Source organism: Aedes aegypti, chromosome 3, assembly GCF_002204515.2.
Source record: "Aedes aegypti strain LVP_AGWG chromosome 3, AaegL5.0 Primary Assembly, whole genome shotgun sequence".
NCBI lineage: Eukaryota > Metazoa > Arthropoda > Insecta > Diptera > Culicidae > Aedes > Aedes aegypti.
This window is the reverse complement of record NC_035109.1, coordinates 319,644,291-319,716,379: the sequence shown is the minus strand read 5'-3', so window position 1 is coordinate 319,716,379 and position 72,089 is coordinate 319,644,291. Positions and strand designations below refer to the sequence as shown.

The window sequence follows — 72,089 nt, the reverse complement described above, 5'->3', positions numbered from 1 at the left end:
AAAGTAGGCCATTATGTAGTTTTTTTTAATAAAAAGTAGGAAGGCATGCTGAGGAATTGCAACATAAAACACTACGAATCTGATTTCAGTTGTGCAATGACTCATTACGAAACGATTTTTTTTCTCAAAAGATTTACTTCATCAATCATTACAAAAAAAAATCATAAATTGCAAAATCAGCCTCTCTATATAGATCGTGATACTTTCAAGTGGCTTTTAACGAAAAAAAGAACTGTACGCAACACGTTGCAGAACTCGATTTTTACAGCACTCTTCGTATTCATCCAATTCGACAAGCCTCGTTGGATGAATGCACGACACTGTAAAAATAATAATTTTGCAACGAGATAATGGAATTTGTTACATCCTAATCATTTTCAGTTGATATATTTAACAAATGTTTTCAGTTGGAATATTTTTCTGACAAATGAAAATACCCAAAATTTTGAACCGGACAAAAAATCGGCAGAAGCTTCTAGCTATCGTCCAATCAGTTTGCTTTCGTCTATCAGTAAACTTTTCCAAAAAGGTCATTTTGAATAGAATGATGTTGCGCATCAACGAACGTTCAATTTTCGGTCCTCATAAGGGGTCCGTGGACCACCGGTTGCAAAACCCTGCACTAGTAGCTACAGCAGACCGATCGTCGGCGAAAGATCAAAGAGTTTCAAAAACATTACCAATCGGCAAAGCAAGGTTCTCCTCCCGACAACGGTGAATGGCGTAGAGGACGCGTGCTCCTCATCTAGGGCATCGCACGGTTTACGAGACAGAGGCGCATTCCGTCACATAGCGCAAGGTCTATGGAACATCAGCTACGGAACCGTTCCATCAGTCAGCGTACATATCGTCGTCGTCGTCATCGTTGTCAGGAAGTGAAGATGGTATCGTGATGAAATGTGTTTATTTTCACGCATTTGTCGTGAAATTTGTTCTCATGACTCCATGGTGAAATTAAAGTTGCGAAGCTTCAGAACAAAAATAAGTTCGAGTCCTGGTCTAAGGCCGTAGCGATTTTTTACGTGATTAGTCGATTAACTTCTTTCCATCTGATTTATTTCAATGATTCCATGGCCATCCTGGAATTTGAGGTTTCCCCAATACTGATTATACTTACTCGAGGAATCTGTGAAGGAAATCCTCAAAAATCCTGGATCCTCACGAAAAACATAACCCTAGTGACCAGTTCCATGAAAAAAGAGACGTCTGAAAAATTTCTTTAAAATAGTGACCTTGACCGAATGGGACAAATTCCAAGTCTCTTAAAAAAGAATCCCTGTTGATGTCAAAAATTTAAATCAACTCCCAGCATAGCAATTCAATTTCCTCATTCTAAACGGCGAAGGGTGACCGTACTTTCCGGTGAGCTCAGTCACCAGCCCAGTAATAATAAGTTTCCGGTTCGTTGACACCCAAAGCATGGGCAAGGGTAGGTACCTTCCCCGTGCAATAATAATTGTTACCCCCTTCACGGATGGATGCAGTTCTTGAAATGCATATGAGAAGCGCGTGTCTTCCTTTGCTCATTTCAATTATCTCGCTTGAATGAGAAATGAGAAATGGATCATCACCTCCGTGGCCGTGGGGACGCATTTACCTACTAGACTAGGAGGACGGGCACAGTTGGCCATGGCGCTGAAACATACCTTCCTCCCTCAGGAAGACTCAAGTGGCTCGCAGTAGGCACATAAGCTGTCATGAATAGGGACGCACAGTGGTTCGAAGGCGACGAAAACTTGAAAAATCAAAGTTTTCACCGAATGATAATATTTTCCCGGCTTTCGTTGAACTTTTGTGGTTTGAATCAATATTTTGAAGTAGGTTCATTGGATTTTCAAGTTTATACAAAGTTAAATAACGCATTTTTTAACAAGTTATCTATTAAAAAAGTACCCTAAGACTACCTTAAATTACAATACATACAACAATAGTTTGTGGTTGAGGTTTTGGTCGACAATTGTACTAGATCGAATCACTGTGGGACGGGTCGACGAAGTTGTGCATCATCGCTTCGCTCCTACTCTATGCGCAGGAAGGTGCAATCAACCTTGACGATATGCCTACTTCAAGTACAACGACGTGCCTAATGGTGCACGAGGATTGTAGACTGCATTATTGCAGGATCGGTTTCGCTTAGAGGCGAGAAAGGAAACTGAAACAACAAGATACATCTCATTCTTAACAGCCATTACGGACAGGAGCAGGTGATGAGGGAGCGCAGGCTGGGTCATAATGACATGTTCCATGCTCAACTCATGATATGATTAATCCTGTTGGCGCTTCGGGGGTAGATTGAAGGAAACAAGCTAACTGCTGATGCATTCGTTCGTTAGAAAGTCATTCACCCTTATAACTGTGCAATTGAAATAAGAACGAGAATTGACGGAATTTCGTCGAAAAATAACCAATGAAGAAGTCTGTAAGTCGCAGACGAATTAGACCTTTCTGTCACAAAATAAGCAAAATACTTTAGCTGAGGGCTTGTTGATGCCTCTACGCCATTTCATCACATCTGGTTTTATTCGCTCTGGCTGCCATTTGTCTCTGCTCCGTCATTTACATTTTGTGGCCGGCCACACGCCTGGGCCATGTGAGACTTTTTATGATGTATGCTCTTGTGCTTTTTAGGAGTAGTGTTTGGTCCGTTGAATCTGTTGCTTGCTCCTTTGTGGGCGAGCGACGAAATCCGGATCAATATATGCGTTATCGCTCCGATCACCGCTGCTACGTACTTAAGTGTTGACACATTTTCTGCCACAATGTTGTTGGGGTTTGACACTCTTGTGCTGCTTCCGAGCATTTCGTTCCGCACTTCTGCGTATCTTGGGCAGTCAAAAACTACATGTTCCGGTGTCTCCTCGATGTTTGGGCAGTCTGGGCAGTGTGACGGCTCTGCGTGCCCAAATCTATGGAGATACTTTCTGAAACATCCATGATCTGATAGGAACTGTGTCAGGTAGAAGTTCACCTCTCCATGCTTCCTATTCATCCACGTCGACAGGTTTGGGATGAGCCAGTGGGTCCATCTTCATTTCTCCGAATAGTCCCACTCGTGCTGCCACCTGGCCATAGATACGCACTCGCGACTCGCACTGCCATCAGCCGAAACGCTCTGTTGAGCTTTTCGAGGTTCCGCTTTGTTCCTAGTGCCTTGCCCCAAGCAGGAACTCCATACCTCAGTATCGATGAAGAGACGTTGCTTGAACCGCCAAAGCTTGGCATGATTCTCCCTATTGCGTTCATTGCTTTCTCGGACTTTCGCATGCGTAATCAACGTGGCTGTTGCAATTCAGCTGATTGTCGATCATTACTCTCAAATGCTTCACATACCTAGATCTGCTGAACCGCCTTGCAGTTGCTGACTAGCAGTACCTCTGTTTTGTGGTTTAAATTCGCTCATTCAGCACTCGATTGTGTCAATTGTTTCCATCATTGACATCTCCACTTCTTCCAGTGTCTCGCCCATCAACGTTAATGGCACATCATCTGCAAAACCAATAATCTTCACCTTCCTGGGTAGCTGTTGTGTCAAGACTCCATCGTACATTCCGTTCCAAAGAGTTGGACTGAGAATGGAACCTTGAGGGACATCCGCTGTCACTTGCATTGACTTCTGCCCTTCATTTGATTTGTACACCAGGATTATGCTCTGAAAGTAGCTCTTCAGGATCACGCACAGATAGTTGGGAACCTGCATTCTGTGCAGTGCTACGGCGCTGTTGAATTCGTTTTTTACATCTATCGTGACTACGGCGCAGTATCGATCTCCTCTTCGTTTCTGATTCGACGCCTTTTCAGCACACTCGAGTATTGCTACCGTCGATAAGCCTTTGCGGAATCCAAACTGCATTTGCGATAACCCACGCTCAGTCTCCGTATACTTCGTCAGCCTGTTAAGGATGATGCTTTCCAGGAGCTTTCCGAGTGTATCCAGCAGGCAAATGGTCCTAAACGAGGCCGGATCTCCCAGTAGTTTCCCTGGTTTTGGCAGCAGTACCAGTTTCTGGATCTTCCATATTCCTAGAAAGTTACCTTCGTCAAGGCACTTCTGTAACACCTTCCTGAACATGTCCGAATATGGCAGCTTTCAGCGCCCCGTTCGGTATTCCATCTGGACCAGGGGCTTTCTTCGCTTTTAGTCGTTTTGTGGCTTCTACAAGCTCGTCGTAGGACACTTGCCATTCCTCAGCGATTGCTTCTGCGTCTTCACCGTACGACGTTGGTGGCCAGGACGTTGAAGACCCTCCACGATCAACATCAGCTTGTCTGGGCACATCTCAGCTGGTGTCAAAGGGCCCTTGATCTTTGCGATAACGACTCGATACGCATTACCCCACGGATTGGTTTCTGAATCTCGGCACAGCTCCTTGTAGCAATTAGATTTACTAAGCTTGATCTCCCGTTTGAGTGCAGTCCTAGCTTCTCGAAAAGCACAGTCCTTCGTTCTCTTCTCTCCATTTCCATCCCTGCTCTCTGAGCCCGCCTTCTGGCTCAAGAGAGCAGAGCCTTTCTGGTTCTAGAAACAAGTAACGCGCATGCTGAGCGTGTCCTCCACCAGTAAGCTGGTCGCCAAGAGACTGACCGATTGTGATGCTTTCGTAGCCAGCATCAAAACTGTGTAACACTGTATTGAGATTAGCTGTCAGCTTAAGCCTTGTAATGCTGGCTACGGAAACATTGTATTGGTTGATATAGTGCTGCAAGTCCCTTGCTGGACGCTGTTTGTTCCTCGGCTCCAGTTTTCGCGGCATAGTTTCGTCATAAACCGTTACCATCCTTTGTGTTAGCTCGGTGGCGTCGATATCCTCGTTACCTTTTTACTCTTTATGTGAGATATTTAGTATGGGACCTTAAAAATATTGAGTGGATAGTCACACCTGACTGAACACCCCTCCTCCATATATGACGTCATTTAGAGACGCTTCCTAAGGTTCGAGTGTAAACTCACCTACAGTGAATGAACACTATTAAAGCTAACTATAATCTGTAACATGTTCTTCTAATTTATCGAGGAAATATAAAAAAAAACACATGGACAAAATAAGAATTACTTGTGCTTCTAAAGAAATAACTTTCGAATTTTCAAAAAAAATGTAAAGCATAAGTAGCAGGAGAAATACTTCGATAACTTCTTGTGAATTCATGTAGGATTTCCATTGGAATCCTCCGTAAATCTTATTGAGGAACCTTGGAGAAATTTGTGTCCTTAAGATAGATTGATTCGAATGTTACGCAAAATTTCAGTAAACATTAAGTGCCATCTAATAACATTTATAAAAAAATGAAAACTTTCTTCTATTATTCCAACACTACTCAAGTAGAATGAAAAAAGAGTGAATTGGATACACATTCAACGAATACCTGAAGATCGCGATGAGCTCGGAAGTTGGTGTTTTCAGCAAAGCTGTTCAGCAGATAGAACCACATCACACTGTAGCCGTCGCTGAAAAAACGTGATCGAAATTGTTTTGACCTTGAAAACATGATTTTAGTACTATAGTGTCTTCGGGAAAGTTTTTCCATAAAATAATCGCTATTTTATGAAAGTGTCAATTTGGTGATTAATCCACCTAAAAGTGAGAACGAAATCTTATTTTTCGTATTTATGAATTTAAAAATAAACTTTATTCGGGAAAGTTGTAGGTAATATTAGAAGAAACAACTTCGCTGAAGACACCGTATGCATATTTTTTGATTTTCATGTACATTTGTGGAGTTTTTTGTGGAACACCCCTAAAAATCACTTTTTTCATCATAACTTGGTTGGATGATTTTGTACAATTTGCAATTGTTCTAGTGTTATTTGTTACTTGCAAAAACGCATAACTTTCACCAAAAGAGCATATTTTTATCTCTCATACTTTTCGAGTTATTGAAGGTTTTATATAGAATTTCGCACCTTTTTGACACTAAAAATCATTAGGTTGCGCACATTTCCGCAGTCTGAAACATGTTCATCCAATGGTTTGAAACTAATACTATGAAATTCAAAGAAAGCCACTTTTAGCCTGCTTTAGCCTGATGGTCAAAAGAATGTCTGAAAAAATGTTTACTTACATGCAGATATAATTTACACTTATTCACTACCCCCTATATTGGCTTAACTTGAATATCTGGCATCACTGTATCGAATTTTATGCAATTAAATCAACAATGACATCAATCAACAACAGATCGGAATAATCTGTTCAGACAGGTTTACCACAGACAAACAGACTAAATATCATACACTCTTTTCATCGTTCACTTTTCTAACGTTAGTTCCATATATGAAGTAGGTGGTCAATTAGGGATTCCGGCTCCGACTACTTTTGCTGAATACCGATTCAACGGTACTACATCGATCAGTGTCGGTAGGGTTTATGGACAAAAGGTCGAAAGACAAAACGTCGAAAGGACAAAAGGTCGAAAGACAAAAAGTCGAAAGGACAAAAGGTCGAAAATGATTTGCTTGGTGGGAAATTTTTCCTTCTTTGAAAAAAGATTTTTGACCTTTTGTCCCTTCTTTTTTGTTCTTCGACCTTTTATCCTTTCGACCTTTTGTCTTTTGACCTTCTGTTCTTTCGGCCTTTTGTCTTTCGACCTTTTGTCATAGATTCATCGCTAGTACTAGTAAAATACCGATAATGAAATTTTTTCCCACTAAACCAATAAAAAATGTTATAGTTTTCGTTTGTTCATAAGAAATCCCTATATATTAGTTTTATTCACAATTATAACATTTATGCATTCAACAATAAATAGTTGATAATTTGTGGAGAATGAAAAAAAAAATACATTTGTTGAAATATTTTAGAATATTAGTAATAGTTATCGGAAATATTTACCCTCGTGTCATGTGATTTGCCATCACCAGAACCGCTTGATTGATGATACGATTGGCGAAGGTTATTTATCAGCATCATACAAAATAAAACAGCGGAATTACTGAAATCTTAAGATGATCATGTAACAAAATTTGTTCATAAATTTTTCTATGATAACATTTTGTTGATTTTTTTCATTTGTGGTGATCGAACCCATGTATAAAAGGGACCATTAATAAATTACAACCTGCTTACACTGCTCATCTACACTTACTTGTCCCATTTTCTATGTAAACCTTATGAGCTGCTAGCCAAATATGCGTAGAACGGCAGTACACGAAGGCGATTGTGGATTGATTCTTCATAATTGTGTAAATATGTTTTAATGCAAGAAAATCGGTAAGTATGCATTTCAAACTGTTTAATTGCTTTTTGGTTTATATGAGTGGCTCCCAATATCAGCACCCGTACTAGCTTTGGCTGAGTTTAAATTGATATTTCGAATATTTAAGTTGTCATTACGATTAATCGATATTTTGAATCGATGTTTGGAGCATCTAGAATCGAATGAATTGATTTTCTTAATTCGAGTTTTTGATTCGATTCATTTTGTAGAAATCGATAAATATTTCTTAATGAATTGATAAGAGAGAAACCAAATTTTTAATTAGTGAATTTGTTGTATCGAATATGAAAACTGATTTTATTGAAAGATGTTTGTGTCGACTGCTAATTCATTTGATCCCATCCCAAACTTCATAAATTTCAATTCAAATATATAGATGCAAAGGATTCGATTAAATCAAAAAAATAGATTCGACAGTTCAAATGTGAATCGATTCAGTAACATCGATGCTATGGAGAAATTTGCTCAACGCTTTGTACACTGAATCCTTATACGAGCAAGTGAGGTAATTTCTTTTTTGGTCTCTATTGGACAGTTTACCGAAGAGGCTCAAGAGGATGTAACAAGGATCTTAAGAATTGCAGGGAGGATCTCTAGAATTGATACTAACTAAGAATTATTACACTGTTTGTTGGCGACATCAAATCCTGTGATTACATCTATTAGAGCATTCCCGAGAAAAAAGTGTTTCCTTAGCAGGATGGGAAAATCTTTTGGTTAAAAAAGATAACGAACAAACCAGTGATAGCGAAGCTAAAAATAATGATGATAATCTTAAACATTAATATTTACTGATTTATGGATTGCATATGAATTTTAAAGGAATAAATTAATGTTTCATAGTTATATTATACATTTTAGTTTTTATTGCGAGCTCCGAAAAATTCTCAAGAAAGGACTGAGACTTCCTGCAGAAAAAATAGCAATAAGTGTTTTTCTGCCAAAAAGTAAACAGCTAACGTTGGAAAGGTGAACGACGAAAAGTGTGTTGGATATGTTGTCTGTTTGTCTGTGATAAACTTGTCTGAACAGATTATTCCGACCTTTTGTTGATTGATTATATTGTTGACTTTATTGCATAAAATTCGATACAGTGATGCCAGATATTCAAGTTAAGCCAATATAGGGTGTAGTGAATAAGTGTAAATTATATCTGCATGTAAGTAAACATTTTTTCAGACTTTCTTTTGACCGTCAGGCTAAAGCAGGCTTAAAACGGCTTTCTCTGTATTTCATAGTATTAATTTCAAACCATTGGATGAACATGTTTCAGACTGCGGAAAAGTGCGCGACCTAATGATTTTTAGTGTCAAAAAGGTGCAAAATTTTATATAAAACCTTCAATAACTCGAAAAGTATGAGAGATAAAAATATGCCCTTTTGGAGAAAGTTATGCGTTTTTGCAAGTAACAAATAACACTAGAACAATTGAAAATTGTACAAAATCATCCAACCAAGTTATGACGAAAAAAGTGATTTTTAGGGGTGTTCCACAAAAAACTCCACAAATGTACATGAAAATCAAAAAATATGCATACGGTGTCTTCAGCGAAGTTGTTTCTTCTAATATTACCTACAACTTTCCCGAATAAAGTATATTTTTAAATTCATAAATACGAAAAATAAGATTTCGTTCTCACTTTTAGGTGGATTAATCACCAAATTGACACTTTCATAAAATAGCGATCATGTTTTCAAGGTCAAAACAATTTCGATCACGTTTTTTCAGCGACGGCTACAGTGTGCACATGGCGAAGAAGAGTACATATGATTAGGACTTCATCCGCTAGGTGACGCTAGTAATAAACTTTCTTTATTCTTCTCAACAACCTTTTCAGCTAGAAGGTTGATGTCTTTGGCAAAGATGTTCAGCAGCTCAAGGGCAATTTGGTGGTATAACAAATAATTAAGAATCTATTCGCTATGTGACGCAAGTTACTCTTTTTTACCCCTAAAATCTCGGAGCGAATCTTAAAATTTCAAATGGGCACATTATGAAGACCTGTAGATTAATAATTTGAAATAAATTATAAAGTAATTGCGGCTAGTTGGTCTCGTCATCCTCGGTTGATATCTCCTAATCCCTTCCTCTTTTCTGAGAAACGGAAAAGCATGGGCACGAGGGGTCCAAAATTATCTTTATCATCCATTCAACAAATATATCAAAATCCCGATGAGCTAGAAGGTTGATGTATTTTGTGAAGTTGTTCAGCAGATCAAGGGCTAGTAACAAATTTTCTTCGATCTTCTATATCTCGAGATCCTCATCTGCTGGAAGTTTGGTGTCTTCGGCAAAGCTATCCAATAGATGAAGGGCTGTCTGACAGTAAAACATCCAACTGGAAATTAATTCACTAGCTGGTGCTAGTAACAAATTTTCTTCAATATTTTGTTTTCTAAGATTCTGATCAGCTAGAAGGTTGGTGTCTTCGGCTGTTCAGCAGATGAAGTCCTACCTGACGATGAAGAGTCTGATTAGGAATTCTTCTGCTAGGTAACGATAGTAACGAATTTATATCAATCTCCAGTATTTCAAGATACTGAAAAGCTAAAAGGTTCTTGTCAGTCATCTGGCGGCGGATGGATGTATGAGGTACCGTCAAACGGGGTAACTTGCAACACTTTTCAACTTCAAAGCTATATGGATGAAAAATTTAAGGATTCAGATAAGACAACAATTATCTAGTATCCTAATCGTCACGTAAAGAATACCACGCGGTATTCATTTTATTAATATTTGGTTTTCTGGGATCAGTACAGACGAAAAACATACATTTTTCATGCTACCCCTGATGTGGGGTAACATGCAACATACAGTAATACTAAAAGCTCACTATTCAAAACATAACCTGTATCGTGCTATTATGTACATTTTGTAATTTTCTGTAGTAAAAGCATGACGATAATCAAAAACAGAATGATCTACTCTTAGAAAACTAATTATTATTGATGGAATTATGAGTATTAAGCCAATATTCTGTACCAAACGAGATGATTGAGGTACAAAAATTTTAATATTATTGAACCAATATATGTTCAATTTTGCTTTTCATGTGTTGTTGACGACGAGCTGCAAGAAATATCGAACAATTGCAATTAAAATTTCTGTTGCAAGTTACCCCACAAGGGTAGTCAAAATCGTTTTTGAATCGAAACTTTTATATTGTCTATTTGTACACTACTAAGTACTGTAACTGATGGCAATAGCCTCGAATGACACATTTCTACCGTTTATGTGGTACGAGGAACGATTTTCAGCATTATTTTCATATAATGCAACGTGTAACATGATTTTCACCTCCAGTGAACCAACCAAATAAGAAACAAAACCCAAACACTCACCAAAATCTTCTGTTATGTATCTATGATCAATAAACGGTGAAATAAAACATAATAATTTAACTCAATTCTAAACGAAATGTTAATTCGTTTGCATGTCGAAGTGGTGCAAGTTTCATCCCTGTTGCAAGGTACCCCGTTTGACGGTATAATGTTTCGATTCCCGCTTCAGACTTTGAAACATTTCGTTATGAATGTTTTTCAGCTGTGCCATTGGAGCATAATTGTTCGTTGAGTTATGTCAAGCTACAGTCTGTGAAGCTAAATTGCTGAAGACGATGTCCGTTTCTTTTTTGTTGGAATATCACAGAATTAGATACAATAATCGTCGTTAAGCGATGCATGCCACGGTGTCTTTTCCATGTAACTTTATAACAAAAAAATCGGAATGTCTCAAATTTGGACCAATCAAAGACAAGACCTTCCTCTTTCATTTGCTGCTAAAATGAAAATAATCCATCGGGGGATCTAGTGCATTTTTTTTTAATTTTGTTGTTTGTAATATCATTTTAAATGCATCGTAAATTAATAAATTTTGGCGAGGTGAACTGTTGAAACGGATTTAGATGAAAATGTTGCAAAAATCTAGTGTCAATATCTTATTGATTATATTATAGACAGCTCTAGACCTAAAAATTTACAAGCCGAGGCCGAAATTTAAATTTTTGAGTTGCCTCTCTTTTGCTTTCGTCCATTGTTCAAATTTGCATTCCTTATAAAACAAAGAATATCAAACAACCTGTTATCCATTTTTGTTTGTAACTCAAGGACAATATTCATCTTTCTGATTTGGTTTAGGAAAAAGCGATCGAAAGACATAAGGTCGAAAGGACAATAAGTCGAAAGACAAAAGGAAGACAAGACAAATGGTCGAAAATGCAAAAGGTCAAAAGGACCAAAGGTTGAAAGTGATTTGCATTATGGGAAATTAAATAATGTTTGAAAGAAGATTTTTGACCTTTTATTCCCTCTTTATTACTGTTCGATCTTTTGCCCTTTCGACCTTATATCATAGATTCTAGAAAATTGACAAGTTCACATTTGTACAATGACAGACGCAATATAATATTTCATAAATCCAATATTCCAACCCAATTGCAATAGCAATGCAATGTTGACACTATTATCCATGTATTTGTTGTGAGAATTGACAGAACTTTGCTTTTGTTTGCGATGGTAAAACAAACAGAATTGCTGACAAATATTCTCAGATTAGCAGCCAGTCAATCTGATAAAAATAGAGAAGAGTATTAATAATAATGCTGACGAATAACTTGATGGTAGAAAAAGTGCAAATGAATTCATACAAACATCGAAAGGTTTCATTCATAACAAATCTTCCTATGAAAGATTGATCGTTTGATCGTAATATTTTGCTTAGAGATCTCAATAAGTGCAGTAATGTTCATTTTTAGCCTAGTTTTATTTGAGTTGTACGGAATTTTATAGTAATTCATAAAACAAATACATTCAATCAGCTTTGAAAATGTTACTCAGTAATTTTACGATTTTGCTAGCTTAATAACGAAATCATACGAAGCTTTAACAAAAACATCAGGTGAATCATATAAGTCTCCGATTACACCAAAAAAGGAGCCAAAAACGGTGATCTTTAGTGCATACAGACTTGTTTGCTATTTATATCCAGCAGATCTCAAGCACTATGTTTCGTATAGCTTTGTTGTGTTCAAAACTTCTAAAAGCGCCAGCTCGAACCTCTTCTGATGCTAATCTTCCATCAAAAGACGTTCGAGTTGGCGCTATTATTGAATTAGAAGAGTCACAGGGATTCGAAATCATGAAGTTCGAGCCGTCGCATGCCTAGTTTTGATGCTAAAACTAAGTGCTCCCATATTATGGGTTTTCCGGTGGTCATTTCGGTACCCTAAAGGACCAGAATAACCATCAATTCATTCTTTTGGCAAAATACATTCAAACATAATAAATCGTAATGAGTTGTACACAAGTCTTTGGGTTTTGTGGCGTCAATCCGAGTAATTTCATCAAATTGTCCAGATTGGGTACCTTCCAGGTCTCCAGGAACCGGTTCTGCATGGACCATACTGGACCGAGTTTTTCAAGGGAGGTGCACCGGTAATTGGTTCCTTATAACAGAGTAATTTTATGACAAAATATCCATCACGCGAATAGTACCGATGTGAATTACATACACAAAACTGCGATGGAAACTTACTTTTCGGATGTTCCGGGATTCCGGAACCGGGTATGAATAACTAAATGATTTTAGAATCTCTATTTACAGTCCACGTAAATACCTATTCAATAATATGAGGACGGTACAGATTACTTGTTTAGTTACGAAACTACAGGTTATCAAAGTAAGAGTATCTAAAGGGACTTTTTTCAGATGTAGCAGGTTCCCGGTGGCCACAGTGACGCAATTCTGGGTCCCCAGGAGGGCTTCTGAAACTAGACGTGTGTGCCCTTCATTTAAGCCCAACAAAACTAAATTTGTTCAACTCACTGATTTTTTCGAGCTGTTTGAATTTTTGGGTAGAAAACGACCCTAAGTCACAATTCGTAACTTTTATTTTATGGAAGTTCCCTAAGGAGCCATTCAAAAATTTTGTTTTCGCAAAAATAAATGTTTCCACAAAAAATACCTAATTGTCAGAAAACGTCAAATTGCTAGGTTATTTTAATCAAAAGTTTCAATAATTTGAATTTTGAAGTGGGTCGAAAACGACCCAAAGTCCTTACTAAGGTTAAGTTATATCCCAAACTCCTTAAAAAAAATTGAAAAAAAAAATTGTTCTAGACCCCCCGACCGATTATTTTCGTTTTGGTCGCAAATGGAAGAGGAAAATCATGGCTTTCTTGTGCCAAAATTTCAGATATGCCGAATTTTTTGTTTTGAAATCGCTCTACGAAACACACCGTGTATGCATCTTCGGTAGAATGTGTCTCGACATTTTTGAGTACACGGGAAAAAAATCTGTAGTAAAAACTACTATTTTAGCTGACTACGCCCATTCTTAAAACTACCATGGAATTTCATGACATTTTACCATGTTTACGGTACAGCCCACCACATTACTGGTACATTCGACAGAAATAATTTCCTCCAATCTGATTTCGACTACAGACATGGTAAAATCAAGCGCATTTCTGGTCTGCTGAAAATTGCCGGTGCGAGCGCTTAAGTTAACCCCCTAAAATGGTAGTTTTTACCGCACAATTTTTTTGCGTGTAGAAATAAATCCATAAGTGATTACAAATATTGTTACTGAAAGCAAAACTTATTAAAATGTTTAAATTAAGGTTTAGAACAAATCTCACTCGCCTTCAAAAAAAATCGAAATGCAATAGGGTATATACATCGCCTGGTGGTGCTTTTATGCATATTCAACTCTTTATTACTCTATATTTAAGGGGAATAAGAGAACTTTCAAGATACAGAACTCATATTTTTCATTTTTTTTTTTGAGTAGATGAACAACTTTAAAATTTCTACACCAATCTTCTAGCTCATCAAGACCTTAACATGTAGAAGTGTGGGGCCTTCCTTAGCCAAGTGGTTAGAGTCCGCGGCTACAAAGCAAAGCCATGCTGAAGGTGTCTGGATTCGATTCCCGGTCGGTCCAGGATCTGTTCGTAATGGAAATTTCCTTGACTTCCCTGGGCATAAAGTATCATCGTACCTGCCACACGATATACGAATAGCTATACTAAGCTGAGAAGCCGGCTCTGTCCCAGTGGAGACGTTCATGCCAAAAATAAGAAGACGTAGAAGTGTGAGAGAAATTGTTTTCAATGCTACCTAATGGATGTAATTTAATTTAATTTAACTTTACCGACGACACCAATTTTCATGCTCATCAAGATTTTTAGGTAATGAATCTAAAAAGAAAATAATCAGCACCACCAAGCGGATGAATTTCCAACTGGATATTCTACCACCTGATCGCTCTTGATCTGCTATACATCTTTGCCGAAAATCATCTAGCTGATCAGGATCTTGAGATTGAAAAGATTGGAAAAAAAGTGCCACCACCAGTGGCTGAATTCTCAATTACATTTTTCGCCGCCAGGTAGCGAACAGCTCTACCTTCTTGCTGATAGTCCCTAGTATGATGAAGTCACCACTCATCGAGCTCATCGCGATCTTCAAATATTCGTAGCTTTATCTCAAGATCTTGATAAGATTGTTAAAAAAGTTTATAGAATCACCTTGCGGTTGAAGTCTCAATCATTTTTTTATCATCAGATAGTCCTTAATCTGTTGAACATCTTTGCCGAAGACTCCAATCATCTAGCTAATAAGGTTCTTGAGATATCAAAGAATAAATAATTTTGTTTTACTAGCGCCGCCTAGTGGATGAATTCCCAATCAGACTAGATAGCCCCTCATCTGCTGAAAAGCTCTACCGAAGACACCAACATTCTAGCTGTTCAGGATCTTGACATACACATGATTGAATGAAATTTGATTCTGGTGCCACCTAGCGGTTGAGTTTTCAATTGATGTTCGCATTGCCAGTTTGCTCTTGATCTGCTGAACAACTTCACCAAAGACATCATCCTTCTAGCTCATCGTGTCTTAAGATATCCGTGGAATTTATGATTTCTTCCAACATTGAACTGAACTGAAAGAAATTTCGGTATTTCCGTGATGTTTTTCAATATTGCCTGCGCAAGCACAGTAGAAGCATTAGCCTTAGAATGCTAATGTCGCGACTGTTCGTGTGACATCTAGTTTGCCACGCTCTGACAGCTTGAGTACCGGGTCTATAAATGTCAAATCATTTTTTTAACCAAAGCAAAACATTACCTACAACATGACACTAAACAAACAATCAAAAATTTTAATAGTAAGTAATAATAAAATAATTATGTTTTGTGATAACAGCGCCACTAGCGTTCTACTACTTATATTTCTATTGCAAGAATTTCTCTTGAAATTGCTCAAGTAGTTTTGTAAAAGAATTTGATGTATATTATTTAGCTTTGAACGAAAGCTACTTCCATCATCTATATTCTATCTATACGATGCCACTAAGTTTGGCATGTGTTCCAAAGGAAATACGTAAAAAGAACGTAAGATTTATCGAAAATGGTCTTTTCTGCAAACTGTTTAGGGGTCCACCAATTTGAGAAAAACGAAACGACCACCTTACAGTTTTAGCATATACAAGCGATCAGTGATATAAAATAAGAATTGTATCGATGGGTGCCGTTTGCGGCCTGGTTTCAGCGAGAATGGATCATAAAAATAACCAAAGCGGCCGCTATGGTAAGCATATATAGCCTCGTGTGTTTGACAGAACAGCAATGCTGTCACAATGTTAAATCCCATATACAGTGGAGCCTTTGTTTTGATGCGGTGAGCACTGACAAAAACTACCTTCGATGATCCATTACTCAACTTATCTTCGACCCTTCATACAACAATGTCTTAATTTGTACAAAGCGGGCGAAAACTTAAGCTGGGCGGAGATTAATGAATCCACCCTATAGGAATTTCGCCTAAGATTTCTTCAGACTTTTCCATTCAATTCCTTTATAAATATATTTACAATTACTCCACGATGTTTCAAATAATTTATATAAAAATATCTCCATAAATTCTAGAAATTTATCTTGAAATTCTCCCAACTATATTCTCATAAAATCCTCTAGAGGATATTTTTGTAATTTCTCTCTGATTTTCTACAGAACTTTCTAAAGGGGTTCTCCTTAAAATTCCTCCGTGGATTCCTTTATGAATTTTTCAAAAGTTCAGTAAATGTTTTCCCAAAAAATCATAAAACATTTTTCTACAGAATTTTTTTAAGAGATTCGTCTCAAAAGAATACGTAAGGACTTTTGAAGGGCTTCCAGGTCCTTATGTATTCTTTTGAGAATTCATTCATGTATTTTTTCATGCATATCCACATTAAGTTCATCCATGCAAAATTCCAGAAATTCCAAGAATTCTTAAAAGGTTTCTGACAAGAACTTTTTCACGGACTTTACCCAAGATTGGTTAACGAATTTCTTCAAACGTGTTTCCAAGAATTTATTTATATATATTGCTTTCGGACGATCGTCGTGAAATTAATTCAAATCAGATTTGATTGCAACTGATGATCGAACTCTTTATTATTATTAATATTTTTTTTGCTATACTGTTTTCACTGCGCATCAACGATGGAATAACGACAAATCTCAACCCCTACTCTATCATGGAATCACTCATGCCGATATTTCAATACTTCTCCCAGCCCACAGTTCCGCTTCGTTGACTATGAAAGAGTTTTAAACTTTTCAATTACATGTCGCACGTCGACCACCGCTGCCGGTCTTTACGGTTGACAAATTTGTCATCATTTAATTCCCGAATGCAAGCCAAAGAGCTAACTACCCTTCTTTCCCTTTGATGGAATACCATCATTTCGATTATCCAGCTGTTACACTCGCAGCGAAAGGACATACATTTTCTGAAGTACGCGCACTCGTCATGCTTTGTTCCTTAGATACTATCTTTCGCATGTCCCATCGGCTATTTGCTGACACTGCTGCTTATTTGTTTTAATCCTGAAGGGGAACATGTCCTGCCCTCATTATCGTTCATTGCGTCAAACCTTATCTGATTTCCGGTTTTCTCCCTCTCCCTCTTCCAGGTTTCGCCAATGCATTCACGAACCAGTTGCTCTACACCACGTACATCGACATTCGGCTGGCGAATGTCACCATCCAGCAGAACACCACCTGCTCGGTGGAGATCCTGGTCAAGGATCTGAACGAGGCGTCCGCCATGGACTTCTACTACGATCGGGGCCTGGTGTGCTTCACCGAGCACAACTCCGAGACGATCCAGTGCGCCCAGATGCGGGGAGATGGGGCGCCGCAGGCCACCGTCAACAAAACAGCTGTGATAACCCACGGGCTGGACAAGCCCGAGGGTCTAGCGATAGATTGGTATACCGATAAGCTCTACTGGACGGACGGCGAGACGAACCGCATCGAGGTCGCGACGCTGAACGGAAAGTTCCAGAAGGTGCTGATCTGGAGTGATCTCGATCAGCCACGTGCCATAGCTCTAGTACCTGCCAGGCGGTTCATGATCTGGACCGATTGGGGCGAAAGTCCAAAGATTGAACGTGCCAGCATGGATGGCGATCCGCAATCGAGGGTGGTGCTGGTGCACGACCGGATATTCTGGCCAAACGGATTGGCCGTTGATCTGGAAAATGAACTCATCTACTGGGTTGATGGGAATTTGCACTTCTTGGATGTGATGAACCTCGACGGCAGCAATCGGAGGACCCTGGTCAACAACCTAGACTACCCTTATAGTTTGACCTTCGCACCCAACTACCTCTTTTGGACCGATTGGCAAGACGGAACCTTACATTATTACAACATAGCCACCGAAAAACACGAAAAAATTTTGGACAGTCCCGTCGTCCCAATCACCATCCACGCATGGGACCCCCGTCTTCAACCGGCAGCAGATAACCCCTGCCGGAGAAACAACGGCGACTGCTCCCATCTGTGTCTTCTTTCAACCAACATGGCGGGGTATAGCTGCGCCTGTCCCACTGGGGTCAAACTACTCAGCCGGACACAGTGCGCCGATGGTCCGCAAGATATGTTGTTCGTGGTACAACGAACTCAAATCAGTCGGATATCACTGGATTCGCCGGATTATACCAGCATTCAGTTGCAGTTGGGGAAGGTACGGTACGCGATCGCCATAGACTACGACCCGGTGGATAACTACATCTATTGGTCGGACGAGGGATCGAACGCAATAAAGAAGGTACGACCCGATGGCACGGGTATGGTCGAAGTTGTCAACACGGAGATCCAGAGCCCTGATGGACTGGCGGTGGATTGGTTGGCGCGAAATTTGTATTGGACGGATACCGGAACTGATCGGATACAGGTATGCCGCTTGGATGGGTCGTTCAGGCGGGTGTTGATCTACGAGCATCTGGAAGAACCGAGGGCAATCGCGTTGGCACCGACGCTGGGTTGGATGTTCTGGAGTGACTGGAGTGAGAAAGATCCGAAAATTGAGCGAGCTTCGCTAGACGGGACGGAACGGGTGTTGATCGTTCAGCAGAATTTGGGTTGGCCCAATGGGATTGCTTTGGATGTGGAGGCGAGGAAGATCTACTGGTGCGATGCAAAGATGGACCGGATCGAGGTCGCCAATATGGACGGATCCGGTAGGAATATTATCCTGTCGGACAATTTGCCGCATGCGTTTGGATTGAGCCTGTTGGGTGATTATCTATATTGGACTGATTGGCAGAGAAGATCTATTGATCGAGCAAATAAGTTGAATGGAAATGATCGAACAGTTATCGTGGAAGCATTCCCTGATTTGATGGGTCTAAAGGTCGCGAAGCTTGGTGATGCGAAAGGCAACAATCCATGTGCAATACGGAACGGAGGTTGCTCCCAGCTGTGTCTCAACCGACCGAGGGACTACGTCTGCAGATGTCAGATCGATTACGAGCTGGATCGCGACAACAGGACTTGCTTCATACCATCTGCGTTTCTGTTGTTTTCAAGACACGATACGGGAAGCATCGGAAGGATTTCCATCGATAGTCACAACCATACGGATTACGCTCCGTTTAGAAGTGTGATTGACGCCCATTACCTGGACGTCGACATAGCCGATCGGAGAATTTACTGGGCTAGTCAAAAGCAGAAGCACATTTCCCGAGCGTACATCAACGGCTCGAACGTGGAGAAAATCGTTGAATCCGGATTGATTCAACCGGAAGGGATCGCTGTGGATTGGCTTGCTCACAACATCTACTGGACGGATGCGGAAGCTAGACGGATCGAGGTGGCTAGGCTGGACGGAAGCAGTCGGCGGATCTTGATCTGGAAGGGGATAGAAGAACCGAGGAATCTGATCCTAGAACCACGTCGAGGATTGATGTATTGGGCAGAATGGCCTTCGGATTCTATCCGTCGAGCTGTGATGGACGGAAGTGAGTTGAAAACCATCATTTCGGGAGCCAACCTTGCGACTGGGTTAACGCTGGATCCGGACACTCGCCGTCTGTATTGGGCCTGTCAGAGTTCGCCGATTGCTATTGAATCTGCCGAATGGGACGGCACCAAACGGAAAGTTCTTGTGACGGCAGATTCCGACAATCCGTTTGTTCCCCACGCCGTGACCTTATACAAGGACTACGTCTACTGGAGCGATTGGAATACGGGAGAGATCGAGCGCGCCAACAAGACCACCGGCTTCAACCGTACTCTTGTCCATACGAACCTGAAGTACACCAATTCGCTATTAGCATTCCATCCGTTCCGCCAGTCCGGATCGAATCAATGTCGAACCAACAATGGAGGTTGTTCGCATCTGTGTTTGGCGCTGGGTCAACGGAAGATGACTTGCGCTTGTCCGACGCACTACACCTTGACAGCGAATCGCGTATCCTGTAGTCCACCGAAGAACTACATCATCTTCAGCCAGCGGAATTCGTTCGGACGGTTCATGCCCAACACAACCGATTCGCCGGATGTGCCTCTGCCGGTTACGGGGAAGAACATCCGCGCCGTGGAGTACGACGTTGTGACGCGTTACGTCTACTGGGTAAGGCGGTGAAGTGTTATACAAGCAAATTCTTGAATGTTAATGGTATTTCTTGGGTTTCAGATTGACGGTCGGGGTCCCATTATCCGACGGGCGTTTGACAACGGTACCAGCGCCAAGGTGTTCATCGACCCGGCTTCATCCCCGTTCGACATGGTGATCGATCCGATAGGGCGACTGCTGTTCTGGAGCTGCTCGCATACCAACACCATCAACATTACCACGTAAGTTCGCTTGAACTCGCAAACGGTTCAAAATGACTCACGAACTGACTTAATTCCTTGCAGTTTGGATGGCGAAATCGACCGCATTGGGAATGTCGACATCGGCAACTCTGAGAAACCACGTAGTTTGGCGTTACATCCGACCAAGCGGTTGCTGTTCTGGACAGACGTCGGTACCGCGCAATCCATCATCCGCGCCAAACTTGACGGGACGCAGCGGAAGGAGCTGATATCGCGGCTCGAAGGAATCACGGCGTTAGCGCTGGATCCATTGACAAATCGACTGTTTTATGCCCACGGCAAACGGATCGACATGATGGATATCGACGGCAAGGAGATGTAAGTGTTTAGGTAGACCCTGATTCTAACGGGTGTAATGACTTTCCATATCTATTCCAGCAAACCCCTGGTGACCGAACACATCAGCCTGGTATCCTCCATTGCTGCTCTGAATGGATACATCTACTGGTTGGATGAGCGTCCCGGGATGGAGCGAATTTCCATGATCGGTGAAACCCGTCGTACGGAGATTCAGAAGATACCGCACATCACGGATATTGTGGCCGTATGGACACCGGAACCGAGGATGCTGCGAAATCACACGTGCAATTCGGCACGCGCCAAGTGCAGTCACATCTGCATCGGTGCGCCGGACGACGTCAAGGGTGAAGACGTCTGCGGATGTCCTCAGGGGTTGATGTTGATGAAAGATCGACGGAGCTGCGGAGCGCTGCCGGTGTGTGGACCGGATCACTTCACGTGTGCGGTGACGTTCTCCAGTAATGGCTTAGATGGAGACAACAACAAGGACTGCATTCCGGTCTCGTGGCGTTGCGATGGACAGAAGGATTGTCCGGATAGGTCCGACGAACTAGATTGTCCGGCTTGCGGAGCGGATCAGTTCAAATGTCAGTCTGGGGAGTGCATTGACAAACATCTGGTTTGCGATGGAACGACTCAGTGCTTGGATGGGTATGATGAAGCGGTTTGCTGTAAGCATCCGGAAGACTTCCAGTGTCCAACGAGTAAGGTCTGCATTTCGTACCACAATATTTGCGATGGCGATGAGCACTGTGCTAATGGGGAAGATGAAGCCCCGGAGCTTTGTGCCGAGTATAATAATAGGAGGATGGCTCCCAGTGGCAGTAAAATTACTATGCTGATTGTGGTAGTCATAGCGGTGGCTGTAGTCTTCATAGTGGTCTACCTCCTGCAGACCTGCAGGTCCCGATTTGGCGCTGGATCTTCGGAGCCCAAGGAAGATCAAGCAGCCGCACCACTCTCTCCAGGCGGTCTAAACAAGAATATCCGTGTGTCCAAGCTGACCTCCGTGGCAGACGCTGTCCGGATGTCCACGCTCAACAGTCGCAACAGTACCAATAGCTACGACCGGAACCATATCACCGGAGCGTCCAGCTCCACGACCAACGGAAGTAGTCTGATTGGATATCCTCTGAACCCGCCTCCCTCGCCAGCCACGACAGCGGGTTCTGCCCGGTACTCCTCGAACTATCACCCGTACAAACACTACAAAATCATCAATCAGCCTCCACCGCCAACACCCTGTTCGACGGATGTCTGCGACGAGAGCGATTCCAACTACACGAGCAAAAGCGCCCGAAGCAGGGATCGCATCGGCGGGATGGGAGGTGGAGGAAGTCTCGGAGGTGGAGGCACCAGTAGCAGTAGTGGCCGCGGCGGCACCAGTGGCAAGTACAAAAACAATAGCAATAGCGATCGGTACGATTCGGAACCGTATCCGCCGCCTCCGACGCCTCGGTCACATTACCACAGCGACGTCGGGGGAATGCTCCCGGAAAGCTGCCCACCCTCGCCGAGTTCCAGAAGCTCGACGTACTTTTCACCACTACCTCCACCGCCTTCGCCGGTTCCGTCGCCATCGAGGGGTTACTCGTAGCGGTAAGTTCAAATTTGAGGTTAGGATTTCTACGGCTATTTTTGTTATAGCAGATATTTTAGGACATAAACCGTCGCGATAGGATATAGTTTTATGTACATATTTATTTACTCATGCCGCCAAACAGACTGCATTGTTCAACGGTAGCAATATTAGGGTTACAGTGGTCCACCCTTATTTTTAAGCAGTGCGGATTGCCTACATTTTTTCTAGGCAGCTCAACTGCATGACTTCCTCGACAGTAGTCTTCCATCGAAATTCATTGACCTTATTCGAACCCGCATTCGAATGAAAAAAAAACAAGTGCCTATTAGATTTAAAATTAGAAAATTTGACCCTAATTCATCAGATTTTGTGTCACATTGATGGGTTATTTTTGTGTAAATAATTTTACCTAAGTCAAAATAACTAAACTATGATTTCATGGCAACTACCTATTAGTACTGTTTGCATAATTTTCTGATCATGTCCGATGCAATAAAGAGCACATTTTCCCCTCAAAAAGTACATCTAACAATTGTTTCCCATATACATAAAACTCATTTTAACCGTATTGTACAAACATAGCATAATCTAAGTTTAAAACAACCCTCGCAGTGAGTCCTTTATATTTGTGTGAGTATATGAGCTTCCCATGTGAAACAAATGCTTTCATCTTCCCAATCCCTAACATTTCATTTCATATGCACCAAAAAATAGTTAAATCACCGATTTGCAGTAGTTGTCCACGCGAGACGGGAAAGTGTGCTCAAAAGACTGACTTAAGAAGTGCACGTTCACTGTGGTTATTTTATGATAACGAGAATCAACGAAGGCAGCCTACACATCTATACACAAATCATTTATATTTGAACGGAAAAATAGAACCTTGTTGAAACATTAGGTAGAATACGTGTGTAAATTATATAGCTTTAGCTATAGTTAATAGCCATGTTTGCCTTCCAGGCAAACAGTTAGGATGCCTCTAGAACCGAGCTTACAGTTTGAAAACAACAATTCTGTTGATGAGAATAGGATACTTGTTTAGAAACAGGATGGAAGAGTAAAAGAGAATTATAGTTTTTTAATTGTTGTACAAAAATATACAGAAAATGATGTATTAGAGAGTTTGTTTTTCGTCCATGAATGATGTATTAGAGAGTTTGTTTTTCGTTCAGTTTGTAGATCCGAACACATTCCCTCATATCTAAAACCATTCGAAAACACCGTTGCATCGCGTTGATCATGCAAGATCCATGTTTCGTACCCATACAAGGAGTACCGATACGGTATATTACTTTAACCAATCGTAATAGTCTGCGTGATCTCATGTATCTGAATTTCTCTGCTTGTGTCGTTGCCAACGGTCACCCGCAGAGGCGCGTCCACGTTCAAACCCATGGATAGGACAAACGTTGGTGAATATGTTTTGCACAGTGAAACTTTGAACTAACCCTGGACTGCAAATTGAAAGTTTAGGGGAACACGGGGCAGTATGGACACCATAAGGAATTTTCCTATTTTGGCTGTAAAGACATGAATATTATACTGTTTTTTAATGTGCAGTATGCTTTTTAGAGCATTTGTTAAACATTGTTGCAAAATTTGGAAAAAAAATATTTTGTTTCCAAAAAAAAGGTTTAAAAAAGCTTACATTTGGTAGTCACCATCAAGCTAGCGGGGCAAAGTGGACACCCCTATGGGGCAGTATGGACACCTTAACATTTATAAGAAAATTGTCCCGCGATCATTCCCAAAACCTCGAAAAATGAAGTACATATTCAGGAAACCATAGTGGCAGGTCACTTTGTCACTGAAATCATGAATAAAACCAATTTACGACATTTTTTGCAGAGATGCTTTCAATATTGCCTCCAGGTCAGTTTTTATCCAGAATTGACGGTTTTCAACTGATTTGTGGTTCCGCATCATAATCATTGCATTAAATGCTAAATATTTTTGGATAATTTTGTGTTTGAAGTTATATTTATTTCTCTTTAAAGTGTGAGCTCTACTTTGTCACCCGGTGTCCATAATGTCCCAACAGTACAAGTAATTTTCATATAAGTTTTTTGTATGTCTTAAAGTAGCAGAAAAATCTACTTTATTTTTGAATATAGCATAAATAATAGTAGATTCAATCAAGAGCTACATTATCGGTCAACTTGCAGTCATTTCCCTCTGAAACCTTATTTGGTGAGGTGTGAATGTTATAATTTTCGAACCCAATAAAATTGTGCTCAATTTTTCGGTTTAAAATCAATGTTTTAAACATTTTTTTTCTGAAATTTTAGTGGATGATTCACTCTTTCGACAGGCAACTGAAATACTGTTTGCATCTAAAATGTACAATTTTTCGCAATCCATCTGCTCGTCCATTTTGATTATCCGAAAAGCTTGATTAATTTCAGCAACCGTTTTGTAAATCTTGAATTCTTGCTTGATTTTTCAGATTGTGGTCAGAAAACCCTCCGACAATATACACAACTAGTTCTTTTTCTCCTAGGTTAAGCTTCTGTGCGATTAGTTTTTTTGACTGACAATAATGTGAAAACGGCTCCCGACCAAACCATCTGACTCGCTCCAAACGCTTCCGCAGCTCAAAACCGTTGACAATTGTTCCATACATTTGAAGAAGATCTGCTAGTGTTTCTTCATATGTTCTCAGCATAAAATCAGCTCTTGTGTGCAACCAAATTCTTGCGTTTCCTTTCAGTTGTTTGATCACTACAAGCTTCATAATTTGATCATCTATTCCAAGGGCGCGATTTGTATTCTTCAATGGCGATAAAATAATGGTTGATATCTTCATCGTTACGTCCCGCAAAAAACGGCAGAAAACCAGCCACTTCTTCTAGACGAAAACTATTGTTAACCAATCCATGACCAACGTGTTGCCTCTGTTCTTGATTGTTCTCCAAACGCAAATTTTCTGCTAGTCCATCATCGTGTCCACCACCCGAACATGCTTGATCAGTTTGCAAAGGAAAATTTGTAGCATTCATAGTGCCTTCCGCAACGATTCCTACAGGTTCTATTGCAACTTCAGCAGAAAGTGTTCGGTCAGTTTCAGTCCTCGTATTGAAACGATAACGATGTCCAGAACTCTCAAGTTCACTCGAAGTCTTCTGACTGCGCAGCAACATCCCACTTCTGATGTGTAGAGCTTAAAAAAACACAACTGATCACTGAAAATCAGTAGGTTTTGCACTCAGTGCGCATCGTACCTTCGTGCTGTGCGTACACGAATTCTCTCTGCTCTTGGAAGTTTTCTTAAAAACTACCTAAAGCAATAAAACAGTACTTTTCAGTGCTAAAATTAAAAAACGGTACTTTTCAGTGCTACTTAAACAGTACTTTTCAGTACTAGTTGTCTACTATTGATCCCTTTACGATCCTTGTTTGGACCCGTGCATTCGATTTTTTCGTTGGACCCGTTGGCGAAAGCTAGCGATGGTAATCCTTCTTGGACACAGTCTAGGGAAAAAACCTCTCGAAGGTCACGTCTTTCTCGTTTATTAACTAAACATGGTATCAACAACTAACAAAAGGAAGGGTGAATCTCTGAATTCACTACTTCCTTCCAAAAAAGTGGGTTTTTAAACTGTCACTACACTTGGCAAGAATGGAAGAAAGGACGCTTCCCCGGAATGCGAAGTTTCTTCTAAGGGTGAAATGAATAATTGTACAGGTATGTTCCGTTTTTATCACGTTCCGATTTTGTCACGCTCCGATTTTGTCACGTTCCGATTTCGTCAACAAATTATTCCGTTTTTATCAACACACAAAAATTGATATTTTTTAGTTTTCGAAATGTTTGCTTAGCTTAGCTTAGCTTAGACTGACTACACATATCAATGGTTGCTATTCCGTGATTGACCGAAGTCAGTGAATATGCACAAAGAATCAACTAGAAGTTCGGCTGGGATTGGCCATAATCTTCTTCAGTGTGCATAATTCAGTGCCTCTATTTATACATGGTCAATAACGGCGCCGGCCACGTCCTTGCAGTCAGGTGGGATTTAGGGGAGGAATGTTAGTGTGTAACCTTTGCTATTTGGAGACCGTGTTTTCCTCTGCATCTCCACAAAGGTTACTGGGAGGGATGGTTGTTAATGGGGAGGATCGTTGGGTCACAGGATTCACTTTGATAAGCGATAAGACCATGATAAACGATTATTTGTGAGCATACTTAGGAATATAATATTTTCAATTGACATGAAAAATTTTCAAATATGAGAAAATAATGTCGTTACTTGAAGTGACGAACCATTCAAAGTTTGTTGAACAAATAGCTAAAAGCAACAGCTGTTAGGATGTTTTACTCAAATTGAAAAAAAATCTATTGGCTGGACCATCACATAATATTCTTATGCCGACACTTACAGTGGCGAACCATTCTAGCACAGACAAACAGACCGAACCATTCAATGCTTTTTTTTATTTATAAAAATAAAGGTAAGAGATTTTATATAAAAAAATATAAAACAAAAAAGTTATGAATAAGAGTTTATGCTGACACTTACAGTGACGAACCATTCATAGTTTGTTTAAAATTCATATTTATGTAACGATTAAATGTGCGGTCATACATATTTTACAGATTTAAAAAAAAAAGCATGAAACGAGCTCACCAATTGATCCTTCATCCTTGAGTGAGCAGCCACAATCCACTTTCAGCTTCACTCGTGTGCTCGGCCATATAAAAGCACTAAGAAAAGACCGCGTCACCCGAGAGGGAAAAATAATGACGATTTCTCGGGTTTTCTCGACGCACTGCCCGGCAGAAAAGAACGCGGCACCCGAGAGGGAAAAAACTGACGACTTCTCGGCCGTTCTCGACGCACTGCTCGGACTTTCTCGATGCACTGCCCGGCAGAAAAGAACGCGGCACCCGAGAGGGAAAAAACTGACGACTTCTCGGCCATTCTCGACGCACTGCTCGGACTTTTTCGATGCACTGCCCAATAGAAAAGAACGCGGCACCCGAGAGGAAAAAAAAAACTGACGACTTCCCGGGCTTTCTCGACGCACTGCCCGGCAGAAAAGAACGCGGCACCCGAGAGGGAAAAAACTGACGACTTCTCGGCCGTTCTCGACGCACTGCTCGGACTTTCTCGATGCACTGCCCGGCAGAAAAGAACGCGGCACCCGAGAGGGAAAAAACTGACGACTTCTCGGCCATTCTCGACGCACTGCTCGGACTTTTTCGATGCACTGCCCAATAGAAAAGAACGCGGCACCCGAGAGGAAAAAAAAACTGACGACTTCCCGGGCTTTCTCGACGCACTGCCCGGCAGAAAAGAACGCGGCACCCGAGAGGCAAAAAACTGACGACTTCTCGGCAGTTCTCGATGCTCTGCTCGGACTTTCTCGACGCACTGCCCGACAGAAAAGAACGCGGCACCCGAGAGGCAAAAACTGAAGACTTCTTGGCCATTCTCGACGCACTGCTCGGACTTTTTCGATGCACTGCCCGGTAGAAAAGAACGCGTCACCCGAGAGGGAAAAAAAAAACTGACGACTTCCCGGGCTTTCTCGACGCACTGCCCGACAGAAAAGAACGCGGCACCCGAGAGGGAAAAAACTGACGACTTCTCGGCCGTTCTCGACGCACTGCTCGGACTTTCTCGATGCACCGCCCGGCAGAAAAGAACGCGGCACCCGAGAGGAAAAAAAAAAAAAAACTGACGACTTCCCGGGCTTTCTCGACGCACTGCCCGGCAGAAAAGAACGCGGCACCCGAGAGGGAAAAAACTGACGACTTCTCGGCCGTTCTCGACGCACTGCTCGGACTTTCTCGATGCACTGCCCGACAGAAAAGAACGCGGCACCCGAGAGGCAAAAACTGACGACTTCTTGGCCATTCTCGACGCACTGCTCGGACTTTTTCGATGCACTGCCCGGTAGAAAAGAACGCGTCACCCGAGAGGGAAAAAAAAAACTGACGACTTCCCGGGCTTTCTCGACGCACTGCCCGACAGAAAAGAACGCGGCACCCGAGAGGGAAAAAACTGACGACTTCTCGGCCGTTCTCGACGCACTGCTCGGACTTTCTCGATGCACTGCCCGACAGAAAAGAACGCGGCACCCGAGAGGCAAAAACTGACGACTTCTTGGCCATTCTCGACGCACTGCTCGGACTTTTTCGATGCACTGCCCGGTAGAAAAGAACGCGTCACCCGAGAGGGAAAAAAAAAACTGACGACTTCCCGGGCTTTCTCGACGCACTGCCCGACAGAAAAGAACGCGGCACCCGAGAGGGAAAAAACTGACGACTTCTCGGCCGTTCTCGACGCACTGCTCGGACTTTCTCGATGCACTGCCCGACAGAAAAGAACGCGGCACCCGAGAGGCAAAAACTGACGACTTCTTGGCCATTCTCGACGCACTGCTCGGACTTTTTCGATGCACTGCCCGGTAGAAAAGAACGCGTCACCCGAGAGGGAAAAAAAAAACTGACGACTTCCCGGGCTTTCTCGACGCACTGCCCGGCAGAAAAGAACGCGGCACCCGAGAGGGAAAAAACTGACGACTTCTCGGCCATTCTCGACGCACTGCTCGGACTTTCTCGATGCACTCAATATTTTTTAGTTTTCGAAATGTTTGGAATATAAACTAAATACTTATTCTGAAACAATTTAAATACTTTTCAATAGCCTCAGAGTTGAATTTTCAACATTATGTTAATGTTGAGCACATACGATACATGGTAGGTGTCAAGTCATATACGATTAAATAAGGTTTGACTTTTTCCTATCCACTAATCAATTGAAGTTTTTAAACTTAGCATGGTCTGTTGGAAAAGATTAACCAATCCTTCAACAATAGAGAGATGCTCTGGCCACGTCCTAGCAACAACTGTAATTTATGATTAGTTGAATACGTACTCAAGAGAGCTCTGCAATTTGCCTTTTTCTTATTTAACATGGCATATAAGAATTTTCTGATTTCGGTTCCGCAAATGTTCAAATCGAATAATGTGAAAATTTAATTGCCTGATGGTGCTATTTCAATTGCAAATGTTCTTACAGAAGTTTTGTAAAATGGTAGAAGTGTTTTATTTATGCGGAAATTGAATTCAAACATGACTTGTGGCGTTCTGCATCTTAGATTTTTCGTGATTCCGCTGGTGGTTCGGCCGGTACTACGCCACCCTAATAGTTTTTTTTTCGTCAGTGAAAAGTGTGATTCTGTTAAAATATAATGATAAAGCCTAGTTCTCATGGTTAGGAGATCTGATGATGATGGTTAGTGCTTTCTCAAAATAAATGTTAAAAAAAGTGATAAAACCGCATTTGATTACGATTATTGTGCCTCTACGTAGAATATTTAAAACCAAAATGAAATGTCCAGTTTTGCTCTGTCCATTACGTGAGCTTTATCGACGATGCACCCATGCTGTTAATTAAAATGCGGAATCATCCAGAGGAGGTGGATTCGATTTTTCAACAAATCATTTTGTTGAAACTTTTTACGGAGACTGCTCCTATATTCGGCGTTAGGACAAACAAATGGCTTTGGCGAGTTCGTTCCGATTAAACTGCTTTTTTCAATGCAATCTAGGCTATTTCTGTGTCATAGGGTTGGGTCAATTTATCTTCTTGTTTCAGAGAGTAATGGCGCTTCAATCAAAGCTAATTAGCTAGGACATAAGGTGGAAACATCTGTGCCCCATCCCTGGAAAACAAGCGCGCATGGAGTGACATTAACTTTCTTAGCTACATCACTCCCAACGTTGATAAAAATACTTCATTCACACTTGTCCCCAAATAACAAAAGATACACTCATCTACACATACGCTAAATTTGAATTCGGTCGCATCACTCGCTTATAGTGAATCCAATGCCATCACCCTTTCCTATATCCAACTCCTTGACATCTATGAGGGCGTCGGTGAGTCGCTAGCCTCTCTTTAAGTAGGTGTCATACCATCATTATCCTTTGCTTTCCTCATAACGGAGAAGATGGGCGTGGCCGGCAATGGAAATTGTCATGTCTTTTCATCTCTGACTTCCGATTGGACAACTATTCATTCCAAAATAGATTTCCATAGAGAATTGGAATAAGAGTGGTATGCAATCTTCGAAATACTCCGTTACCACGCAACGCAACGCAAGAACATGGCATCAATTTTCTATGTAAATTTGATAGACACAAACCGCCAAAACTGTCTTACGTAATTAATGAACAGCGTAATTACGTAAGGCAGTTTTTCGACCCATCCTCCCCCCTTAAGCCCTTTCGTGATTGTTCAGTTCTTTATTTTATAACGAATGCACTATTTTTCAACAATGTTGAGGCAACGGCAAAAGACATGATCGATTTTATTTTTGGATAAGACTGACTCCTTCTTATTTTGGACATTATCTTCTATCTCTCAAACTCGATAGCGTAGCACAAATTATACCAAACAGCCATTGAATAAATCCTGTTCCAATGGGTAGGAGAAGAGGTCCAGCAAAACTAAGCAATCTATAGAAAATTTTGGAATCTCCAGCAAACATGAACCCCTTCCCCACATGGAGGCTAAACGGTTAATTAAGAGCCCTATACCAACAGCCATACGCTTATTCATAAAACTTTACAAAAGAGTTTCTCACCAAAAAGTTATAATTTGGATTAATTCTAGAGATATGAATAAAAATTGAATAGTGTTTGTATGTCACAAAATGGCTTGAGAACAGACTTACATGATTATTTCACTGTTGCATTGGTCTAGTGTTCCGATGTGTTTGAGTGAAGGAAACGATTTGAAAAATTCTCTGTAATAATTCGAAAAACAACTGAAAACTAGTTTGTCGTTTTGTATGGGAGATTGCATGCCATTTTTCAGCAGCCTACTTGATGGCAAAATGAAGTTTGACAGGACCACATGTATTTAATGTTTTGTTTATTTAAAAAAAAAAATAGAACTTTATGGTAGTTTATTGCCAGTCTATTCGTGAAACGCGAAGCTAAAAGGCGATGATTCGAGATTAACGATCCCTGTTTAAGTTGGTAGTAATAACTTTAGATCACCACAATTATTTTACTGATAAAATTTTGGCAATTCAAAGCACAGGAAACGTTAAATATGGTGATTTACGGCTTTGGCACGTTTCGACTATATATAAGTCAAAAATTATAAACGCCAAATACACAGTATTTTCCTATCTAAACACACCATTCAAAACATTCAGATGATTATTTGTTTTTTCAGCTTCCCGCTGACGAGATTTCCGAGAAGGAACAAACAATTTCGCCAGAGATGTCATCAGTTCAAATGGACGCGCCTCAAAATGCGACTGCTTTGGAACTGCCGAAAAGATTTGCCTACAGTGCTTATGGGAAAATTGCCGAAGAGAATGATGCTGCCGACAATACACAATGGTCGGGCTCCCTATAAAGGGGCGGCCAAAACTACCAAAAACTATTTTGAGATTTTTATGATTTTTTTAATTTTAAAATATACCTCATGTGTTATATTATTATGATCCTTAATTGAAATTGTACTAAAATTTAAATTTCTATGATTTTTATGACGGCAAACAGGCCGAAGTCAAAAAATTGAAAAATGTAACAATAAAATAAAGCACAAAATTTATAATTTAGGAATGCAATATTTCCCCAAAGTTACCCACTATCTGAAAGCTTATGGTTCAACACTTTTATCGAGCATGAGGATGGAAAAAAAAAATTGGTTAAAGTTTTAATACTATTCAATATTACATTTTAGTAATTTTGGTGATTTTGAATATGAAAAACAACTCTTGTCGCGTCATGTCGCCGCCATTTCGAATATTGCACATCAAAAAGCATCCTTAGATCTTACACAAAACCATTAAAATTTTTGCAGAAATTTGCTGATTTGCAAGTTTGAACTATTTGAATAATTCAATATTTTACATATATTTTGACGATATTTTTCATACAAAGTTTATTTAAAATTTATTTAACCACTATTCATACACATTTTGATCAAACTCAATCAAATATAAACAAAATTTGTGCTTTCAGCCCGGTTTGATAACAATTTTAAATTAAAAAAAATATTTTTTTCAAAGTTACGTAATTTGTGAATAATCCCTTCTGAAAAAAACAAAAACGCCAAATAACATATTCAGATTACATATTTCATCGATTAAGGCGATAAAAATAGTTTTGGCCAAACTTCACTTTTTTCCGACCATTGTGCAATAGTCACAATGACAAGAGATGTTTGAAGCGTTGTAAAAACGATTCCAAAAAGCATTTAACATGTCTGTCGATGTGAAAGTGTTGAGCAGTGCATAAATGTAAATAGAAAAATATGAAATTTATCTGCTAATGCCGCGAAAATTACAAAACAAGCGCAGCGTCGGCTTAGATTGCCGAGAATACGTAAATTCCCCTATTAACTGCGAAAGTGTTTATAAGAACACTAAGCTGAGAAGAAGGCTCTTTCTCAGTTGGGATGTAATGCCATACAGAAGAAGAATATTAAAAAGAAGAAGCGGAAGGATGAGGAGGGATAGTAGAAAAAAGTTTTTTTTGTTGTTCATTTTTTTTTTTTTTTGAAAAAAAAACTATGATCAGCTTGACCCACTTTCTTGTAGTTTTTTTACAAATATGACGCACCTTATGATGTAAAGGACATTTATGTGATTATCGTTTTAATATTCTGTATTACATTTAATAAAATTCTAACCAAGAAAATTAAAACTATTAATAATTTATTACGAAATCATATTGATTGATAGAAGTCTGCTACCAACTTCCGTTACGAACCTGTAAGAATGAACAATCAAAATGCTCCTCACAGCTCCTAAACATAAATACTGTGCATTTATGTAATGAAATGTGTTTTTTCCTTTAAAATTTGTAAAATATTTTGTCTAGAAAAAATATTCCGTTTTTGTCACGGTTCCGTTTTTGTCAACTGAAAATGGCCGATCGTGTTGATAAAAACGGAACATACCTGTATCGAAATGAGCAATCAGTTCGATGCTCTAGACAAATTTTCCGAACACCAAATCGAAGCTGCCTCTAGCCCAGGCTCTTTGATTCAAGTGAGGAAGCAAAGAGTGCCGCCTATCGTGGTCAGTTGTTCCGAATTTGGGAGATTTAGGCAGGAGATCTTGAACTCCATTAGGGGAATCAAGGTTTCCTTCCAAATCGCAAAGAAAGGAGACTGTCGCGTTTTACGGAAACTCTTAAAGATCGCGAACTTCTTCTCAAACATCTTGAAGAGAAGAAGCACAATTTTTTTACTTATGACGACAAAACTGAACGTTTGTTCAAAGTTGTCTTGAAAGGTCTCTCAAGTGACTATAAATCACCTGAAGAGATCAAAAATGGAATAAATGATATACTTGGATTTTCCCCAGTCCAAGTAATCATTATGAAAAAAAGAACCCAATCTGGCATTGTTCGGAAAGGGCTTTCTCAAGAATTTTATTTAGTTCACTTTAACAAAAAAGAACTAAATAATATTAAAGCTTTAGAAAAAGCAAGAATCATGTTCGATGTCCGTGTGACATGGGAACATTTCCAGAAACCTGGAGGAACTTACCAGAACCCCACTCAGTGCCGTCGGTGCCAAAAGTGGGGTCATGGTACAAAAAATTGTCGCATGGATGCTAAATGCATGATTTGCGGAGGTTCTTCTCACGCTAAGGACGGCTGTCCTATGAAAGAAGATACCAGAAAGTTTGAATGCGCCAATTGCAAGGGCCCTCACAAAGCTAACTTTTGGGAATGCCCTTCACGCAAAAGAGTCGTTGAGGCTCGTGCCAGGCAGATGAAGGATAAGATCCGTTACGATAACGGTCGTTTCCGGAATTTGCCTGGTAGAGTATCGAACAATGCTCATTTTTCAGTTAACGATCGCTTGATTAGGAATCATACCCACCACGAAGATCATAATCATGCTCATTCACAAACAAATTTTAATCCGTCGGGTAGCCGTTCGAATCTTTCAATTTCGAATGTATCTACCCACGGTAAATCCTTTGCCGATATCGTAGCAGGAAATTTGAACTCCTCCCCTGTTCGATCCATGGGTACCCATTCTACTTGTTTCAAATCAAACGGAAAAAATCCTACCGCCACAGGTAATTCCGCTTCTTCGTCTACCGGAAATTCTAATGGGAAATCACATGACATGTCTGCCTCTGATTTTAATTTTCTAACTGAACAATTGAATCTAATGATTGATGCAATGTTCAAAGCCACCACTATGACTGAAGCAGTCCAAGTAGGTGTAAAATTTACAAATCAAATTGTTATTGGATTACGTTTTTCTAATGGATCCAAATAATAATTTAAATATTTTAAATTGGAATGCTCGTTCTCTGAATGGTAAAGAGGACGAGCTGTTTAATTTTCTTACGGTTAATAACGTGCATATAGCAGTTATTACCGAAACGTATTTAAAACCTGGAACTAAACTCAAAAGAGATCCTAACTTTTTTGTTTATCGTAATGATCGACTTGATGGGGCATGTGGGGGCAACCATCATTCATAGGCGTATAAAACATCAACTGTTTTCGTCATATGAAACTAAATTTTTTGAAACGTTAGGTGTTTCAGTTGAAACACAACTTGGTAAATATACTTTCATAGCTGCCTATTTGCCTTTTCAATGCTCTGGACAGCTAGTTAATTTGCTCCAAACTGACTTACGAAAATTGACTCGTAATAAGTCTAAATTATTTATCATTGGTGACTTTAATGCCAAACATCGGTCATGGAATAATTCCCAAAGTAAATCCAACGGCAGAATTTTATTTGATGAGTGCTCTTCAGGATATTTCTCAATTAAATACCCTGATAGCCCTACATGTTTTTCCTCTTCTAGAAATCCATCTACGATTGATGTGATCTTAACCGACTCTAGTCTTCTTTGTAGCCAACTGATTACTCATGCTGATTTTGATTCTGATCATGTCCCTGTTACATTTCAAATATACCATGAAGCGATTCTCAATCCTATCAGCTCCACTTTCAATTATTTACGAGCCGACTGGAATATATATATGAAACGTATGTTGACTCTAATCTTGATAACATTTCTTTAGAAACTAAACATTGTCAATTGCTCTTGAAGCTTTAACAAATTCCATTGTTGAAGCCAGGAGCATTGCAATTCCAAAATGTGAAGTAAAATTTGAATCCGTGATTATAGACGATGATCTTAAACTCTTGATCCGTCTTAAAAACGCGAGGAGAAGGCAATTTCAACACACTCGCGATCCTGCTATGAAAATTATATGGCAGGATTTGCAGAAAGAAATCAAGAAACGTTTTTCTCAATTACGAAACAAAAATTTTAAAAATAAATTTTCTCAATTGAATCCTGGCTCTAAGCCCTTTTGGAAATTATCTAAAATCTTGAAAAAACTTCAGAAGCCAATACCGGCATTGAAAGAGGAAAACAAATTATTACTAACTAACTGCGAAAAAGCTCAAAAACTGAGATTTCCTACGTGCCATACAAATTGTTTTAGATTTTCATACAAAAAATCTTATCATGGGGGGAGAAGGGTTTGAAAAACCGCCAAAATTGTCTTACGTAGTTAATGGACGGCCCCCAACTCACCTGTAAAAAATCTGAACTGCTACGGCAAATGAAATGTAATATGTTGTTAACAAAATGTTAATAAAATCTTAAATTTGTTTTACCAAATTAGGATGATAGTGTTGTCTAATAACACAGAACACCTAGATATAAGAAATGAAAGTAATTTTTGGAATGATACTAATAAAGAAATTAGAAAAAAAATGAAATAAAGCAACTAGAATTGGGATAGTAGTATCTTTGCACTTTTGAAGATGCGCCGAAAAAATGCATTTGAAAGATTATAAACAATGCAATGCCCATTCAATCTAAGAATAGAGTGATTCCAAGCAACAGCACCAAAATTTGGTAAATTTTTTAATTCATTTTTTTCTATTGAGCTGAAACTTTGCACAGTTTTCTAGTTCCATCTAAATCGTCATTTTCCGATATCAAATCTTCAAGGTGAGTCACGACTAACTTTTCAAAAGGGTGTATGTGAAAATGGTTCAAAAATATTCAAAAAGCTGCACAGCAAAAACGGTTCGTTCGATTGGTAGACAACTAAAGAAACAAAGTTAGACAACTAAATAAAGATTCCAAAAAAAAATACACACAGTAAAAAAAAAATTTTTTTTGCATTAAAAAACATAATTTTTGACACAAAAACTCAAATATCTCAAACCCTATCGGAAAACCAACGTAATTTTTTGAGGGAAAACGTTCCATTATATTAGCTATCTACCATAAAAATTTGGTGATGGTAAACCAATAAACAAAAAAGTTATGACATTTCAAACATGTCACAATTTCCACATTTAGTAGAAAAAAAAAATTTTTTTTCGGTGTAAATTATTACGGGAACCGCAGTTTGTTGCTGATTTTATTGTTAAGGGCCTTGCGTGAATTAAACAAGTCGTTTTCATGTATTCATTAGTATTATGTATATTATGTATATGTATAAATATTATATGTATATGTATATATGTATAAATTAAAATGAATTAACAGATTACACGAAAATAAATTTTTTTTTTACCAGGATATTTTTTTTAGAGTATGATCGATGAGTTTCTAAATGTTATACATAAACTTTAAAAGTTTTGGATTTGGGTATGCGTTATGAGATCATGAAAACATTTTATTAATACTTATTTATTTATTTATTGTTATTCAATTTTTTTACAATATCGAACACTTTTGCATCATTATCAGTACAGTTCGAGTATAGTTTTGCTTTAATTTTATTTTCTAACAATGGAATGAAACAGTGAAATTTTTGGGTTCCTTGGATCGTTTTCGCGTTATTATATTGCTCGCTGAGCTCTGATGCCGTTAATTCGTACTCTTCAGTAGTAGTAAAACAAAATGATAATTTTGTTAAATCTTCTTCTTTTCTGCGATTCGCCCAATCAAATAGTTCTTTTGCAGTTTTAATTGGATGCTCACGTTCTTTGGCTAAACTTGCTCTTGTGGCCATGCGCTTTATGGTTCCTCCAATAGCATCACAAGGACCTTTGCCATGTGACGTAGCAAAGAAATGCCATTCTGCATCAATTCCGTACTTTGATTTAAATTGACATAGGCTCGAAAAATTCTTACGGTTTTTGTACTGCGATGCTGCTCCATCAGACATGAAATATATCTTTCTGATTTCTTTATCCTTATCAACGCGTAAAAAGTTTCTAGGTCACACCTATCCGTGGTCACCCATTGCTCAAATGATAACTGATCAATATAATTTTCTTCAAACTCAGCGAATAAAGTATTTTCCAATGATGAAGAATCTGGACAATCCGAACAAGATCGTAGATAGCAATTTGATGTTGTATTTTCACACAAAAGACTACCAGTTAACATTTTAATATCCTTTGATAAATTGATTCTTTTCAAACTATGTAAGATTAGGTTAATATTTTCGTGTGTTGTGCACACACAAACATTATGTGTTCCTGAATTGGATAGAAGCTTGCATTGCCTTGGACGAAGGCTTGCAAATGAGGAAAAACCTACCTTAATATTTTCGTTAATTTCCTTGAAGCGTGTATACGCTTCTTTCAAAATAGTCATCATCAATCGTTTTTGGATTGCTTGACGCTTTCCATCTTTTTTTACAGATACATAATCTTTTTGGCCAGGCATAGCTCCACTTACTTCATCGTCTTCGAAATATTGAATTATTTTTTATTTTGTCTCATCTGTTAATGAAGTACTCGACCTAGCATTTTTGGTCGCAAGACAGTTATTTTTGAATTGTTTTGCCTCTTTTGCTGTATTTCTATTGGTTTTGAACTCATCAATGGCGCCTTGAATAGACCACGAGCTTGGCAGCATCGACAAAATCAATAATTTTTCTTTCCTTGTCGTGGCTAGATTCGAGAACCTTTCCTTCATATTCATAATTACCTCATCGTAGTCTGTATTTTCCACATCCTCAGGTCCTAATTTGAAGAGGTTTCTTCGTACAGCTTCGTTGATTTCACGGTATTTTTTCTCGGGATAATTGACGTAACCCATCTTCGTCCAATTAATCGGAGTCACTTTTATTCCAGCTATCCCTTCGTTGAAGCGTTCGATGTTGACCTTCTGGATGCACTCATCTTCTGATTGATTTGTTGAAACAGATGTCGCTGATGGTACCGTGGCAAGACTATCTGCACTTGGTACTTCTGGTGCATCTAGTAATTCCTCAGTTGTTGTTGTTTTCGAACTTCCTGCAACCTGATCCACCGATGATGTACAGATTGCCCGTTTGTCAACGTTTAAACGGCAGGACGTACAAATGCGTAAATTTGTATTCAATGTAGACATTGGAGCATAACCAGCCGCTTTCAGTTTATCTATGGTGCTTTCGGTGAGATTTCGTAGCTCTTTCGAACACTTTTTTTCTGCAAACGGCCTGCAACAGTTGAGAAAGCGACTACTCATGTTGCTCGTTAGATTTTAATAAACAAAATCACTTTTAAGTTTTTACTGACTAGTTTGGTGTCGTTTGCTTGACTGAAGAAAAATTTTACAATTAAATCTTTTATAACCATAGTGGTAGTATATTTTTAGCTTTTTCGTGAGTATGTTCATGGTTTGTACCTATCATGTTTTTGATGTTGTTGAAGTTACTCGCTTTCTCCCAAATATGATTAACAAAGTCTATTCTCTACCAAGGCGGGTCTATACCCAGGTGTAATCAGATTTTAACTTTATGGAGAAAACCAGCGTTGAGAAAACCGACCTGCTTTACGTATACTAGATCACCTGGGTATAGACCCGCCTTGTTCTCTATGAGGTAAACTTTTTGCAGGTAAACTAGTCGTATACCTGTATAGAAAACTTTTTTGTAGCTTTTGTCTTCAATATTAGATTTCTTATAGGTTTCTTTTATCAAAAGGTTTCAACACTATTGAGAGAATTTTTCTTCAGTTACGTACAATAAAAAATATGACACTATCAAGACTTTAGATCACAACACTGGATCGCGTCTAACTTTCTAATAGATGCTATAATAGTTATGAATAATTAAATAAAATATCATGAAAACAACTTGTTAACCTCATGTGGTACCCTTAACAAAAAATTCAGCAACAAACTGCGGTCCTAAAAAAATTAACAATGAAAAAAAAAAAAAATTTCACTAAGTGTCAAATTTGTGAAATATTTGAAATGTCATAACTCTTTTGTTTATTGGCTTACCATCACCAAATTTTTATGGTAGATAGCTAATATAATGGACCGTTTTCCCTCAAAAAATTACGTTGGTATTCCGATAGGGTTTTGAGATATTTGAGTTTTTGTGACAAAAAAGATGTTTTTTAATGCAAAAATTTTTTTTTTTACTGTGTGTATTTTTTTGGAATCTTTATTTAGTTGTCTAACTTTGTTTCTTCAGTTGTCTAACAATCGAACGAACCGTTTTTGCTGTGCAGCTTTTTGAATATTTTTGAACCATTTTCACATACACCCTTTTGAAAAGTTAGTCGTGACTCAACTTGAAGATTTGATATCGGAAAATGACGATTTAGATGGAACTGAAAAACTGTGCAATGTTTCAGATATTTTTGAAATGGTCGATCAGAATCGACTTGCATGCCTCCGTGGAATCCCTCAATATTAAAAAATATCTGCAGCTTCTATATTCTATATATTGTAGAGAAAGAACTTGGAAAGTGAGTTTTCACTATTAATTCCAAACTTTCTTTTGTATCTACAGTTTAGAACCCATCGTGCTTTATAACGTACCCAGACCAATTTTGTGATCCTTAGAAAGAACTTTCCGAAGTCTTGCAGCTTCATGAGAGCTTTCTTAGCCTTCACACATGTATCTCCAAATTTTGCGCTTTTATCTTCTTATTTCTCTATCATAATTGGGTAAAACTTTTTTTGTATAGAGACCAATTGCGTGTCAAATTCGCCCGATTGAATTGTTTTGGAGCAGTTTTCCTAAGTTTCTCTAACCTGTGGTTCCACTAAGGGACATCTATCTATGCAAGCAGATCGCACCTTTGCTGGATAGCTTTCGTTGTAAGCATTAATGATGAAAGTAGTTAAGTAGTCAGCTGCCTCTTCTAGTTCCAAAGATGGGGTTATCGTGACAGAAATGGATTTCTTCTAATCTTTTGGTTCAGAACAAAATAATTCCCAAAAAAGTTTCGGATTTTTTTTAACTTAAGACTCAGATCATGAACAGTGACTTAGTCTTCCAAACGACAAAACAAATAAATAAATCTTAATCAGGTTCAAAAAGCTAAGATTTACACTTAAAATGTCAACAATACTCTGTCGCCTTTATTCAACTTATTCTACAATAATTTGAAGCCAAAAATGAACACTTTCACAATTTTAAGACCCAAAACGGTTTGGTCACGCCCAGTTCATTACTCTTCCGCCACGATCAGATCAGCTGCATTTCCCTCAGGTACTCCAAATACCCGACATCCGTCTCATTACCGTAGCAGCAATTTTCGCGCCACTCGACGTCCTCGTCGCACTCGACCTGCTGTTCGCTGAACCCGTAGCCCCTGAAGTGGAAGCACGCGTGCAGGAATTCCTCCAGCCACTTGCAATTCCACTTGTTCCGCTCGGCCTTAATGGCGCACAGCTTGTCAAACTGATTGCTATTGTAATGCGCCATGTACTTGAGTTGATTCGACGAAAGGTCGAACGTCGTCAGCTCGGGCATGTGCCAAAAGCTGAGGTCGATCGCGGTCAGTTGATTATCGTTCAGCTGGAGACACCGGAGCGATGGCAGTCTCATCGGGAAGTTCACGTAGATTCGAGCGATGTTGTTCCCGGATAGGTTGAGCTCTTCCAGCTTGTTCAAGCCGTCGAATTGGTCCATTACCAGAAACTCTAGCCCGGAGTCGACTAACCCGATGTGCTCCAGATCACGCAGTTGGTTCAAATTTTGCGGGAGTTCTTTCATAGTGATGTTGCGAACCTCCAGCCAAATCAGTCGGTACTTCTTCTGCTCCGGGTCGATGAAAATCTGCTTCGTCTGACTGTCGGTGATGGTCAGCATAGTTAACGAAGGCCTCAAATACACCCATGGAACGAATCCTCCGATGATCTCCAACATTTTGGCATCGGTCATCAGCTGGAACAACTGCGGAGATACCGTGTAGATGTTGCTGTCCTCTAACAGGATGTACTGCTGCTTTGCAAAATTGGCACTCTCTATCGTAGTCCCGTCATCGATCTCCAACTTCCGAATGCAACAATCAAAGTGGTATCGATTCTGGCGGCATGGCAGTTCCCAGCAGGTTATGTTCTTGGCGTATGTTTGATGCGACATAGTCGCGATCACCAATAGACACAAGCTTCAAGTTTACAAACAGTTTCATTAGGAGATAATCTATTCGCGACAATCAAAAACGATGTATGTACTCACGAGATCCAGCTATTACGGTCCATCTTCGAGCGACGACGGCAGAATTACGACTGAGCCGAGGATCATTGCTCTAGCCTTGAAAATCTAGACGACGACCGCGCGCGCGACACCAAAACTGTGATGACCGCTCAAAGAGAGTGCAGTGCCGCTGGTAGGCTCGTATGCATTAAGTAACACAATTAGGTGACAAAGGAGTGCATAAATTCAAACTGGTGTGTAATCCGGTTGATGGGGATTCGGATTGCGAACCATTCACAGGGCTTGGTAGAAGTATTGGGACCATGAATTTGTCCCAATAGTTATTGTATATCGCAGAGATGAACCAGCCTTTGGCTGAAGATCTCTCTAATAAAGATAAAATAAAAAAAAATATTGTATATCAGATTGCAGAATATGGGAAGATTTCGTTCTCCGGTTGACCGTTGTGCGGAAGAGATGTACACGTAGGACAGTCAGGTTCAAAGGACGGGGCGAACGAAATTTATTCACTGTCAAGGGAAAATCAATCAAGGGACGTCCTTCATTGTTAAGGTCAATTTAACGTACCTGAACTTGGAATTTGAAAGAGAATGACGTCAGTCATTTGCCAAATCCGCTCAATCAAGCAGAAGGCATATTTTTAGAATAATATCTACTCCACGTGGAGTCTAACTAACGGAAGAGGTTTTAAAATGTGCAATTTTCTACACAAAACAATGCAGCAGTTGCGTAGCCAGAAGAAAGTGTTATTGCCAATAAGTTATTGGTTTCTAATTTGCGCTTGCTTATTTCAGAAGGCTTTTCCCATTATTTTGGAAGGCTTCTCCCAGAAGTTTGAAATGCTTCTCGCAGAAATTTGGAAAGCGTCTCTCAGAAACTTGGGAGGCTTCTCCCAAAAGCTTGGAACGATTTTCCCAGGGGTTTCGGAAGGCTTCTCCCCGAAGCTTGGAAAGCTTGTTCCAGTAGCTTGAAGGGCGTCTACCAGAAACATAGAAGGCTTCTCCCAAAAGCTTGGAAGACTTCTCTCAGAACTTTGTAATGCTTCTCCCATAAGCTTGTAAAACTTCTCCTAAAAGCTTGAAAGGCTTCTACCAGAAGCTTGGAAGACTTCTCGCAGAAGCTTGAAAGGCTTCTCTCAGAAATTTAGAAGGCTTCTCCCATAAGCTTGGAAAGCTTTTCCCAGGATCTTGGGAAGCTTCTCCCAGAAGCTTGGAAGGCTTCTTGCAGAGGCTTGGAAAGCTTCTTGAACGGATTCTCGCATATGCTTGGAAGACTTTTCACAGAAGCTTGGAAGGCTTTCCCACGAAGGTTGGAAGGCTTCTCCAAGATCCACACTTCTAGACGTTCAGGGCGACTGAAAGCGATTGACCCAGGACCGAACCCAGTGGAGAAGACCTATCCATTCGACGTAGCGAATTGTAGTCCATCAAGTAAGAAAAAAATTACAAGAGACTCTCTTGAGGAACTACTAAAAGTTTCTTTTAACAAGTCTTAAAAAAATCCCTATAAAGTTTTCTAAGAAGTTACAATGATGATTCATAATGAAGAAACGACTAGCAATCTTTGAAAAAAAATATTTATATATAAAAGTGACAACTGAAAGAATTTCTGTTGGAAATACTAGAAAAATTGCCCATAAAATCTCTGGAACTGTTGTTTTTTTTTTCAGGTCGAAGGCTTAAAATTAGACCATTTGGAACATTGTTTGTTTAAGCACCTTTTTATAAAAACGCTTTATTCGTAAAAAAAATAATTGATACAAGACATTCGCATGAAAAAGTTGACAGATTTCCTGGAATAATCGCTGGAAGAAATTTAGAGCAATTCTTGAGAATGTATATGAAAATGGTTGGAGTAATAAGGGTTTATTCACACATTTCATGGGCTGCAAAACGGTGAGTCGACAACTAGGAAGGAGCGTTCAACACAGCTCTGGTCCTCACAAGTTCTTACCTCACGCTTCCACGGGTCAAACGATGACAAATACCGCCAGCTAGGGGTTGCGTACTTAGCGGGTAGTGCAGCCTGAGCACTGACATCAGCTAGATTGAGGAGGTACATCTCGAGCGTCTGTTCACCAGGAGGTGCGGCTCAAACAGCGTCTGTTCTGGTATCCAGCGGCTGAGCAAGAAATGATGAGTCGCGTACAGCTAAATCAAAGGTGGTAGCTTCATCAGGGTGGTAAATGACTGGACAATGCGTACCATTGGTACTTCGCGTACCTGCAGGTATAAAATAGACCCCATTTGTGGTCCTTAGCCTCTTGTCCAGTAGCTCCTATCCCTACCTCCCCGTGGTGCCGCCTGGGGTACGAATAACCGTAGGGAAGATCGGGATTGATGGGACCTTGGACGTATGCTGACAGGGAAGGGGGGCTCCTCTCTTCTGAGGGTGTAGCTTATCAGAGCGTCTGGCTCCATGTTAGGGGCGGCTCAAAACAGCGTCTGTTCTCCATGTTAGGAGCGGCTGATCATCGTCCTCTGGTGCCAGCGTGGGACTCTAAACAGTGCTGTGCACGATGATCCTCCGGCGAGACAGGTGGTTGGTGCAGGCCTTACAAGCCAGCCGTAAAAAACATCAGTACAGGATGCATACAATGTGAGTTCGTACCGGAACAATCGGCATAGACCCAGGCATCGAAAACGGACTAACGATTGGAAACTCGGATCATGAAATTGTAAGTCTCTCAATTTCTTGGGAAGTACCCACATTCTTTTCGAATTATTGAGGGTCCGCAAGTTCGACATCGTAGCGCTGCAGGAGGTTTGCTGGAAAGGGCCGACGGTTCATACGTATAGGGATGGTTATACCATCTAACAGAGCTACGGCAACAGACATGAGCTTAGCACAGCTTTTATCTTGATGGGCGAAATGCAGAGGCGCGTGATTGGGTGGTGGCCCATCGAAACAGAATGTGCAAGTTAAGGGTCAAAGGCCGTTTCTTCATTATCAGCATAATCAACGTGCACAGCCCTCACCTAGCAAGTAACGATGACGATAAGGACGCTTTCTACGCGCAGCTGGAACGTGAATACGACGGCTGCCCAAGCCATGATGTCGAAATCGTTATTGGAGATCTCAACGCTAAGGTTGGCCAGGAGGAGGAATTTAGACCGATTATAGGGAATTTCAGCGCTCACCAGCTTACGAAACCGGCCTTAGACTGATTGATTTCACCGCCTCCAAGACCATGGCCATACGTAGTACCTTCTTCCAGCACAGCCTCCCGTATCGGTACACCTGGAGACCACCCCAACAGACCACGTTTTAATTGATGGAAGACACTTCTCGGACATTATCGACGTCAGAACCTATCGCGGCGCCAACATCGATTCGGACCACTACCTAGTGACGATTAAAGTGCGCCAACGACTCTCCGTTGTGAACAACATTCGGTACCGACGCCCGCCACGGTACAATCTGGAACGACTTAAGCTTCCCGCGCAACTAATTACGCGCAAAGCCTTGAAGCAGCGTTGCCGGAAGAGGGAGAGCTCACCGATGCCCCTCTTGAGGGCTGCTGGAGTAGTCTCAAAGCAGCCATTAACAACGCAGCGGAAGGTGCCATTGGGTTCATGGAAAGAAATCGACGGAACGGTTGGTTCGACGAGGAGTGTCAGACGGTTTTGGACGAGAAGAATGCAGCGCGGACGATGATGCTGCAGCAAGGCACCCGTCAAAACGTGGAACGATACAAACAGAAGCGAAGACAGCAAACCCATCTATTCCGGGATAAAAAGCGCCGCCTTGAAGAGTTGGAATGCGAAGAGATGGAGCAGCTGTATGGTTCTCAAGAAACACGTAAGTTCTACAAGAAACTCAATGCATCCCGCAAAGGCTTTGTGCCGGGATAAGGATGGAGGTATCTTGACTGATGAACGTGAGGTGATTGAAAGGTGGAAGCAACACTACGGTGAACACCTAAATGGCGCAGAGGAGGAAGATCAAGACAGCAGAAGGAATGGCTTTATCAGTACGGCGGATGAGGGAGACGTGCCAACTCCCACAATAGGTGAAGTTAAGGATGCTATCGAACAGCTCAAGAACAACAAAGCAGCTGGAAAGGATGGTATTGGAGCGGAACTTATTAAAATGGACCCGGACAGGTTGTCTGCTCTGCACCGATCGATAGCCAGGATGTGGGATACAGAACAGCTATCGGGGGAGTGGAAGGAGGGTATAATATACCCAACATACAAAAAGGGTGACAAGTTAGAATGTGAGAACTATCGAGCGATCACCATTCTTAACACAGCCTATAAAGTGCTTTCCCAGATCATTTTCCGCCGTCTATCGCCACTGGCAAGCAGATTTGTTGGAAGTTATCAAGCCGGTTTTGTGGACGGGCGATCGACAACAGACCAAATCTTTATGTTGCGACAGATCCTCAAAAAATGTCGCGAATATCAAGTCCCTACGCACCACCTATTCATCGATTTCAAAGCGGCCTATGATACCATTGACCGCGAAGAGCTATGGAAGATTATGGACGAGAATGGTTTTCCCGGGAAACTCACTAAGACTGATCAAAGCAACGATGGATAGTGTACAATGCTGTGTGAAGATATCGAGTGCATTAAAGGCCAACAAATGCTTCAATGTTCTAATTTACATCGAGTTGACTTATTTTTTCTTCCTGAAATATTTCAAACACTAATATGCTATAATAATGGGTGAATGAAAAGTGATATAAGTAGCTTGATTCCCGTTCAGAACGCTTAAACTATATTTTAAAAACCCAGGATTAAAATGAGTTACCATACTCTGCCCACACTATTATGGGTCACCTAGTCACGATTATTAGTCACTTTGTTTCACATGCAATTCAAATGGAAAAGACCCACATTAGTGGGTGACCCAGAATAGTGTGACCACTGTAGTTAATTTTTTTTCTCTAAGGTACCGTGGGGCAAGTGAGTAATGGAAATCTTATAGTTGAGTTTCTTCAAATTCTAAAGACTTTAAATTGAAATAAATGAGGTCGTGTATATTTTTTAACTTGACTCCCAGCTAATATAAGCAGTATGTCAAATTGATGTTTATGTAAAATTGAAGAAGAAAACACAGACAAAGTTTTTGAAGAATTGGCGAAAAGTTTGTCGTTTTTGACAATAAATTGAAAAACTAACAGCTACATTCACGATTTCTATTAACTTCAACATTTGTTAATTCGTCCTAATGAACAATAACATAAATAACATGTAAACAAAGAAAATTCAATTTGCTTTTGTTCAGTTATGTTTGTTGAAATGATTCGACAACATTATAGCTACAACATTTATAATGCTAGTGCTTACATCATTGGACAGCAATTGCATTCCTACTCTGTAGAATTTCCACCGCTCGTTATAGGCCTTTTCATGTGACAGGTCCGTCTATGCATTTCTTTACATCGGTGGAGGACCGGTGCATACACGAGGCTGTCATTTTCATAGAAGAACTGTCAAATAGCTTTTCGATCAGCTGTTTTGGAACGTCATGTGAATAGGCCTATAGGTTGTTAAGAAAGTCGGATATGACGACATTTAACTCTTCGGGAGAAATGATTTCTTGGAACGAAATCCTCCAATAAAGTACTTAGAATATTTTTTGTTTGGATAGACCTATACCCCATTTTAATTTTTTGAACTAGCTTTAAATAGACACTACACGGGATTTCCGTGCGTTTTCATATATTGCAACTTTTAAATCAACGTCTTCGTTTCAATCAGCTGCCCGAAGTAGACACATTAATATCGTAATGTTTGGCAACCTCCTTTAGATGAGTTACATGATTTCTAATAGCTTTTAACTTTTTTTGAATTTGTTTATCGGCATATCGGTCTATTTTGCTCGAAGTAAGAGGGAGCATGGAGAAGAAAGCAATGAATACTAGATGGATAGGTACCGTAAGGGAACGGCGAGAGAAATTGGATTAGATGTTGAAGAGGGCATACCATATGAAACAGTATTACTTGAAACGTCACTTCCTTGTGGAAGTGAAGAACGTGACGTTTCAAGTAATACTGTTTCATATGGTATGCCCTCTTCAACATCTAATCCAATTTCTCTCGCCGTTCCCTTACGGTACCTATCCATCTAGTATTCATTGCTTTCTTCTCCATGCTCCCTCTTACTTCGAGCAAAATAGACCGATATGCCGATAAACAAATTCAAAATATAATCAATAGCTTTTAACGCTTTAAGTATAGTGTTTCTTGAATTATCAGCACGTTCTGTTTTTCTATGATAATAGTGAACCTTGTTTACTAATAGCTACCTAAAAATAAAACACAAATTCAATCTCTAAAGAGAACTTTTTCAGTAGTCCATAAGAAAATTGACGGTGTTTTAATTTAGTTATTTTTAGGGCTATGTCGAATAAATTCTATAACTTTTTTATTTCTGTTTGAAACTGTCAGAAAGGACAACTAAGATGGGGTACAGAAAACTATTTTCCGCCACTTATTTCCACTGAAAATATTAAAATAAGATTGCACGCCTCCAACTTGTTACGGAGTGATAGTTGACAGGTTAACAATATCTCGCTCTATTATGCAATAATGGCTGAAAAATCTCAGAAATCTCTTACCTCTCGTAATGTTCTCAATGGCCTCCAAGGTTTACGCATGAGTTTAAAACGTTAATTCACATATTCAGTAAAATATACAAATTATTTTCACTTACCCCATTTACCCACTTGCCCCGCGGTACATTACCAAAAAATATGATTATGAGCATGTGAAGCGACTCTGAGCAGGGAATCTTATCAAATTGGAAAAATAATAATCCTGATATATTGCTCTCAATGTATATAGATGGTTCTATTCAATACAATGATCAACAATTTAGTTAATCTTGGACACGGAAAGAGAGATAATTGCAAAGTCATTGTACGCGCATAATAATCATTAAAATAACAGAGCCTTCGCAACATGATCTCCGCATCCTTAATCCTTTATCAGAGTGTTCGAAGTTATATCAATGACGACATCAACTCGACGGTGTTTTAATAGTCAAAAATAATTGATAAAACAATTTCTGATGATATGTGTCATCGAATATTGAGTAAAATGATTTATGACCGCTTCGTAGAACAAATGGAACCACTGAGCGGTGTGGCAAAAGATCGTTTAAGACAATCAATTTTAAAACTGTTATAACTAAAAATGGGTAAATATTTTGACACAAGTTTGTTCGGTAAAATTATAGCTAATATGTTGAAGGTTCACTGTATGGTATTTATTTTGTTTCTACTGCTATTATTTTTCTGGAAACTTTGATTATACCACTGAGGTCGAACTTTTGCCCCACCTTACTCTACACTGTGACTCACTGGATATATTCGCACATGCAAAATTATAGCGGGAAAATCTGAAAACTATTAAATTATAATAAAATAGTCATTCAAGTCATCGTGCAAAAATTTTCAAAGAATGTTAGATTGATTTAAAATATTGGTCGATCCAATGCTTATTCAGTGTCCCGATTTTAAGTAAAAATTAGTAAACAAAATTCAAAAAATGTTTTTGTCAAAACTTGTTTGAAGTAAGAATAACTCATTGTCTTTCGAATGCTATAGAGAGTTTCAATTGCACGTGTAATCACAGAGAAATAGACAAAACACTTTTGTGTGTTTTTGAAAGGCTGAACCCAAACTTTTGCACAGGAGTTTATTTTAACTTTCTTTGTAATGTATATTGGCTCCTAAAAGCAGTCCAAGTAACAGTTTTAATTTGGAAATATTTCTTTAAAGTGTTTAGGAATTAAACGTATATCAAGAGCCTGAGAGAGTTAAAGCTACACCAATGCACTCATACTTGTACTTACTTGATGGGCTACAATACGCTACGATGAATTTTCTGCGCCGAATGGATGAGTCTTCTCCACTGGGCTCGGTTCTGGTTCAATCGCTTACAGTCGCCCTCAACGTTAAGAGCCCTTAAGTCCTCATCAACTGCAAAAAGCCATCGTTTGCTCGGTCTTCCAAGAAGTCGGAGGCCTCGTTCGGGTTCCCTGTTGAATATTATCTTTGCTTGTCGTTCTTCCGAGACCAGCCCAACGCAGCCTGCCGTGTTTTATCCACTTTACTTCACGTTCAAACACCCCGAAAGCAATTAGGTCGACTTTCTTAATATTCTTAGCTTATTCAATGAAAACTGATTGGCAAGGTGACAAAGATTTACAAGTAAAGGAATAACAATATTTTATTTTATTTTATTAATGTACATGGGGACAGGGGCCATGTGCGCCTCCATAAGTTTGAAAAATCAGACCTTCCATAATACACCGGGGTATTGGAGTTTGGGAAGTAGGAAACGCAACATCTTTGACCAGAAGGTTCTTTAACTTTTGCTTCTACTCTAGACTTCCACTACACGTATGAATGATGCAAGGTCATTAGAACATTAATATGTCATACATACAGCGGTAGTGAAGTGTTTTGCCTAAGGATATTGGAAAGGAGGGATTTAGTGTGGTGTTTTATAACAAATTTGTAATCAGTTAAATAATTGGTTTATCTGTATTACCTTTTAATTAGTAATAAGAATTTTAACAAAAAAAAGTGGTATTTATCGTTTACGCTGCCATGGCAAGGGATATCCTTCCTCTCCGATGAATTATTCTTTGGATATGCGGGTTGGACATGAAAACACAGATAAGAAGAAAAGAAATGTTAGTGATTGTTATGTTTTATAGCAGTATCGGCTTACATTGAAGTCATACAAAAGTCGCTCTTTGGATTCCCAATATTACAATTCCCATGCAGCTTCCGAGAAACCATGACAATGATCTCTGTGCGCCTTGTACGGCATCTTCTTCTATGTATGAAGTTTCTTAAGTGGTAAATCAATCGTTCAGGTATATCAAAATACATTAATAAATCATGTATGCATACATGATTAAATATGAAATACATCATCAAATCGTGACAAATTTAATCCTATTTTTCTTTGATACTTAATAAGATAAGTGATGTTGGTACCAAATTACACCAATGAGTTTTAATAATAACTTCATATCGGCATGGGCACTAAAATAATTGGGTTAAGAAAACTTCAATTCAAGGGTTAAACGTAATATCAGAGGCTGAAGTGCCTTCTGGCTCTGAGCTCAAGATACGCCACTGCCCATCATTATTATATGCAATCTATTGCAACATATAAATTCATACAAAACACCAAGAAACGACATATTTTTTTACCTTAAGTTTTAGCCCTTAACTACCCATCACTCAATAGCAGTGTATGGCCACTCTGTTTCTGCTAGTCTCCGCCGCGGATATGACCGGCGCTCATCGGTCTACCTGTCCCTCAAATCTCCGCGCTCCGCCTTTTCTGCGTTCAACATCTACCTCTCCAATATCTGACAGTTGCATACCAGAAGAAGAAAGAAAAACTTGTTATGCAGTCGCGGTGCATAAGTTTGGAATGTCAACATAATGGTGTTGTAGCTGGGTTGCATAGCGTTTTCGTGTGATTTTGTAACACTGCTACGTGTGCCGTAATAGGGTTCTGTGAGTGCGTAGCGCGTCCGCAGAAATCGAGTTCAATCGAGAGATTGCGAAAGTCTACGGTCCGAATCTTGGGGGTTGTGTTGTAGTGTGTAAATGTGGTGCAACGATGCCGGGAGGAATCGAAATCCTGCCAAGTTCCTCGCAGAATGTTCCTCTGAACTTAAACACCCTTCATCATCACCATAATCATCGAGGAGTGAATGGCGTTGGCAATGATGCTGCTGCTGCTAGTGCTGGTGTTGTTACCTGTGATGATGACGATGAAGTGGGTGTTGGATCGATCATTCCCGATCGTACGGGGAAGCATAGCTTCTGTCGACTGTGTCTTACCCATGCGGACGCGCTGAACCCGTTGTTCCCTCCGGATGCTGCTCCGGATCGAACTCTGCTGGCACAGATCTTGGACTGCGTTGAGGTGCAGGTGAGTAGAGGGGCGGGTGTGGTGGGGATACAGGACTGGTAGAACATAAGAATCTTAAAAACAGGAAGAATAATTGCCTGAAAAAGGATATGAAACAGGAACAAATAAGAGGACAAACATGAAACCAAGAAAATAGAAACCAAAGGGAGATAATAATTTTTGCAAGGATTTACCTAAGGTCTTAATAAAAGTTAATTATAATCTTGATGGGCTTGGATGGGCTTCGCGCAGTAGAAACGGACACGGAATCAGTGCATTTCTGTCAGTTCCATTTTGCCCGCATTTGCTGAATGTCCTTAACGTTGTTCGACGCAGTACCTAACTGCTTTGTAATTGCCCAGTCTTTTTCGATTGATCGAAATCCAGGACAATTCAGAGGATTCATTAACTTGGGGACAAAATCGATCTAGGGAAAGTGTACCAGTTATGGCCATAGTGGTTCCCTGTATGGCCATACGTGTAATTTCGATAACTTACACATTTTAAATTTGTTTGAATGTTTAAACATCAAGATATATCTTAAAGCTTACAACTACAACACACAAAATCTTTCAAAATGTGAAAATATTCAAGAAATCCCGTATGGCGAAATAGGGAACCACTATGTCCATAACTGGTACACCTACCCTAGTTAGCAGCATACTACACCAGAACCACTTACCCCTGTTATTGTCGAGGATGTGACGAATGGTTCCGTTTTCAGGCCATAACTTACCAAATCGTGGCCTTCTTCGAGAACTATATGTTTCGTCATCGATCAAAGTGCAGACCTTGCGTTACCTCGAAACTAGGTCATAAAAGATGCACTACCACGGAATTCTGTTCCATGTGCCTTGTACGATTTGCACATTCCTTGGCAAGGATGTTCTGCACCGGTTTAACGCAACACCTTGATGCGCAGCTGATGATTCCTGGTTCCAGTTCGTAGGTCCTCGAAATCTTTTCCACACTCAAGTTTTCTTGTAGGTTTTAAGCACTCGACAAACTAGGTGTTTTCGGAATCTTCAGCATTTTAGCCAGCTTGTAATCACTCCAAATTCTCCAGGTGTTTGTGCACAATATTTTTTCTTATTTAGATTTCCATTTGACGATATTTCTGGACGCGATCGTCTAATTTGATTAAACTTGCGCTACTATAGAAGTGTAACCCAGGGTTATACAACCCGTGGTACGTGGACCACTAGGGGGCCGTGACGACTTCCCAAGGGGTCCGCGAAGCTATTTGTAAATAACTGTCGTTATTCTTGATTCATTAATAAATGTGGGGAATCGCTTTTTTCGAAAAAAAAAAATACACTAAGGTCTTTTTTACACGGTTCCCCGTGCCGTGCAAAAATATTCCTCGCAAAAAAAACCGTGCTAATTCCGGAATAAGTGTAAAAATAAACCGTGTTAATTCTGGAATCTGTGGAAAAGGTACCGTGTTAATTTTGAAATCCGTGTAAATAAGAAAAAAAACCGTGTTAATTCCGAAATCCGTGTAAATAAGTAAAAAAAACCGTGATAATTCCGAATTCCGTGCAAAAAAAAAGTACCGTGTAAATTCCGAAAGGCGTGTAAAAAACCGTGTAAAAATAAAACGTGCAAAAAAACCGTGTAAAAAAAAAACTTTACTGTAATTATCATACTTCATATTTTTGAAAAAAGAAAACTATATAATTTTAAAATATAACTTGTTTTGGTTTTGTTTTAAACACCACGCCATTCTATCAATAAGAGATTTTCAACCTTATTTTATTAGAATTGGAAAATGAAGCTAACAACTTTCCAAGATTTACAAGAGAAAGTTTTCAACATCGGCAGCTAGATATATATTAGCCAGTATTACTTGTAATTACATATTTCAAACAAAGTTCCTAGCGAACTTTTTGGGTTTCCTAGCGAACTTTTTGGGAATTGAAAATGTCTGATATGGTTCAATGTCTCCATCTTTGGCGGGACGCTCTCGAATCTACCAGCAGGATTTTTGGATCTGGAAGTAGTCGACGGCAAACTTGCTCGTCCATGCTTATTCATCACCGGACACCGGAGATGTTCAGGATTTTCCGAAGTCATGTCCAAATGACATTTTCTCTGACGCTTGATTTTTTGTGCGGTGTGAAGATTTATAGATATTTACTATTTTCCTAGAAACTAGAACTGACCGGAAGTTGAATGCCGCTGGACGTATTAAAATTCGTTGAAAATCTTCAGAAATATGACCATTTACATTGTGGTGATGTGTGAATCTAAATATCGAGATAGTACTGTATCTGGGATGCAAGAAAGTGAGAGGATAATAAAAACAGTAATGGCGAGCAACACGTCTGTGTTTATATTTTACTGGACTGTAAATATCACAAATTGACGACGAGGCTGGTTGTTTATCGGGAAAATAAGAGTTCTTGTGGTTTAATAAATTCGTTAACATTCGAGGTAAGTTGGATTTATGCGGAATAATTCACGATAATCATCAAAACTGATGGTTTGTATAGATTGTTTTGGCTACCGCGACGAGTCAGTGGCAATTGGCTACCACGACAAGACAGTGGGCTATCGCGACGTGAAAGCGACAATTGGTTACCGCGACGTGAAAGCGGATATTGGCTACCACGACGAGAGAGTGGCTTAGGGCTATCGCGACGTGGAAGCGACGATTGGCTACCGCGACGTGGAAGCGGATGTTGGCTACCGCGATAAGACAGCGGCGAACGGCTACCGTGACGTGATAACGGGTATTGCGAAGTCGTAGATGATTGATTGAGATTGTGGCTACAAAAGGTATGTTGAAACTTGTTACATAAAACATAAAATTACGACTTGGGAATTTCGTAGGATGGATGGAAGTAAAGCGTTTTCAAACCTCCCCCCGTTCTCCTTCGCTGGAGTTGAACTCACTGATCGAAGGCAGAAATGGCATACCTGGAAGAGAGGTTTTGAAATTTGCCTCCGAACGGCAAAGATAAAGGATGCTACTGAGAAAAAAGATATTTTGCTGGGTCAAGGCGGCTTCGAACTTCAGGAGATTTTCTTTAACATCCCTGGGGCAGACGTCAGTGAGGATAAGGAGAATAATATCGATCCTTACGATGTGGCTATCAGCAAACTCGATGATTATTTTGCTCCACAGCGTCATGAGGTTCACGAAAGGTACATCTTTTGGGCTATGAAGCCAGAGCAAGGCGAAACACTGTCGAAGTTCATAATGAGAACTCAAATCCATGCAAGTAAGTGCGATTTCGGAAAAAGTGCATCTGAAAGCGCAGATAAAGCTGTCGTCGATAAAACACTGCAATTCGCTCCTGCTCATTTGAGGGAGAAGCTACTTCAAGTGGCTGACCTCACCTTAGAGGAGGCTATAAAACAAGTGAATGCTTACGAAACAAGCCAAGCCGCTAGTGATCAAATAAGTGGACAAAGTGTGCCTAATCAGCAGGTGAAAACTGAATATGTTCAGCGAGTTGCAGCTCGATGTCGTTTTTGTGGCAAATCTCATGGTCCGCAACAGCAGTGTCCTGCTTGGAACAGATCTTGTTCTTTTTGCGGAAAGCGTGGCCATTTCCAAGCGGTTTGTTTTGATAAGCCAAGTACCAGCAGTGGAACGTCACCTGGAGGCATTGGAAAGGTCGCTCCAAAACGTACGATGCCAGTTTATGTCAAAGGGAGTTATGATAAACACTCATCTACGCAACCGAAACCGTTTGCCAAACATCCACGTAAACCAGTATACCGTCAGTTGAATGCGATTGAGGATAGCAGCATGGAGGAGGATCAAATTAGAGGGTCTTGTTTCCCGGACCCGAAAAAATCCCGGGATTCGGGATTTTATTTTTAAAAATCCCGGGATTTCCCGGGATCCCGGGACAAAAATCAAATGTTTCCAAAACGACTATAGCGCGACCAGAGCGCGTATTGAAGCTTTGTTTAGTCTTATAGAACAGTTTCACAATACCCGAACCTGTTTTCGAAGGTTAAGTTGAATTATAATAGACAAAAACAATGCTGTCTTAGATTTCATTCATCAATATATTTTCTATCTGCAGTTGAAGTCAACGGGCATTTATTACAGTTGATTTCAATCGTGATGTATAAGGTATAGTATAGGTGATACCAATCACTCTCAAATTTTACCACATCTTTTAAAATCTATTCTCATGATTATGCAACTTGTTTACATTGTTGTGTCAAATCTTCATGCATTTAAATTGTTGGTATGACAAACACAGACAAATTCGTCCTGGAAAATTGTATGGTGCACCGGGCAAACTAAAAAGGGTACGGAAAGATAAAATGGCAGTAACAAAATTTTAATATGATGAATAATTCAAGTACCAAAGAATTTATTGACAAAAGGAACAAACCGTAGAGTAACCTACAGTTTATTGGACAACACATAACTAATATAAAAGAAAAAAGAAAGCATAAGTGGCCCTTAGCTTCAATAAAACGCTTATTGAGTAAAATAAATGCAATAACCAAAATGCATTCCTGTATCAACAGTCAGCGGAAAAAAACATGCAGCTTGTTCTGTGCCATTATTTAAAAATAATACAATATTTTCTAGCTCAACATGCAATTTCGGGAAATCCCGGGATTTTCAAAAATATCCCGGGATTCGGGATTTTTTAGATCCCGGGATTTCCCGGGATTTTTGTCCCGGGATTCCCGGGACAAGACCCTCTAGATCAGATAGAATATGTGGAAATGGTGTGGTCTGAAAAGGAACGAGATGAGCTGCTGTGGGCCGAAGTCGGAGGCGTTCTGATTGAGATGCAAATCGATTCCGGCGTTCAATCGAACATCATTGATGACAGTACGTGGAAAATTATGACTACGAATGGAGTTCAGATGGTCGGAGGTACTCAACGTGCGGATCGGAAATTCAAAGCATATGCACAGAAAGACTGTTTGGAGGTACCCCACATGTTTGAGGCGGAAATAGTCGTTCATGACAAACAGAAGGTGTTGAAGGCTATGGCACGGTTCTATGTCGTGAAAGACGGGCCACAACCTCTTTTGGGGAAGCGAACTGCCATTGAACTCGGAGTTTTGATAGTTGGCCTCCCGAGCCAGCACGAATCAATACACAGTGTGAAAGTTGGTCAGCCGTTTCCAAGAGTTCGAGGAATAAAAATTCACTTGCCTGTCGATAACTCGGTAACGCCCGTTGCACAGCGATTGCGTAGACTTCCTTTTGTAACACTTGAACGAGTTGAGGAAAAATTGGACGAGCTGCTATCGAAAGATGTCATTGAGAAGGTTTCGGGACCCAGTAAGTGGGTATCACCAATGGTTATTGTGGTGAAGGATAGCGGGGATATACGGCTGTGCATTGATATGCGACAAGTTAACAAGGCCGTCCTCCGCGAAACACACCCATTGCCTACTCTCGAAGATATTCGCTGGAAGCTGAATGGTGCAACATACTTTTCGAGGCTAGATATCAGAGAAGCCTTCCACCAGCTGGAGCTGGATGAGGAAAGCAGGCCGATAACCACTTTCATAACTCATAAGGGTGAGTAAGTTTTAACGTTTTGTTTTGCTTAATATTTTGAATTGGAAATAAATATTCACATAAATGAATTCCTCAAAAAGTAATTGAGAATTGTTCTTTAATTATTCAAGGGTTGTATCCTGTCTTCAAAATCTCCTTTGCATTACGTTGCTTTGATCTATAAATCAGGGAGAAGAAAAATGCACACTCCTCTTTTCCCAATCCAACATTGCTTTGATTTGCTCCTATCATTTCGTGAAAATACTGCATCAATGATCTAGAAAAATATCAACTCCTTCTGTTGGGCGAATATGTCTAGTAGGCATAGCAACCGCACGATTATCGTTTCATTGCGTGGTTGAAAACTGTCAGAATGCGGTTGTTTGCGGGTGAAAATGTTCATTGTTGTAAAATAGGTTCAGTATTTTATAATGCAAATCAAATTTGATTTGGTTTTATTGTATTTTATTGTTGCTTTTCTTTTCTTATAGGAAACACTGAATGAATGGTAACAAGATATAAAACGACTCTATATTAATAGCCATGCAATTTGGTCGAGGCTTGTCCGTTATGGCGCCAGATGGGAACCTGAAGCCCCAAAATAAACATATTCTGTACCTTATGCCTTTTTTTTTGCAATCTTTTTGACAAATGGCAACATCTAACCTACTTTCGGTTTTTTTATTCATGAATCGTTCCCAGTAATAGTTCACTTATTGCGTGCGACATGTTCACCTAAAACTACCATCATATGACACATATCGAATCTTAGACCCAAAATTCCTCAACATCGCTTAAATTATTAAGAGCTATGATAAGTTAGATTTAGATTCAGCTATCAAGATCGACTAAATGCTTCCCTTTGAGCCCCTACCCACTTCATTTAAATTATTCAATCTTGAAATTCTCCCTTCTAATCACCATCCTAAAGGTAAGCGGGGTTATCACAGATACTCTTTAGTGATGTTAAACTCGGTCGAAAAAGTAAATTCCTTGTATGGAATTATTATATGGACATCAGCAAATTTTCGCAGCATTCGATTACTGAATCGAGCATTTTAAATCATGTGGTGCAATATCCGAATGGCAAACATATTCTAATCCAGATCAGCTGAAATGATTTGCATCAATGATGCAATACTTTAGATCAAATGATCACAGGAGCATTGAAATGCGAGGATTCAAATTCATCATTTGGAAATGAAAATTTTCAAGGCATGCTTTTTAATTCTCTCTTGCGCAATGATGGTTTCGGAAGACTGGTTGTATCGATACAATCGCCTGGTTTTTGGAATATCCTGTGCTCCAGAGATGTTCCAAAAAGTCATGGAACAAATCTTCGATGACTGCGAATGTGCAGTCAATTTCATTGACGATATAATCGTGTTCGGGAAAACTGAAAAAGAACACGACGAATCGCTTGAAAAAGTTCTGAGCAAAATGCGTGATTATGGAATATTACTGAATCATGAAAAGTGTGCTTTTAAACTGAATGAGATTGACTTTTTGGGTCATCACTTTGATGCAAACGGGATGATTCCTGCTCATTCTAAAGTTGAAGCCATTAAAACCTTTCGGACGCCTGTTAATGCAGAAGAAGTACGCAGTTATTTGGGACTGGTGAACTACGTTGGCGCTTTTATACCAGATCTGGCAACGATTTCGTTTCCTTTGAGAGAGTTGACGAAAAACAAGGCTGAATTCAAGTGGGGTAAAGATGAGCAAAAAGCTTTCGAGCAGCTGATTAACTTGATAAGCAATGTGGAAACACTATCCCATTTCGACCCAAATTTGAAAACGAGAGTAGTAGCTGATGCGTCCCCAGTTGGTTTGGGAGCTGTTCTTCTGCAGTTCCCTGATGAAAATCCTAGGGTCGTTATGTACGCTAGCAAAAGCCTTACAGAAACAGAACGACGATATGCCCAGACCGAGAAAGAAGCCTTAGCGCTTGTCTGGGCAGTCGAAAGGTTCCAGATATACCTTATTGGTATTCGGTTTGACCTTGAGACCGACCACAAGCCCTTAGAGGCAATATTTTCACCAGATTCCACACCTTGTTTGCGCATAGAACGATGGGTATTGAGACTGCAGGCGTTCAGTTATGATGTTGTATATAGAAAGGGTAAATCTAACATCGCCAACCCGTTGTCTCGACTTTCTCAGCCAACAGAAATTGAACCGTTCGACCCTGACTCAGAAGTATACATACGGAATGTTGTAGAACTAGCAGCTGTGGACATAGATGAGTTGGAAAACGCCTCTGCTAAGGATATTGAAATTTGTGAGTTGCGGGAGTTTCTCGACCGTGACGTTTGGAACTATACCTCTGAGATTATCAAGCCATACCATTTTTTGCGGAACGAACTTGGGAAAGTAGGTGACTTGGTTGTCCGTGGCTCACGATTAATAGTGCCAAAATGTTTGAGGGAACGTATGGTTCATCTGGCACACGAAGGCCACCCCGGGCGCACAAAAATGCAGCAGCGGTTGAGGAATACGTGTTGGTGGCCAGGAATGGACGAAGCTATTTTGCGAGTAGTAGATTCATGTGAGGGATGTCGGGTGGTTAGTCAACCAAATCGGCCAGAACCTATGGTAAGACGACAATTGCCGGAGTCTCCGTGGATCGATGTAGCCATAGATTTTCTTGGACCACTTCCGTCCGGAGATTATCTGTTGGTAATCATCGATTACTTTAGCCGATATAAGGAGGTTGAGGTTCTGAGGAAAATAACAGCGAGTGAGACTATTGATCGTTTGGAGAAGATATTTGTCAGATTGGGATATCCGCGAACGATAACTTTGGACAACGGCCGACAATTCGTTAGCTTAGAATTCGAGAAGTACTGCAAAAATCGGGGAATCGTGCTAAACAAGACCACGCCGTATTGGCCTCAAGAAAATGGCCTTGTAGAGCGCCAAAACCGGTCGTTGATCAAAAGGCTAAAAATAAGCCAGGCGTTGAAACAAGACTGGAAGCAAGATTTACTGACCTATTTGTCCATGTATTATTCAACTCCTCACTCTACAACTGGCAAGACTCCAAGTGAGTTGATGTTCGGGAGAAACATTAGAACAAAACTACCGTCATTGCAAGACTTGGCCACTGCAGTGATGCCAACGGATTACAGAGATCGAGATCTGGAAGCGAAAGAAAAAGGAATGGAAGCAGAGAACGTTCGTAGAAAGGCAAAAGTGTCGGAGATAAAAGTGGGTGATAAAGTTTTAATGAAAAATTTACTACCAGGGAACAAGTTAACTCCAACATTTGATCCAGCCGTTTTGACAGTAATAGAGAAGCAAGGACCACGCGTTACAGTCCAGAATACCGTCACAAAGAAGTCCTATGATCGAAATTCCAGTCATCTTAAGCGGTTGCCTTCACAAGAAGAATTTCCTGAGAGCGGAGGGAAAACTGGTGCTTCAGTTGAAGTTGAGGTTGCTGAGATCATGAAATCACCAGTGAGCGGAAACGACACGATGGAACAAGCACAAGAACCAGATGTTGCAGAAACAAACCTAGATGCTCTACGAGGCAAATCTCGGAGAGTGATCAGAAGGCCCATCAGATTTGAAGATTGCGTCACTGATTTTGAGTCATAAATGATTAATAAATGAAGGGGAGATGTGGTGATGTGTGAATCTAAATATCGAGATAGTACTGTATCTGGGATGCAAGAAAGTGAGAGGATAATAAAAACAGTAATGGCGAGCAACACGTTTGTGTTTATATTTTACTGGACTGTAAATATCACATACATAAAACAGGTTCCGGAAAATATGGTCAGCTGGTTAGTTCTAGTGACTAGGAAAATTTTAAACATCTATATAACTTTACATCGCACAAAGATACAAGCGACAGAAAAAAATGCCATTTGGACATAACCTCGGAAAATCCGGAAGTCCTCCTGTGTCTGGTGGCCAATATGCATGGCCAAGCAAGTTGCTGGAACAAGATCAAATTTGCCGTTGCCTGCTTCCGGATGCATCCCATTTTTTTCATAAAATTATGAGCATTCGAATTTGGACAAAATTTTGCATATTTAAATCATTTTGCCTATCTCCTGTAGATTCTGAGTGGACTTAGTGAGCTCCAGAGAATCATAGCAGAACTCTTACATTATCTGTAGTGGATTACAGGCCTGCCTTTTGGGAGTACCTGCTGTTTCAATGAAGATCGTTCTATAATCTTTGATTTCAAGCACATCAATTTTATGTGGTCCGCACCATGTTAGAAGAACTTTGAAGGGGGTCACCAGTTCAAAACGGTTGAAAATCACTGTTGTAAACTAACCACTGTCGAAGGTTCTAGATTCCCAACAATAGAGCGGTGCGTAACAATTTACATTTGTTTAGAAAATCCGTCTTAAGAAGAGTTTTTTTATTCCTTGTGAAATCACATGTTTTACTGTTCATTTTACTGGGCGATCCCAATATCTTCAAAAAATTGAGAAATCGTGGTTCACTAAACATGGTGTATTTCTATAGAATCAATACGATGCGAAACGATATCATTTACAAATGAAACTCTTGCGATTTCACGCCACTCTTACAAAGTTTGTATGTCAATAAGCATGCAGCGTGATTTGTAGGGTGGAAGTGGAAATGATGTCCAACCTAATTTACGAAGAGACTATAGTAGAAATTGTTTTCTAATCTTTCTTCGTGTGTGATTGAGAAAGGAGACCCTACCATACAAGTTCTAACTGTGTATGGGTCATGAAAGTTGTAGCGGAAGCGTTTTATGAACCCTAGCATGTTATTAGCCCTGTGAATTATTGTATTGTAGTGGTCTACGAAAGAAAGCTTAGAGTCTAAGATTACTCCTAAGCAATGCTGGAAAGCGTCAATGTAAAAAGAGGGTGCCGCGAGACTTTTACATAGATGCTTCGCTCACTGTCATCGGACGGCGAGACAATGACAGAAGCTTTCTTCAAATTCTCATCATTTTTCCGTCGCTACGGCTTGTGACGGAATTGTAAGCTAGACCACTTTTATTTCATTATCAGATATGATTGTTATTTATATCGCTAGAATTTTGAAAGGATATCCACTTTACTTAACAAACACATTTGCTTTCCCAAATTTTCCAAAATCAGATAGAAATTTTAAATGCAAAACAATTTTACAATTGCTCTCATGAGAGCCTCGTCATTGCGACCTGAAGGAGTGAGCACATGAAATATAGCTTCACCTAGTGACAGTGAGAAGACTGGATTCGTCAGTGTCGCAAGCCGGTCATGGTTCTTAACAGCCCTGCTCCCAACTCCCTTACTCTTTCACATTTTTCCACATTTTGATTTCCCAATGAAATACGTGGTTTCCATTGTCTATCGCATTCAATGAATAGTCAACAAATTGAATTAACCCTTTTACCAGCAGCTTCAATTTTGGACCGTAAAAAATATTTCAAACGCTATAACTTTTTTGTTTCTTGATGTTTTTGCACCATTTTTTCACATGTTCTCAAAAAAATCTTATATTTTAAGAATCTGCGTCGATATTGATCATTAGTCTTCTACTTTTGAAGATATTCCGATGTTCATTGAGAGACCGACATTCCCCATATGAAGTGTCTTTGGTCGTCTTTCGTTTTTAGCAAATTCATCAAAAAAAAAACCACCACTCTGAGTGCTACAAACTTAAATGCTTATTAAAATCGACGCAGATTCTGAAACTAGAAATTGACGCTTATATTGTGCTGTTCGGTTATCCAATCCGCATGGTTATTAAATTAATCAACTCATTACGCTCGTCTAGCATACAAGAGTACTGGGTTCAAATCCCAGCCGAGCACGTGGATTTTTTTTTTATTATTTCACCCATAATTTGTCTATCTTTACCACGCGTATCAATTCCAGTCATTTTAATAACAGGTTATAAATTTAAGTCAAGTTCCAGAACCACGTTGTTTATTCCATTCTGAACGTATAAGGGTCATTTTGATTTTTTTTTTAATTGTTTTTAAGTACCGGAATACACATATTTTTAAGAAAGAATTATCTTGTTATACAATCATAAGAAATATAAAGTACGACCGTTACGTAATAGAAAATATATCTGAAACTAAATAAGAATATTTAGGATACGGTCGACTGATAAGAATCCTGAAAGGGTTTTAATGAAAGGTTTCTGATAAGTTCCCTGGAATATTTCAGATGAAATCCCTGAAAAGTTTTGATAAGCACCCTAGAAGGTTTCAAATAGAAACCCTGGACAGTTTCTGGTGATAATACTGGAAGGTTTCTGATGAAAATACTGGAAATATTGCAATGAGCATCCTGGAAAAATTGAAATCTTTGAAATTCCCGGAATTTCAGATGAGACCGCTACAATATGTCTGATGAGGACTGATACTGGGAAAATTCTGATAAAAACCAAAACAAGATTTCTGATGAGAATCCAGAAACAATTTGAATAGACGTCCTGGAAAGACACTGTTGAATATTTAACCTGGAAGGATTCTGAAGAAAACCAAATGGTAATATTTTGATGACAATTACGAAAGGATTCATACGAGAATCCTGTAGATATTCAGATGAAAATACTGGAACGAATCTGATGAAATCCTTAAAGGATTCTGATGAGAATCGAGAGAGGATTCTGATGAGAACTTTAAAAAGATTTTGAAGATCCTAGGAAAATTTCTGTTCCTACGAGGATTCTGACAAGCATTTCGAGAGATGATCTCTGATGAGAATCTGAGAGTATTCCGGTGAGAATTCTGATGAGAATCCTGAGATAATTCCAAACAGAATCATGAGCGTATTTTGATGAGAATCCAGCGATATAAAGCTGATATGAATCCTGTGATGATTTTGATGAATTCTGATTAGAATCATGAACAGATTTTTTTTAAAGAGACACGGACACCGTTAAATGTCGGAAATTTCTTAAAAATGCGAAAAATTGGGCATTATTTTTTGAAATCATCAGTCATGCGGGGTTATCAATTCTAGCAATATTTTGAATTTTGTTGGACTTTCAGGATCACTAGTAATGCTTACTTATAGTGATTGTTAAGACCAACAGTGTTTTGATTTGTTTTGGCTTTATATGTATATTAATATTGCTTGTAAACCTGAATAAAATTGATTATAATTAAGTGTCTAAAAGATAGGTATATCGTCTAGCTCCAACCTCTGTAGGGGTATGTGGCGGAACCATCATCATCATCATAACTATCTTTGTTTAAAATATTTTCTGCCCAAGTTGGCTCATCTCAGAAAGAACGTTTTTTAATATGCTTGCATCACTGACAAATAGTTTGATTAAATTTGATTTTTTTATACATGGATTAATCAGATATAATGAGGGGAAAATTTCTCATATCGGACTATTATTGCGAACACACCGAAAAAGAGCCAAAAAGGTTGGGCAGGCCTTCTATATAGGATTTTCTTAAGTGCTCCCTGGAGAAATCACTAAAAGAATTAAAACTACAAATTGAACTTTAACACTTCAATTTTTGCAAAAAAAAAAATCCAGAAGAATTCCTGACACTTTTCCCCTGTGTAATAATCGCGTAATAGTCTTTGTTTCTCTGGAGCAGGACTGACATAAACTCCTTGGCGATGCAAAAATGAGCCGATTTCGAGGTTTTTTCTGAGGAGTAAAAAAAGTCAAAAAAATCACAACACGGATCCTCAAACAATTCGAGTTAGAATGCATTAAAAATGTGAGGATTTTTTCGGGTATTCTTTTTCTCTTGCTTATATCACCAAGTATCTTAGAACAGACCTGCTACCAGCCCTGGGATACAACATCCAATAAGATAATAATTTATTTCGATTTTCTCCTATTCCACGTAGATAACTCTTCCGGATGACATCAAAGCGCTGATCTGCACTGACTGCGTTCAACAGGTCTACGCATTCGCCAACTTCAAGGAGCTTTGCAAGAGCAATGATAAGCTACTCAAGAGTCAGACATTCACTCACGAAGACTCCGATGACAATGAATGTAGTGCCAGTGGCGTAACTTCTCCGGTGGGAACCAATGTCTACTCGGAAGACGCTTCGTCTACTCCGGATGCTAGCGTGTTCGAGAAGCTGTACGAACAAGGAGTGGAAGTTGAAGCAATTGGACAGCCAGCTGGTATGCTTCGATGCCAGGATTTCGCATCGCTGAATCCAGAAGATCGGGAAGCCGAACGAAAGGCTAAAAATGCTGCTAGGATGCGTCGTTGGAGAATGCGCCAGCGTGAGAAGCAGGAGAAACAGATGGTCCCGGATGCCGAGCCAGAGCAATCCGAACCTATCGTTAAAGTTGAACAGCAGGAGTTACTTGAACTCAAACAACAGGAAGAAGCCCTCCGAATGCAGCAGATTCAAGAGATGTTTGCAATCCTAGCCCAGCAGCAGCTGCGTCAGGTTGAAGCAGAAATTAGAAGACTTAAAGGTGGCGTCCAAAGCGCGCCAATTCCTCAGATTCCTCTGGAGTCGCTGATCAAATCTGAACCTCAACACGATGAAGGACAATCGAGCCGTCAAACCTCACCTACCTCGGATCAGCAGATGGCCTCGTTGCGTAGATCCCGAGCGGAGTATATGCGCAAATGGCGCGCCAAGCGATCCCAATCACAGCAACAACAGCAGCAGAACCAGCAGCAAGCCACGGCCCTGTTCGGTATGGTCGGACGCCCTCCAACCATTTCGCCGGCTCCGGGCGAAACGGAGAAATTGGCCATCCAGCGGCACAATCGTGCCGAGTACATGCGCCGTTGGAGACGCGAACGGCTAAAACAGGAACTCAGCCCGGAGGAGTTTGACGATTGGTGCTCCAAGAGTGAACAACGACGTCGATTCCGCGAGTGGCAAACAGTGCGAGAGAGCGCTTCTTCGGCCGGAGACGAAACAATGGACTACGCCGAACTGGAACCGGGCATCCGAAGTTGACCGATTGTTCGTTGCTGGTAGAAATTTGCTGCCCTCTTCCATGTGCTGCTGCTGAACGAAATGAGATTTTGATGAAGCGAAGAAAATGATTACGATTTATAACGGTGAAAGGAGTTCTCCCCTCTAGCTCTGATTATATTTTAAAATGGCCAAGGCGCGCACAAAAGCACACATTACACAGTATTTCGTTTTAGTATTATTCTCTACGAGTTCTCGCAAAGCTGATCTTGAACATACAAAATGTATACCTACTTATATACAGGACTTTTTTTTACCATACTCTGTAGTACGCAATGTAATACGTAAACTTGAGATTAGGTTTGGTTCGATGACATTATTCACGCCATTTTCAATTACACAACACTCTCTACTATGCAGTATTTGCAATGATTATAAGGATAATAAGGATTTACATGCTACTCAGTTTTAGAGCGGATAGGTCAAGCGGAAATTTAAAATATAAGAAACAACCAGTATATGATACGTAGCATAGCATAATACTCCAGTGACTCATAGCAAGAGATGTCGACCGCAATACAACTACCTATTGATCACATATTCATTCACTACCTACCCGTTTTGGTAGCTATTATTAGTAGACTTACTACATACTAGGATTAGCGATAGTAGTAATCCATAGAGAGAGAAATACTACTACGGCAAAACGACGAACAGATACCTATACTGCTTACCTCGTGGAAACACTAACAATAAAATGCAACAATAAAAAGCAATGAAGCAAGTGAGAATTATTTCCTGTGTCCGAAAACTCTTACAAAATATCATTAAAAATGAAAAACCAAATTTTGTACTATGCCATTTAATTCCACTAGAGTTTGTATCCTTTGACAGATACGCGTATTTCGACCTCAACTGTAAGGCCGTCTTCAGTGTCGTGTACTAACGTACATCTCATAGTCCGAAGTTTCAGATCAGGTTTACACTGCGAAGTGATGATAATGATACCATGTGCTTTGGGGTAATAAAGTTCAGTTCGTCTCCGAGCGTCGAGGTCTCTAAATGGGCTCCCCAGCTTGTAGCTTGATGCGACCATCTGGCAAATAGTGAGTCGTAGGAGTTAATCTCTACGTGGTTTCTTTTCGCAGTTTCAATTTCAATTTGTACATTTGACACGTGCTCCTAGTACCTATAATACTCAGTTCACAACCGATCGATGCGTTTGAGGCCCTCAGTTGTTTTCTCGATTCGAGTGAAGTGACTCGCCATGTAAAACAAATGGAAAGTATTTACGAGACCGACCATTCTCATCTCACGCCGCTTGGATTCGACGCTAACACCGCAAAGTAGTTGTCCAGTAGTTTTGTAACATGTCCTACCCTTGCGGCTTTCGCCACTTTCTGGATACTGGGTTGGCCGTAGAGTCTGACGAACTCGAGGTTCATCCTCTGCAGCCATACACCGTTATCATGCACACCGACAAAGATGGTCCTAAGCACTCGTCGTACGAACACTCCAGGTACCTAGCAAGGACCATGATTCATGTTCATAGAGGACCACCAGTCTTATTAGGGTTTTGTACATGGTACATTTGGTGCGAGGTAGACGAAATCATCAACCACCTCGAAAGTATCCCCGTCTTTCATAACAGAACCTGTATGAGAGTCCTCCGCGTGACACCTTATGGCACAGCTCGTCGAAGTCACCGGCGGGATTCAAAGAAACTGGAGTCGTTCATCGTTGCTTCTTCTTCTTGGCATTAAGTCTTCACTGGGACAGAGCCTGCTTCTCAGCTTAGTGTTCTTATGAGCACTTCTACAGTTATTAACTGAGAGTTTTCTTTGCCTAAATTACCATTTTCGCATACGTATTGAGGCAAGTACGGTGGTACTCTATGCCCAGGGAAATCAAAGAAATTTCAATTATGAAAAGATCCTGGTTCGACAGGGCATCGAACGATTGTATAACATTTTGCGGTAATTCACGTCGCGGTGTACCATTTCGCGGTACGACATTTCGCGGTTAACTCAAGAGCGGTCGCGCATTCAACCATTGCCGACACCACCTCGCTCGAGCTGTTTATGAAAAGCGAACTTTTATCAGGGTGCGTGTACTCAGTACACGCATGCGACCGATCTTGGATTAAGGACTGTTCATTTAAGAAAGTGGACACGTGTTTTTTACAGTAAACTGTTTATTTTCGAACAAATTCATGAGTTTACCTAAAATACATGGAAATCAACGTAATTTCGATCAAATTCACATAAATTTGAACATTTATTGAGCCTTGCTGGAGAATGCTCTTACTTTTCTTGCTCTTGCACAACTTTTTTCGGAACTTTTCGATCTGCTTTTTGAACTGCTGACCACATCTTCTTGAAAAAATCGATGGAGCTTGCTTCTCTTCCATCCTTCTTAAGATGCCGTTTGATTATTGCCCAACATGTTTCAATGAGGCGTAGTTCTGAGCAATTTGATGAATTCGATCATTTTTCTACAAATTCGACTTATTCCTTCTTGAGCATCTCCAAAGTTGCTGAAGCATAGTGAGCCGATGCTAGGTCTGGCAAAAACAATGGAGGCATGGTATGCTTTCAGTAGATGGGCAGAAGCCATTTTTTAATGCATTCAGTTCTGTAATTTTCGCCGTTGATTGAACCCGTCGTGAAATATGTAGTACTTTCATACCGCAGGAGCAAATTGCTTGCCATACCAAATCATTTTTCCCAAATTTTTCTGTTGGGATGTATCGTACGTCGTCAGGAATATCTGTTTTGGCCACAGCGTTGAAAAAATTCAATTTGGACACTTCGCGATTTAAGCCAAATCTCGGAACGGCAGTTTTTTCTGTACACCATTTGTGCAGAAAAAAATTAAGAGTCGCCATGTCAATTCGACCCATCGTTTAGAATTTAAAATTTTTTTATGTCAACTTTTGTCTGCTGTCAAAATAAACACTTGAGATCACACTGAAACAAAATTTTATTTGTTTTTATGGAATTTTTACACCAAAATGCTAATATTTAGGTGTCCACTTTCTTAAATGAACAGTCCTTAGTACCATTTGGCGGCATGTCATTTTGCGGTCAGTACCATTTCGCGGTATACCGTATCGCGGTTTGTACCGAGATGTTTCATTTATCTCAACAGTGCAAATTGACGGACTTCCGGTGTTCAAAAGAAGGGTAAATCACCGATGAAAATGTTATTAGTGAAAATGCCAAAAATTTTCAGTGCAACTCATAGGAAAAACCACACCGCGAAATGGTATAGGCCGCGAAATGGCATACCGCGAAATGGTACTAACCGCAAAACGGAAAACCGCAAAATGATACAAACCGCGAAATGGTTGACCGCTGAATGGTTTACTGCGAAATGTCGGACAACCGCATCGAACACCTTCAGCATGGCTTTGCTTTGTAGCCGCGGACTCTTACCACTCAACTCCGCTCCACTCAAGTAAGGCCCCATCGTTGCTCTTATTCATTTATCTTGTAAGCTTTCTGGTAAAGCACTTTACGGTCGATACTATCGAATGTCGCTTCAAAGTCGATGAACAGCCCAAGTAACAATGGTAGCTGAATAACAGTTTATTCAGCTAAAATGCAGTACAGCTTTTTCAGAATTAACTATTAACTATTATTCAGCTATCGTCAAACGGGATGACTTATAACGGCGGGGTGACTTGCAATACATTGTAATTTACAACTAAATTTCACTATAAAACATAAATTTCGAAAGAAAATTCGTTTTAAATCGGTGCTTCAATACGTGTGATCGCAATTCAAGTAGGGGCCACAATTAAAGATATAATTATAAATATTTTTATACATTAAACATAATTCTCAAAATATCTTGAAAACTGATACTTGATGGAGGTTCAAAATCGTGACCTAAAAACATGATATAGATTTAATTTACAAAAGTAAAACTCTACTTGGTGTTTCTATAACCAATAAGTGGAAATATGACGAATTGAGTAGTGTTTGGTCCGTTGAATCTGTTGCTTGCTCCTTTGTGGGAGCGACGGAATCCGGATCAATTGTGTCCGGCTCGCGTTGCGCTGATGAAAAAAACGAAGTGAGCGGGTGAAAAACGAAACGCGTCAGTAGTGTTTGGTCCGTTGAATCTGTTGCTAGCTCCTTTGTGGGCGACGGAATCCGGATCAATTATGGTTGGTTTGCGTAGTAATCGCACTATCGGTATCGATCATCCGTGTAAATGCTTTCGTATTCATTTCAAATTATATCTTTATCGTTTACCAAAACGAATCCTTTCCCATATCCAAAATCCCAGTGTTTTCTTGTGGAAATGCAGAGGACTCCTCGGCTTCTATAAAGCAAGTAACACGTCAACATTTCCCTCCCATCCTGAAATTGACCTGCATTCGGACGCAGCCGGCGCCGGTATTGTTTGTTGTAATAATGAGAGCACCAGTACTTACACATTGAAGATGCTACTGATCCCGAGTAATGTCTGTTGGTTCCCTGTGTAAGTACAGCTGTTCTTGCAATAACGGAGTAGCAACTCAATCATGCTCATGCTCATGCTCCAATAAGTGGAAATATGACGAATTTTATTTTTTCGAAATTGTAGCAACAACTTTTTAATAAAAATCATTTTTATGAAAATGTACCTATGTGAGGTGAAAAATAATACAAAACTAAAACACTGTTGTGTTAGGTCTACTTTATAATCAAAAGAGTAATAATTCATCAATCAACTACAAACAATCGTTAAAAATATTGTTCAGTTAAGATATTGGACCTTGATGATTTAACGCCTTTTTTCCCATACAAACATAGCTCAATTATTTTCTTACAAAAAGGTATTCAAAATGCACTTGTACTGGTTCGGGTGCTTTAAATACATGAATAACAATACTTAACAAGTGTGACTAATAAAAAATATCAACATTTTGTTGGTAAAAACTAAATTAGTTTTGAGTGTTACAAGTCACCCCGCACAAGGACATTTAAATAATTTCACCACCAAAATAATTCGATTCAATCTTCTGTCATCCTATTCTGTGGGCGAGCCAACTATTAAAAGTTCTAAAAAGAATTTAAATTTTTAGATGACGTTTAGATCAAGGTTTTGGTTGATTGAAGTTGAAAAGTGTTTCAAGTCACCCCGTTTGACGGTACCTTTGAGGTGACCTGGTATCCACGCCATTTTTGGAGGATTTACAGATATATCAACACTGCTAGCTCATGAAGGCTCTCCATAAAAGCATGCCCGAAAGAACTTGAAACTATTTAGGGAGACTTACGGCTTCGGCACCATTCGACTATTGTCGGCAACCAAATTTCAAACGCCAAATACTCAGTATTTTTCTATCAAAACACATAAATGAAAACATTCAGATGATTCTTTGTTCTGCCCGCTTCCCGCTGACGAGATTTCCGAGACTGAACAATCGATATTTCCAGAGATGTCATCAATTCAAATGAACAAGACTCAAAATGCGGCTGATTTGGAGCTGCCGAAGAGATTCACCAGCAGTTCTTATGGGAAAGTTGCCGAAGAGATTGAAACTGCCGACAATAGTCACACTGACAAGAGATGTTCGCAGCGTTGTAAAAACATTTCCAAAAGCATGTTGACAAGTCTGTCGGTGTAAATCGATAGAGGATTGAGCAACGCATAAATGTAAACAGACAAACACAGAATTTGTCTGCTGATGGCCGAGAAAATTACAAACGATACGCGGTATCGACTTAGACTGCCGAGAATACGTAAGTTCCCCTATATCCAGAGCTACAGGTCCGAAGCCCTAATAAAGGTGGATGGTTGTGATGGCTATGACCGTGGTTACCATGTAAAGAACAAACAGGCAATGCTGTATCGTGTTAGCACCGAGGAGACAACCCTTTTAGCACGATGTAGGTAGCGCAACACTGGTTAGGTGGCTTATCGAAGATTTTTCCCCAATCAAGAAAGGCAAAATTGGAGCAAACGGATTGATTACGGCATCACTCCCGGCAACGAACTTGAGAACTTTGAATGAATCCGCGCTTCCGCGAGTGTCCAAAACAAGATGTCAAGATAGTTATCGGCGATGCAAATGCGCCGATCGGAAAAGACTTTTTTCGATACGTCAATCGAACGGAAAGCCTTCATTACGTTACCAATGATAATGGCCTGCGGCTTGTAACCTTTGCTAGGGGGATAGCAATCAACAGTAGGTACTTTGCACGCAAGACTATCCGCAAACACA

General features: G+C 40.0%; 3 protein-coding genes across 3 annotated transcripts in view; 2 read left to right on the top strand and 1 right to left on the bottom strand.

Moving 5' to 3' along the window:
- The window catches only part of LOC5572397 (low-density lipoprotein receptor-related protein 6), a 196,701-nt gene extending 173,299 nt beyond the window's left edge, over nt 1-23,402 (top strand). Inside the window, exons 3-6 of the mRNA XM_021853594.1 lie at nt 17,175-20,122; nt 20,186-20,346; nt 20,410-20,685; nt 20,746-23,402. Coding sequence (XP_021709286.1) covers nt 17,175-20,122; nt 20,186-20,346; nt 20,410-20,685; nt 20,746-22,264 — 4,904 coding nt within the window. The 3' untranslated portion in view covers nt 22,265-23,402. The remainder of the gene's footprint in view (nt 1-17,174; nt 20,123-20,185; nt 20,347-20,409; nt 20,686-20,745) is intronic.
- A 17,106-nt stretch (nt 23,403-40,508) lies between these two features.
- LOC5572396 (leucine-rich repeat transmembrane neuronal protein 1) lies at nt 40,509-41,763 on the bottom strand. The gene is made up of 2 exons (XM_001660295.2): nt 41,646-41,763; nt 40,509-41,574 (listed from the first exon to the last, which is right to left on the bottom strand). Exons 1-2 carry the CDS (start codon nt 41,666-41,668, stop codon nt 40,650-40,652), a joined length of 948 nt encoding a protein of 315 aa, XP_001660345.2. The 5' UTR covers nt 41,669-41,763; the 3' UTR covers nt 40,509-40,649.
- A 9,169-nt stretch (nt 41,764-50,932) lies between these two features.
- LOC5572402 (zinc finger protein 853) lies at nt 50,933-66,653 on the top strand. The gene is made up of 2 exons (XM_001660294.2): nt 50,933-51,541; nt 64,826-66,653. Exons 1-2 carry the CDS (start codon nt 51,227-51,229, stop codon nt 65,909-65,911), a joined length of 1,401 nt encoding a protein of 466 aa, XP_001660344.2. The 5' UTR covers nt 50,933-51,226; the 3' UTR covers nt 65,912-66,653.
- Nucleotides 66,654-72,089: the final 5,436 nt, after the last annotated feature.

Coding starts and splice junctions, on each gene's coding strand:
- LOC5572396 (XM_001660295.2), bottom strand. CDS start 41,668: ATGGACCGTAATAGCTGGATCTC. Junction 41,575..41,645: donor GACCGTAATAGCTGGATCTC/GTGAGTACATAC, acceptor GTAAACTTGAAG/CTTGTGTCTATTGGTGATCG.
- LOC5572402 (XM_001660294.2), top strand. CDS start 51,227: ATGCCGGGAGGAATCGAAATCCTGCCAAGTTCCTCGCAGAATGTTCCT. Junction 51,542..64,825: donor TGGACTGCGTTGAGGTGCAG/GTGAGTAGAGGG, acceptor TATTCCACGTAG/ATAACTCTTCCGGATGACAT.